We start from the raw sequence: 72089 nt of genomic DNA on the forward strand, positions 1-72089 counted from the left end.
CAGGGAGTAGGGTGTAGGGAGTAGGGAGTAGTATTTTCCATGTATATGAACGTCATTCTCCCTGATTAGTAGTAGCGTTTCTTAAGTAGACCGTTAATGGACCGTTTAGAAGACAACGAGTGATTTATTTATCACCACAAAAGTGGGTGAAATGGGGGGTCGGAACAATGTTTGAGGCGAGGAAACACATTTCACAAAACAGTATTTGTTTCTGTTGTACGATCCGACATATTAGTCACAGATTCCGTGCTTCAATTTTCTTTTTGCAAATCATCACCTGCGTTTTCTGCCGCTGCAATATTCAGACATTATGTGGATAGTTCTGAATACGCCACGTGATTGAGCAGTGATGATACAAACCAGTACTACCATTCAGGGAGAATGAAGCGACAAGTCCGTCTACACTGAAATGCCTTCCTTTTACACTGAAATGCCTTCCGGTTACACTGAGACTCTCATAGGTGAATGTGCGAGGAGAGTTTGTATGTGTGTGTGCGGAAAGTATGTATGTATATGCGCGGAAAGTATGTATGTGTGTGTGCGGAAAGTATGTATGTATGTGCGCGCGCATTTCATATGTAGTTGTTTGAGCAGTTAGTAGTATATATGTATGTGTGAGTGTTTCATATATGTGTGTGCATAAGTGAAGTTTGATTTAAGCCCTATACGGCGCCTCATATGAACCCGTGGCTCGTACCTTCACTTTACAAAAGGCAGCGTTTTTATCAAACGGCTAATAAATGTGTGCGATTTATCGATGAAATGCAGACATATTCCATCCAAAAGTCATCGCCTCTCGCAATAATGCAGATCAAATATAGTACACCTGTCCAGAAAAAAGGGAATATTTAAGCATATACGCAATATTTATTCCACTTAAACATTACAGATTAAAACAAGAAGACGTAGTAGACGTGTAGACCTGCTGAGCTTCAGTTCATTGTGATGCAGACAAAAGGTGCTGTTGTCATGTCTATCATGGTGTAGAGACGGCAGACGCAGATGCAAGGAAAAACGAGGTAGATTTATTTAGTAAACACCCAGAACGAAAGTGAAAACAAAGAAAATGCCGGCTATGGCGCTACCCTTTCAGGGTTTGAGACTCCCCCGGGTGGGTCTGCAGGCAGGCTGTAAACACACAGGTAACTTAACATAAAATCTCAGTTGCTCTCTGAACTTGGACGACTCACAGTCCTTTAGTCCTTGCTGTGAGCTAACCGTAGGCCTTGGCGTAAATCCATGCCAAATGCCCTGTTCTGCAGACGCCTTTCACTCCTGGGGGGAAACAGAGTCACAAGCAAAACACACATACATTAAACAAACATGATGGTGCACGACAGTACACAGACAAAGGGCTACGGGCCTGGCTGGCATATATAGAGACACACAGGGATAGACACAGGTGAACTTGATTTGGTGATAATACCAGATACTGGGGAACAAGTATACACGTAGACACACTAGGGGGAGACAAAGCAGCAGCTCAGTAATCCGGTAACCCCGATCTTTTTCCCCCGGACTGAGGTGGCACAGATGTTACATCTGCGAATTCCTCCATCAGCGAAACCTGTTTGATAACTTCTATCGTGGATGAAAGGTGAGAAGGGGGATCACAGTAACTGGGGGTTCTGTGGGTGTCACCTCGGAGCGCACTGTCGCTTTGAATTCAGCGAATAGACTAAAACAAAATTCTGTTTGCTTCAGTAATGGAAACAATATTGTATTAGGCTAACTTTATTAAAGATTATTCACTTTTGTATTCTTTGTTGTATTTTACAACATATGAATACTCACTCATACCAAACGTTCTGCATAACCCCAATCTTGTATGATCTCCATTGGCTCCCAGTTGCCTACCGTATCAAATTCAAAATTCTTCTTCTTGTTTTTAAATCTATAAATGGTTTAGCTCCTTCTTATCTTTTCAATCTGCTTGCCCCCTACATTCCGACTCGTTCACTATGTTCCTCTGATTCTGGCCTTTTTGTTGTCCCTCGGTACCGCCTCTCTTCAATGGGCGGCATCATTTATTGTTATTGCACCCAAACTTTGGAACTCTCTACTGCACTTTCTCAGTTCTGTTAATAACATCTCAGTATTTAAATCTTTACTCAAAACTCACTTGTTTTCCGAATGTTACACCTCTGATTCGTTAAACTGGACCCCTTTGTCTTAATCCACCTGTCCTCTGCATGTCTGTCCTTTTTTTTTTTTTTTGGTCTGTTTGTTGACTTAATTGTTTCTCTTGTTTTCATTTATTGTAAAGTGTCCTTGAGCTCTGGAAAAGCGCTATATAAATAAAAAAATATTATTATTATTATTATTATTATATCGATAAATCGCATGCTTCTATCATCTTTTTGATCAAAATGCTGCCTTTTGTTAAGGCTGCAGGTTTATACGCGCCGATGAATTAATTTTAGATGTATTTTAAAGCCTCTTTTTAGGCGTAAATATTCATTTTTATTAATGGCCAGGTGTATTACAAAGTGAAGACCTGTTGTTCAGTTGTTCCCTACACGGTGTATCTGCACTGAGAGATTATGTGTATGTGTTTGCATGGAGAGTTTGTGTTTGTCCGCACGTGTCTCATACTGTAAGTGTGTATGCACGGAGAGTTTGTGTGGGTTTTTGTCACGTTATCTTCTCCTTTAAACATGCTTTTAACCAACCAACCCTGGCCTCCAAACTCAGAAGGCTGCGTGTCGTAGCTGATAACTGCTCCTTTAATCTGCTGGTTACAGCAGGGCACCGACTGTTGATCAGTGTAAAGTAGCCTGTAAAAGCTAATATAAGAATCATTTTTAGCACACCACTGACATGTACACAATCAGTGGTTAATGTTGTTGCAAGAAAAATACATACTGTTTTCTTTTTTACGAGCCGGGTGTTCACAATTATTTTTTTGTGCTTTAAGGCGCTATACAGACAGTAAAGAGTTAGGATACAAGTACAACCAAATCAGAATGTCAAAGTCAGTGAAAAATCGGTAACTGAATAATTACAATATATTATTAAAAGGCTTTCTTACCCTTTTTTTCTTATGCCCGCACAAAAGGCAACATTCTTCGTGGAATAAAACATCTTTGTCTCCATTTCTTTTGCTACTGTTGCTACTAATATCTGTAGGAACTGCAAATGTCTACAGTTTGTCATGATCTGGATGTGGATTTAGAGGACGCAAAACGCAGGAATGATAAATATACTGTCTCTTGTTTATTATTTCAGAAAGTCTTTTTTTTTCAAAGAAAACACACAAAATATAAACTAAAGTAACCCAACGGGCTTCTTCCGAGCCTCCTCAGGCTGGGTCTGCAGGCGGATAAACGCTTAAACACAGAAGATTAGTTCCAAACAAAAAAGAGACATGCGCAAGGGCTTCCCAGCCCGCTGTCTGGTGTTTCGAACTTGAACTTGACGAAAAAACGTGTCTGTCTGTGACAGACCTGGACTCAGCCCTGAGGAGGAAACACGCAGATGTGCCGGGTTAGTGACAGGCGACAAACAAACATGACTATAACAGTGCACGGACGTGATTCTCCGGGTTCGACTGGCTTAAATAGAAACACAGGGGAGAGACACAGGTGAACATCATTAGTGATGGGGAGACATACCAACATAGACACACTAGGGGGGGGACAAAGCTGCGTCTCAGTAATCCGGAGACACAGATCTTAAACGCCCGGACTGTGGAGGTGCAGATGTGACACAGTTGTTTTGTTCAATTTATTTTATAGCTTAGGACCCTGCTTTTCCCCAAAATAGTTTGAATGTCTGCACCAATCAATAACTATTAAAATGTTAAGAGTTTAATTATATACAGTATACATACATATATATATATATATATATATATATATATATATATATATATATATATATATATACACACTCACCTAAAGGATTATTAGGAGCACCTGTTTAATTTCTCATTAATACAATTATCTAAATTAATCAATCACATGGCAGTTGCTTCAATGCATTTAGGGGTGTGGTCCTGGTCAAGACAATCTCCTGAACTCCAAACTGAATGTCAGAATGGAAAAGAAAGGTGATTTAAGCAATTTTGAGCGTGGCATGGTTGTTGGTGCCAGACGGGCCGGTCTGAGTATTTCACAATCTGCTCAGTTACTGGGATTTTCACGCACAACCATTTCTAGGGTTTACAAAGAATGGTGTGAAAAGGGAAAAACATCCAGTATGCGGCAGTCCTGTGGGTGAAAATGCCTTGTTGATGCTAGAGGTCAGAGGAGAATGGGCTGACTGATTCAAGCTGATAGAAGAGCAACTTTGACTGAAATAACCACTCGTTACAACCGAGGTATGCAGCAAAGCATTTGTGAAGCCACAACACGCAAAACCTTGAGGCGGATGGGCTACAACAGCAGAAGACCCCACCGGGTACCACTCATCTCCACTACAAATAGGAAAAAGAGGCTACAATTTGAAGACTGGAAAAATGTTGCCTGGTCTGATGAGTCCCGATGTCTGTTGAGACATTCAAATGGTAGAGTCAGAATTTGGCGTAAACAGAATGAGAACATGTATATGTATATGTATATATGTGTGTGTGTGTGTGTGTGTGTGTGTGTGTGTGAAGTATCTTTTATTTACTTACTTACTTACTAACTAGTGAATGCTTTAGTATTATCATTGTATTTATTACTGTGAAGCGCTCTAAAACGTTTCAATCAATATATTCGGAATCCATTCACATATAAAACACATGTGCTGAGGAAATGACTCATAAAATTTACATTATTATTTGCTTTATTTAACATTTATTTACCAATGTATGAATGTGGTCATGAAATAAGAAAATGATTAGATACCAAAAAGTTGCCATTCAAGAAGCCTGTCATTTTTTTTATTTATAAAATGACAGGTAAATTGGCAAAATATGTTTGTTAAAACTCTAAATCAAACTTTAAATTAAAAAAACAAAAAATATTGTACATTACTGTAACTCAGTGAATGTAGACGTGTATTGAGACATGAGACATCATTTACATCTCTATATAGTATAAGTATACTATAAATTGTTATTTCTTGTACTTTACATTTTCTCACTACACTACAAAACTTTTCATCAGTTTTATTTATTTATTTTTTTTTGCTTTTTTTCAGCAGTTTTCTTGTCATTTTTTGTGTTTTACTTCTATTCACCAAGAAAATTTGAGAATTTCTTCAGATGAATTTGTTATTCTTGGCGAATAGAAGTAAAACTGGTAAAAAAAAAAAATAATAAGTAAAAAAATAATAATAACAGTTTTGTATTTGAAAAGTTTTGTAGTGGAGTGAGAAAATGTAAAGTACAAGAAATAACAAATTAATCAATCACATGTCGTTTCTCACAAGTCAACAGGGGACCAGTCATCTGAACTAAAATAATGTTTTAAAGTCCATTTTTGTAAAACTTACATTGGTAATAATTTACTTAAGCTTATATTGTAAAATTTATTTTAATACTTAACTACTGAAATCTTTTATTTGAATAAACTTTTTGAATGTATATAGTAAGTGTAAAACAGTATTTAGCATTAGAGTTAAATAATAATACTAATGAATCATACATTTCACCTCGCTGTAATCAGGTCATACTGAGAGTCTGAGTAAAGTTGTGCTATAAAGAGTTTGTTTTTAGAGGAGTAGAGAAATGTACAGTAAAAGACTGGCTTCTCCTCTGGAGTGTCAGTGTCTCAGAGGCTCTTAGGGCCATTCAGAGACATTAGAAGTGTGTGAACGACGTGTGTGAAACAGCCCTTGCAGTACCTGCTCTGGTTTATGGTGGCGCTGCTGAGAATGACCTTAAACACACACACACACACCCAGGTCCCCTCTTGGTCAAACTTCACCAAAGGCATTTTCACTTGATTTTAGCTTGATTTAAGGCATAACAAACAGGGGACCTGAAAAATGTCCCCACTTGGTTCCCCGGTCCCCTGTTCGTGAGTGTGTAACAACACCAGAGTCCCCTCTTAGATAGATAGGCAAGTACACACACACACACACACACACCCACACATACACACACACACACACACTCACTCTAATAGGCCTGGAGTTTGTTGACTTACTACAAAGTGATAATCAATTATTAATTTGCTCTTTAGACTTTATGCCACTTAAATATTTAATAAAATCTGACATCTCAACCTTAAGCAATGTGAGTCAGGTATTGTAAAATGTATTTGAAAGCCACCCGCCACCTGCCCCTAATAGTATATAACCAGTAAATAAATATAAACAACAAATAAAGGAGCTCAAGGTCACCATATAAAACTATAAAACATATGCTGAAACATTTACTTTCACTTGTACCACAGCAGTTTGCCAACCAAGCCAACTGTAATCTCCTCTGTCTCGTCAGTTGTCCCTGAACAGCTTTAAATCTTTATATCTATTGTTCCTTCCGTTAAAAATGACTCACGCCACAAGAGACTTTATTGAATCATGAGCACTGTGATAGCTGATAATTACTGTGTAAACATAATTGAACAGGGACATGTTTGTTATTTAAGCCTTTCCTTCTCTCTTTAGTTCAACGAGGGGACATTAGAGACATCTGTTACATGTGGATCATAAACCATTCCAGGAATCAATGCTACAGATGTGCAGTGTTGTGAAGGAAATCACTTAAAGCTTGATCAACAAAAAACTTAAAAATGTTTGTGAAAACTTACTGTAAAAATAGAAATAGAAAAAGGTTTTTTTTTGGTTAGGGGTTGTTATTTCTCCTAGAACTGATTTATGTAGAACTATTGTTTAGAAGAATCAACTGTGAAATAATGTTATCGAATATTAAACTTCCTGTATTAAATTCAAAAAGTAAAGCTCTAATTTATTCTAGATTCTTTACACATAGTGACATTTTTTCAATATTTTTTTAGTTTGAATTTGAATTTAATTGAATTAATTCAAAAGATTACAACTTATACTTAAAGCATGAAAAAAAATCCGGTATCTCAAAATATTAGAATATGTTCTAATATGAACAAAATAATGATTTACAATACAGAAATTCTACTATTACAGCACCAGCCATCAGCCTGTGGCACTGATGAGGTGTTATTGAAGATTTGGTTACTTTGATAGGGTTCAGGCTAACATGACACCCCAATTCATCACAGACTGTAAACATTTTACTGTACTTTAAGCAACTTGGATTCTGTGCCTCCACTCTCCCTCCAGACTCTGGGAGCTTGATTTCCAAATGAAATAAAAATTTACTTTGGACCACTGAGCAATTACGATGCTTCTGATATTGTCTCTGGTTCAAAACAGGCTTGACACTAGGAATGCAACAGTTTGTAACTCGTTTCTTGAAGACATCTGTATGTGGTAGCCTTACTCCACTCCTTTTAAAGCTCTTCTAGGTTCTTGAATCGGCTTTGCTTGACAATATTTTCAGGACTCCTGAAAGGTCATGGAGGTCATCCATGTTGCTTCTGCACCTTTTCCTACCACACTTTTTCCTTTCAGTCAAGTTTCCATGAAGATGCCTCCATACAATATACTATATGTGGCTCATGGAGGAAATCAATGATCATCTTCTGGACAACTATTGGTCAACATACTGTTGTGTATTGAGCTAGACCAAGATGTAAATGATATTTATACTGTATAAATAGTAATTTTACTCAAAACCTGAAAATTAGATATCCTAATATTTTGAGGTTGATTTTCATGAGCTACTGTATAAGCAGTAACTCTAGAAATTAGAACAAACAATGCTTGAAATATTGTACTTCATAGTACAAATAATGAATCTAGAATATATGAGTTGCATTTTTAAATTAAATTTTAAAAGGATAATTTACTTTTTCATAATATTCTAATTTTTCATAGATTTTCCATTAATTAAATAGATATAGTTGACATTAGCTGGCACGGTGGTGTAGTGGTTAGCACTGTCACACTGCATGTCCAGGTTCGATTCCCGACCAGGCTCGATTCTTGTCTCTGTGTGCATGGAGTTTGCATGTTCTCCCTGTGCTTGGTGGGTTTCCTCCGGGTGCTCCGGTTTCCTCCCACAGTCCAAAGATATGCAGGTTAGGCTAATTGATGTTCCCAAATTGCCTTTATTGTGTTTGTGTGCCCTTTCTGTATTGGCACCCTGTCTGGACCCTGCCTCGTGCCCTAAGCCTCCTGGGATAGGCTCCAAGCTTCCATGACCCTGAATACAGGATTAAGTGGTATAGAAGATGAAAGAGTGAGTGAGAGTAAGTGGACATTAACGAGCAAATAAAATTAGGTGTCATTTTTATACAAACTCTGGGCTAAGTGCATTAGTGTACCAAGGGATTATCTAAAAAAAAATAAAGGGAGTTTTTACTTTCATAACTGTGTTCTGTTATTGTACACAATCAAATGTCCCACTTTAACTTGAACACCCCTCGTATGTTTGTGTAATAATAAATATTAATTTAAAAGGTATGTGAATGAAAGTATCATTTTACCAGTCACACTTGTACTTGTACAGTACAATAAATATTATATATTATATTTATTGTATATTATATACAATAAATATACAATAATATTATATATATTATATATTATATATGTATATATAGTAATTTATTCTTTTTTAGGTGGCAGCTGATGGGATGGCAGAGTAAGTTTTGCACATTTGTTAATTAATAAAAAAGGTAACATTATCGAAGTAAAGTCATGGATATTCAGTGTCCTGTCTTCGTTTTGACTGGCATTGTTTCTTTAAGACCTGGGGAGGCGTGCTCACATTCAAATAAATCCTACAGTTTGCAGGAAACTGAAGGGTGTGAAGTTGTGCAATCTGTCAGATGTGTGACTTATTAAATTTTAATACAAAAGACTGCTTGAGAGATTTTTATTATAAGTTCAATACAGCTCACTGTTTTTTTATATACCTGGTTACATCTTCTATGTCATGTGTAAAGTAAACCAGATTGAGTTTAGATCTTGTCAAATTCGGTCAATAAATGTTAAGTGCATTGTTACTTTGTTTGTACTGTAATTTGTTTTTATTAGATATATTGACCTTAATTATAATACTTTTGGATTAAAAGGTAAAAAAAAAATAGATCTAACATATTCATTTTGTTACCTGAAAGTCCAATATTAATTAAATTCAGTTAAAATATTTAGTAAATGTAGCATATTTGTTTATTAATAATAGTAGTTTTTAGTTTCTACCTTCTGTTACAATTATATATACTACAATTTTAAAGCCATTTTAAGGCACTGATTTTTTTTTTATTTATTTTTTTTTAATAATAATTATTATACTACATTTAGATATTCATGTATACCTAACTTTTAATTAATTCATGTAGTTTACTTTTAATATATATTTTTTTTATTTACTCAGTATGTTTAAGTGTAAACATTTTCCACCAAAAAAAAAAGAGAGTAAATTATACTTTTATTGTTTAGAGTGTAGTGATTTACAGGGAATAGAAAGTTATAGGAGGAAGTTAGTCATATTTAAAGAAATGAAACTTAAGGAGTATCAGGTAGGTGGTAGGTACACACCCCACAATCACCACAGTACCAATCAGCCTCTCTTCTTTTTTTTTATTTACATGCTACAAAAATTAACAATAAAATCTAATCTGCAGGCTTTTCTATAAAGGTAATGAAGCTAACATTATAAATAAAAGAAATAAATTAAAAGAATTTTAGCAAATCAGTAAGTCAATAATTTATTTGTGTGTATAGTTTTATAACCATGCAGGAGGATTTCCTCATTTAAGCATTTAATTATTCTCATTACATTTTTTTCTTACTGTCACTGACTTGTAAAGAAGGTGAGACATCAGCACCTGGAACATGCAAAATTACTCAGACAACCTGTTCAGATCTGTGTCTCACTTCAACAAATACGTTGTACTGTACATGGTGTGTGCTGTGTGTCTCTACCTGGAATTTTCCATTTTATTTATGTGTTGCAAGCAGTAACATATCACAGGGTAGTTGATTATTTTTCTAACATTTAATGTATTGTTACACATTTAACTGTCAGAACTACAAACAAGAACTACAACTTCCAACAGCAATGCTCCGACTTACCTGGGTACTAGCACACCTGAGACTAATCACAGGACACAGATAAAAAGGACTCATGTACTTCTGATCTTAGCTAAATATACGCTCCCTGCTAACTTGTTCCAGTGTCGTTACCAAGCCTTCTGAGTTTTGACTGCTATTTCGAATTTTGATCTTGTTTCTGTTCCCACGTTTCAGTTTAGCCTGTCTCAGTTAATCCCCGTTGTACATGGCCCGACCCTTGCCTGTTTACTGAATTTACGAGCTAGATTACCCATGCCGGATTTGATTTTCGTGTTTTGTGAACTTAGTGCAAATAAACCATCTCAACTGCACTTGCGTTTTCCGTGTCAGGTACATAACAAACAATAGCATTTAAGCGCAAAATCTATTCACAAATACACATACTATGTCTTTTAAGTTTGAGGGTAGAGTACAAATTGTGTGTATTCATTACAATTATTCATGCTGTAAAGAACTTTGCATTCACATATTACTGAAAAAGTTGCAGAAAATGTTTCCTAACTTCCTAAACTCTCTCTCTCTCTGTCTCTCTCTTTCAGTTCAACAAAAAGAAATTTGTATATCCCTGAAAGGATGTGTCTGCATCTATATGCTGTACTTGCATTATTTTGCATACCAGAATTCTGTGTTATAAAAGTGCAGTGTTGTCAATGAAACCTGTGTATTGTAGCTGAGAGCCTCACTCATACAGCAGGAAGCGCGCTTAAAGTTAATCTGCGGCCTGAAGATATTCCTAGCTCCGAGTAGGACATAAAATATATGTTCCTTTATGGACCAGTTATGCGATGTGTTAAAAAAATTAAAATTCTTGTCCAAACATATTTTTAATGAGCTCTGTGTCACTCGGTGTTACTAAACGTCTTTCCTCTACACACGGCTCTGCCTGAATGCCATTTCCTTGCTACTCCTAAACAGTTAGGAGATCTCTCTCCTACATTTTGCTGGCAATAGGAGGGATTTCCTTTTTTAAGAATGCTGATACATAAGTCCTACTTAATTAGTAAATAAGGGCCCTGGACTATGATTTATCATTCATTCATTATTATTTTACCTTTAATAGGCTTATTGTTTTTATCATTATTGCTAAATGCAGAAGAGATAACCAAACCACCTCATGATGTGCATGTTTAAAATAAGAACTTTATCTTTGCAGTTTTGAGAAGTATTGCAAACAGATAGATAATAATAATAATAATATAATAATAATAATATTTTTTCAGCATGTTTTCTTTGAGTCACAAGTTTATTAATACGACCTGTAATGGCAGTAACAGATACCATTTTTCTTGGCTTTAACATTCTCCAACAATCCATTTCGGGTCATGTCAACTTTTGTCATGTTATGCGTGCTTCCATGTTATGGTTTGCCTAAAATTTGTTATACTTGCAGTATAGTTTTCAGTACAATGAAATTCAAAGTTCAAGCTGTTCTTAGCAACACAGGTGATTAGTGAACAGGGAGTACAGGGAGGGACTGAGAAGACCATAGTGTGGAGAGATTTTCAGCACTTGCAGTCTGCATATAAAAAAAAAATAAGATCCAGTTGAATAGATGAGTGTTCAGTCATTACAACCTTAAGGTTTGCAGTGAAAAAACATTTGAAAAAAAAAAAAAAAAAAAAACATGCTGTAAATGCCAGGTAGGATACACACAATGCTGTAACACAAATTTATCTGTTTGATCTTTAGGCTACGTTTATGTGAGCAGATAATATCTCCTGATATTCTTCTGTATTTCTTTTCCTGTTCTGTCAGCAATCATATCATTAATTATTATGAAGGTTCCAGTTCCACTGGCAGGCATACACACACATACACCCTAAGATGTGGTGCCAATTCCAGGTAATAGACATATCCTCCCATAAGTGTGTTACAAATTAATTCTTGTTTTACTTGCTCATAGGAAATGAATTGTAGTTTTTGTAGTACACTCTACTCTTTTTTACTTAACCTTGAGGATTTACATGGATTTGACTAATGCTGGCGGTTTATCTGATGATGTGTGACTGCAGTTACTCAATAGTCGGCATCATATTAAGTTAAACACCTCTCCCATTATACTGTATAAAACTTTCAACCTCACAGCACACAGTAAGCCTGCAAAACACTGGGGATTTAGAGGAAAGTGAAAACTACCCCATGATATTCAAAGAAATGAAACTTAAAGCAGTGTCTTGAATTTCACAATAAAATATGCAATCAATAAAATGTCACACACCCATTATACTCCCTTTGTCTTTGCAAAACCAGACGGAAAAAAAAAAACAGCTTACTAAAGTTAAGCAATGTGTGCAGGACATAAGAGATTTAAAGATAATTAACTTCCTTAATCCTGATAAGACAGAAGTTCTAGTCATAGGACCGCAAGCAGCTAGAAGCAAGCTTTTTGATCACACTGTAATCTTAGATGGCCTTTCTGTTTTATCAAGCGCAACAGTGAAAGACCTCGGTGTGATTATAGATCCTAGTCTTTCATTTGATGCACATGTAGATAATATTACTGGGATAGCATTCTTTCACCTCAGAAATATTGCCAAGATAAGAAATATACTGTCGCTAAACTATGCAGAAAAACTAGTTCATGCTTTTATCACTCACATGCTATCAGTATCTAAGTGTGAACTGCTATGTCTTATGATCTGCCACGCCTACTTTGATCAAAGGATGCAGTCTCCTTGTCAGTACCGCGCATTATGAAAACTACAGCAAGGTGCAGAGCTTTTTCTTACAAAGCCCCAAAGTTATGAAATAGTCTTCCAATCAATGTTCGGGACTTAGACACAGTCTCAAAAAAAACCCTATTTACTGTATTTATACAAGCATTTTTGTAAATATATTAGCCTTAGGTAAACGAGCAGATCTGGGGGACTCATGGACGTAGAGTATTATGGTGAACTGGTATGTTTGGATGCTGTCTTCCTCACTCTCATTGATCACTCAGGTTTGTTGACGGTGAGGTGATTGTTTGCTTTACATCTCAGTTCCCCCTCATGTTTGTGTTTCCTTCTGGCTCTCCCTTTTAGTTATGATGTCATAGTTAGTCCTGCCGGAATCTCTGCTTGAACTCTGCACTAAATATACATTCACATTATACATTGTTTGACTGTGACCATACCTAACTGTTATCTCTCCTCTTCTGCTCTCTCCTCTTTTCTCTCTTTCCCTCTCCCTGTCTCTCTCTGCCTCCCTATACAGTCATTCCTGAGCTGCCAGTGATCCAGACCCCCTCTGCCCTCTGGAGCTGTTTGACTCATCCTGGTATCCCACTTCAGGTTGGAGATCTTGTGGCATGGATGCACACGTGGACTGTCCCCAAAAAAGTAACCTTTGAAGATTTTTTTTTTCATAAAGACAACTTTGTTAGAATGTGCTAGAGAAGAAATCTTTGCTAGAATAAATAAAATTCTGAAAATGGCTTATAGCGTTTTTTTATTGTTAAAGTGTTCATTTATAGCTACAGTTTAACATGTTATGTTAAAATTGGTGTTTTAACATTGCTTATTGGCTGCCAGCTGTGCGAGGTCTTGTCTGACTATTAAAAATCCACCCAAATGTCTCTTCACTGCAGTAAGTAAGGGGTGATATGCAAAGAAATGAAACTTAAGCAGTATCTGGAATTTAACAATAAATCCCGCCCTCATATCACACACCCATGATACCTTATAATAAAGGAAATCCTTTCCTCAGACTTTACTCACATTATAACTCCATTTGCTTCACCATCATACCTCAACTTCTACAGAAATCAACAATGAAGTCTCAGGTCACACTGTTGCTCATCTGCATGCTTTTCTCTAAAGGTAATGAAACTTACTTTTTAACTAGTTTAAATAAATAAAATTTATTTTAGTAAATCAGTAAAGGTCAATAATTCTTTGGCGTGTACAAAAATGTACAGGATGTTTGTTAAATTAATTGCTTTCCTTATTTAAGTTTTATTATTCTCATTTCATTTGTTTTTATTTTTATCTACAGCACTGTCTCTGACATGTCAACAGTGTCTGCCAACTGGAACATCTGCAACATGCCAACCTACTCAGATAACCTGTCCAAATCAGTGTCTCACTTCAACCATTACTGCGTACTCGAGTAAGTGTAAGGGTTAACCCAACCTGAATTTTCCCATAGAATTTAAATGTAGGTACAACACCTGACTGGGTGGTTGGTTATTTTCCTAAATCAGCATTGAAGTGTTTCATTTATCTTCATCAAATTTCAAATATCAAATTTATATGTAAATCACTATGACGGTGAGATTTTCTAATCACACTTCTATGTTGAATGTTCTGTAGATGGTGTAAAGTTTACAGATTATATTCAGACTTGTGGAACACCAGACCTCTGTGTAAGTGGAAGTCTGAACATGGGATCAGTGAAAGTGACCACCAACAGTAAATGCTGCAGTACTGATTTCTGTAACACTGAAAAACTTCCAGGTAAAACAAAGTCCTGATTGCTGCTCACTCTTTAATGTTATTTTCCTTTTATTTAAACTCACAATATATTATTATTATTATTATTATTATTATTATTATTATTAGATAGAAGTAGTATTTCAAATGAAACACAGTCCTACTTTATTAATGTGTTATAAATGTAATAGGTCATAGGACATCTGTCTACTTACAGCAGATTACAGTACAGTAAATCTAGTATAGATATAATTTCTCTCAAAATGATCAGTTAAAGTATAATTGAAATATTATTCTTGCTGACATATAACACACATTAACGAATCTGTTTAATTTAATTTCTCTGTTAAGAGCTTCCACAGCAGCCTCCCAATGGTAGAATGTGTTACACCTGTAATAATGACAAATGCTTGGAAACAGTGAGCTGTACAGGAGATGAAGATCGTTGCATCAGCGCATCAGGTGAACTTTATTTAACTCTCTCTGTAACAAGCAGAGGCAGTTGTTGTTATTATTATTATTATTATTAATACGTAGTAGTAGTAGTAGTAGTAGTAGGAGTAGTATTTTAGATCTTTTATTACCCTACAATTTCCATATTTAGGGGGAACAAAAAAGTTAACCTATATTGCACACCTTTCTTTGTTAAATTGTTTTTTTTTTTTTTTTTTTTAATAAGCTCCACCCTGAGACCTTAACCCTGAGAGATTTATATTAAATAACACATTCTTGACAGTGGAAACTTGAACATGCACATTTAGCGATGCATTCACTTTTTTTTTTTAATATATGGAAAAAACAAACCTGCAAATGAAACATACAGTTAAAGGAAACAAGTATGTATACACGTTTGTTAGTAAATAAAACCTGCAAAACCTGTATATTTACTTTAAATAAACTTTCCCTTTATCTTTTGAGTTTTCAGTTGTAAGTATGAACTGCATGTATTTATTACAATTAGTCATGCTAAGTAAATAAGTACTTTACATCTAGTAAAATATGTTTCTTTACTTCTTACAAAAAATCTCTCTCTTTCTCTTTCAGTTCAACAAGAGGGAATTAGTGTGTCTGTGAAAGGATGTGTGTCTGCAAGTGGCTGTGCTGCATCTGGATCATCAAGCACACCAGGAATCGGCGTTACTAATTTGCAGTGCTGTGAGGGAAATCTGTGTAACAGCGCTGAGAGCTTCACACTGAGTTTCCTCCCCATGATTGTTCCTCTGCTCTCTTCCATCTTCTTCTACTGAGCTCAGAGTTGATGCACCCTATTTAAACCTTTATCAACACGAAATTTAAATCTGTTTTTTTTTATATATATATATATATATATATATATATATATATATATAGAAGTAGAAATAAAAAGTGTGTTTTTGGTTGTGGCATTTATTTCTCCTAGAAATAATTTATGAAACACTTTTGTTTAAAAATCAACTGTCCAAAAAATATAAAAAAAATGTTAAACTTAAAGCAGCAACATTCATATAATTTTAATGAGAACTAAATAAAATGTTTTTAACTTAAAGTAGGCCCCTAATTTATTTTTCACTATTGTTTATAATAATCTCAGTTTTTATTATTATTATTATTATTATTATTATTATTATTGCTAAACAGCTAGATAACCAAACTGATGTGCATGTTCATTAAATGTATGTAATAAAGAGAGGATTAGGGAAAACATTATAAACAATGTCTGTGAAGATTCTCAGTAAACAATACAAAGTCTTTAGTTTACAAAATCATCAGCCTCCTCTACTGGTCTCAGTTTCACCCTGACTGTCTATCAGACCCAGGACTGCAACGAACAAGAACTACAACTCTTAAAACCTACACTCCAGCTCAACTGAATTCTAACACACATGAAACTAATCACAGATTTAAAGTGCCCCAATTATACCATTTTAAAGGTTGCTAATATTGCTTAATGAGTCTCTTAAAGCAGGTTTACATGTATGCAAGGTCAAAAAACACTTTAGTTTTCTCCAAAAATAGATTTAATTTTACCCCATTTCTAAATGATTCGTAACTGACTCATGTTAAGCAGTTCGAAGATTCAGTCTGTCTAAACCCCTTCTTTCCGTAAACCCTCACTGCTGTGATTGGTCAGATGGCGCGGTCCTTTATGATTGGTCTACCGCTACAGCGTGTGTCTTATCGTGTTTATTGTATGTGTGTACATACCAAAAAAAAAGCAAAAAGGACAAACACAAACAAGTAGATAACGCAAACGTGTATTATACACAACTAAATAAAGTAAATGAAAAGGTGCACCACAACCAAACAAATATATAAACAATATTTCCAAACTAGATATAATAAACGGTATGTGTATGTGAACGCGAGTGAGTGGAAAATGTCCGAAGTCCGTGTTTATTGTATGTGTGTTAGAGGAGTATAGTTCGGGCTCACCAGAGTTAATGAAGTCCGAGAGGCCGATGACGAAGGGTGAGAAGTCCGGTGAATATGTCCAGTCAAAGATAATCCGATTAAAATTCTTCGAAAGAAAATGATCCACAGCAATCTCTCCTTCTCTCGTCCAAACAAATATCGGCAGTGCTGGTCCACCGTTACTACTTATGCATTTTTCCATGGACCTACACATCGCGCGTATGTGTGTGATGCGAAGTGCACATGCTCCGTTCCCTTACTCTTTGCGTGTATGCGAAGTGCGCATGCTCCGTGCCCTTACTCTTCTGCATTTTTCCCTTTGGGGCTTGCCGTAGATAGGCAAGTGCACTTCATGAGTGTTAGAGTTCAGTTTTGGTTAATGGTGGAGAATAAACAGTTAAAAAGGATTTTGTGTGCTCTCGTTTTTTATAGTTTTTTTTTAGTACAAAGTGTTTAAGCAAACCCGGCATGAATGCTCGGTCACATTAACAAGAGTGTGGTAACGTTAATTGTAAGATGGCGGGCAAGTTGTTCGTGACATGGATCCGTGACGTGGATCCGTAACAGAGTAAAAATAGATTTGCTAATGACTCGTTTAGGCGAATGTAAGCCGTTTTTTTTCTTTTTTTAATAGACAAAAACTTCATTTATCGTGCACTGTCAGCGTCACAGATAGTGCAGATAGTTTATGTTCACATACAGCTACATGACACACTGCATGAAAAAAAATATTTGAAAAAGCATAATAGTGGCACTTTAAATAAAAGAAACTCACATTCCTCCAGTCTTTGTGAAGTAGACACTCTCTGTGACTCTGTTCTCAACAGGATTTGTAAAAAGTGTTTCAGGTAGTTCTTGTTCATTATTGCAGTGTACTCATTCGTTGTCTAAGATGCTACTGCAGACTTCCCATGAGGACCCTGGCTTTGCATGTTTAAAGTTACTCAATTTCTTTACGTTTTTGTTGTTTAAGATATAGAATATTGATTTGGAATGAGTAATGTAATTAGTAACTATAGTTCTTGAAACAAATCATTGTAATTACTATCAGTGTAATATTTTTATTGAAATGTACTAAAAAATATTAAACTAATGTTTAAAATATAATTTGTCAGTCAATTGTATTTTTCTGGAAAAAAAATCTTAAAATGTGTGTAAATGTAAGACAAAATTATCAGTTTTTTGTGCATTTAGTATGATGTGTACAACTCAAGCATCTGTATTTTTTTGCATGTGATTTTTTAGAGATTTTGTTAAGTACTATAGCCATTTATTCTTGTGATATTTTAAGGCCACAGAATATTTTTTTAGAGTGTGACCACATTGGTACTTTGTTAAACAGCTTTGAGTAAGATAAGATTTCTAGTCTTGAGATAGGGAATTTTGAATTTGAATTCTGTAGCTTTTCCACAAAAATGTTGTTTAATAACGTTGTCTCTAAAAGCCTTTAGAAGCTCCTTTAGCTTCACAAATGCTATCTTTCCAACCAATGGTGTTCTCTTTTATGATGGCATGGGGTGTGATTATCTGAGAGCATTTTGTTGCACTATTAAGATTCTGCAGTATAGGATATGCAGTCCACTCAGACAGTATTGGATGAGTAAGACTTTTGTTTTTGCTTCACACTGAAGAGTTTTGAGTTTAAGAGCCAAAAAAATAAAAAAGCGAGAGAGAGATGACGGCTTATTTCTGATATGTACATCTAGCTGTGTAAAACAAATTAGAAGATTTTTGACACAATTTTGTTTTAACCCACTAGGATTCTAGTAATAAAAAAATTTTAAACTTATTTTGTACTGACAGATGTACCTTGTTTCTTAGGTGTGCTTTGTTGTGAATAAGACTTTTTGCAGAGTACTGATATATTTTTTAAATACACTGTCCAATTTTTGTATAATTTTTATATGCATGTTCAAAAGACATTTTGTGTGGGTCATGGGCCATGAGGGTATAATAATATAATTCATGTACATTGTGTTGTTTCAATGTACAGCCTTAGTGGATACTAGATTGGGTGGGTGAGCTTTGTGTTATAAACAAACAAACAAACAAACAAACAAATAAATACTTATTGGAGAGTAAGCTCTACACCATGGGCAGCTTCTTTATACAGTATCATAATTGGTAGGCCTCTCTGTTGGGTGTAACCAGAGAACCTACTGTAACCACATAATGGAGTCTTTTATTTCTCCTATGAAACTAAATTCTTTATTTACAGAGATAACCAAACAGCACAAAGATGTGCATGTTCATTAAACTGAGTTATAAAGAAATATAAGCTCTTGTGTGTGTGTGTGTATATAACAGATCCTAATCCTCTTCTGTAACATGAAATGGCTGTTGGCTTATGTTTACACTTTCTTTTTTCTCTTTGCTTTGACTACTCAGTTTGTGTTTATGGTTTAGTCTTTGCATTTTATGAAGCTGAGCCTTTTAATGTAAGGGTGGGACTTATTGCTTATCGGCCATCAATCAAGTGATTTTCATCTGAATAGACTGGGATTAAATGTGACATTGCTTCAGACCAGTAGTACCAATAATTTACTTCCCACGTTTTCCCACGAAAAAGTTCATTTTTGGGAGTTTTTTTCCCCCTAGAACTGATTTATTAAACACTTTTGCTTCAAAATCACTTGTGAAATATTTTTTTTATAAAACATTAATCTTAGAGCAACAAAATCCATATAAATGGAGTGTGAATTAAATTAAATATAACTCATGCAGGTAAAGCAAAACATATTGTAAACTGATCAACAGTGTAAGTATAAGTTTATGTAAGTAAGTAAGTGTGTGTGTGTGTGTGTGTGTGTGTGTGTGTGTGTGTGTGTGGTGCTATATTTGTATTCTGTTCAGTTTGTTTGCTGACTGGTGATTGATTAGTATTCTTGATTAAACTGTGAGACAAAGCTTGTAAGATATGACAGGAATAAAAATTATTATTTAATATCAAACATCTCAAATTACAACGTCCCTATACCTTTTTCCTTTTATCCTTTTTACCATTTTCCTGACTTTCTTAAATAATTTTTTAGCTTCCATATTTTTTTCTCAAGTCCAAAAAGACATAAACATTTCAGTTTAGTGCAGCATTATTATAAATATATTTTAAAATTACCCAAAAACTAATCTGCACTTTTTTGAAGATTAAACTTTACATAAATCATTGTAAGATGTTTTTTGGTTATGGCTATCATGTAAGTCTTCAGCCACACTTCTGTCATCTATACTGTTTATTTAAGCAATAAACCCAAATGAAGTGGCAGGGGACAAACACAAACTCCGATGTTAAGATTACTAAACCACCATGACACTTGCCAGTTGGCACTTATACAGCTTATTGTTTAAGAATGAACACTATATATTGATGTAAGAAAGTGGATATTTAATACTGAAGTGTGATGACACTTAAAATACAAGTTTAAACAGTGAAAAGCTATATGCAGAGCAAATATGATAAAATCATTAAAACTGTTCTAAGCTTCACACAAAGTTTCTTCCTCATGTTCAATCTCCTTTTTTGCTATATTTTTAAGTCATTTATTCTGTATCCTGCTGATGCTGTATAGGCTGGCAGGAAGCCTAGAGCATATCCTGGGAGGCTTCAGGCACAAGGCAGGGTACGCCCTGAACAGGGTGCTAATCCATTGCACAGCACACATGCACACACTATGCAATTTGGGAAAACAAATTAATCATCAAGTATGAAGTTTCCATGCAAACACCACGCACACAGACCCAAGACGGGAATCGAACTCTTAACGCTGCAGGTGTGAGGGCACCATGCTAACCACTTTACCACAGAATCAGTATATATACACACACACTACCGTTCAAAAGTTTTTGAACACTTGCAAATTTCTTTGTTTTTGTTTAGTGATTTTTTTCTACATTCTACAACAATACTGGGGATTTCAAAACTATAAAATAACACATATGGAATTAGGTAATCACGTTACAACAACAAAAACAACAGTTAGTTGTTATTTTAAGACACAGAGGTCAGCCTTTCTGTAATAGTTCTTGCAAGAACAGTATTGTCAAGTGCATTTGCAAAATCCGTCAAGCACCATAATGAAACTGGCTCTCATGAAGGCCGTCCCAGGAGGGCGAGACCAAAACCTACCTCTGCCGCAGACGAGAAGTTCATTTAGAGTTATCAGCCTGAAAAATGACCAATTAACAGCACCTCAGATTAGATGCGTTATGAACTCTTTACAGAGCAGAAGTAGCAGAAACATCTTAATATCAACTGTTCAAAGGAGATTAATGCATTTTTGGACACCTTTAGCATTCCTTTACAATGTAGAAAGAAATAAAAAACAGGAACCATCATGGAGTTAGAAAGTGTTCTAATACTTTTGCACGGTATATATATATAATGTATGTATGATACAGCAGGATAGTAGTCAATTGAGACTAAACACAGAACACTTATTCGGGGATGATGGTGGTGGTCTTGAATCTTAAAGTATGTGAGAACTATGGTGCTGCTAGTGGATATTTTTTAGTTTAGCAGATTTACATGCATTGGCTTTCCTCACACTAGCCATGGTGAGACACAGCACCTGGTCGTTGGGAGTAGGGATGGCCTTTCTCGCCATCACACCCTTCTGCATTTCGAGAAGATCTTCCGCTCATCTGTAAGCAAACTTTCATAGACGAGTGATTATATCCTGAAGTGATGACAGTGACTTGTTGAACTAGCTGGTCAATAATGACGTGTGCTCGTCCAAAGTTCCAGTTCCAGATGCCTCCTGCTGGCCAGGTTTTCACCTGCTTCAGAACTGGTTTTGAACCCCATGATGAATGGTCTGTATGCTGGAAATAGCATAATAGAGATGTGGTCCTGTGTATTCAAGGTACAGTGATAATCACTCTGTCGCCATATCGCCTATCAATATATCTAATGTAGAGAAATTATTTTATTTTTTTTTAAGTTAAGGACAAAGAGCAGTGTTACTACAGAGCCGGGCTACTCAAACCTAATATTTAAAAGTCCAGATCTGAGTTCTTTTAAGGTTTAAACATTTGGAAGCTGTAGTGAAGAGCAAATGACTTATCACTACAAACTTGCTTATAACCTACAGTATACACAATGTAGATTTATGTTTAAGGCAGTCTGAGACAGAATACATTTAAGCCTAGTCATAAAAATGAGACTGTTTAAATGCAATCAAATGCTCAAACCAAAGCTTAAATTTAAGGCAACCTCATAGGTGCCCCCACCCGAAAGTCTTGCAGGGGTGCTCGCAAGCGCTGGGTAGGGCCCTTCTTTGCCGTGCAGACATCACATCTGTGCACAAAGAGTTCACTATCAGTGTGGCAGCCCGGCCAGTAGAAACGAGCACGCAACCGCCGCAGCGTTTTAGTGACTCCAAAGTGTCCCGCACCCGCATGCCCATGAACCATCCCTAATACACATGCCCGCAGAGTCCGCGGCACCAGCAGCTAAAAAGATCCGCCAGCGCCGCACGGCCGTTCCCAGTGGCGGTAGAGTAAGCCTCCCCGCAACGCTAGTTGATTAAACTGCGAGTGTAGAGCTTTTTCCTTTTGTCCCAGGTGAGCAACCGCAGCATAATCCAGTCTCTGGCCCGCGTTAACCCAACCTAGTACCCGCTGCAGCGCCGGATCCTTCTCCTGCTCGGCAATGAGCTGATCACAGTCCATCTGCAGCACAGGCGGAATGACTACAGGTGATAATTTAGGCGACGCAGTAACTCGGCTGCACGCCGGCTCGGACGGCTGATTACCGACGGGGGCTCCGGAGAACTGCGCAGGGAGAATGTTCTGATTCACGGGGGTCGGAGAGTGTTCGATGTCGCGACCACCCACGCGCTCTTCAACCCGCTCGCAGTGCCGACAACGCTCTTTGCTACACGGCCGGCGGGATAAAGCATCGGCGTTAGCATGCAGTTTTCCCGCTCGGTGCTGAACGGTGAAATCATAGTCCTGCAACCGCTCGAGCCAGCGCGCTAACTGCCCCTCGGGCTCTTTAAAACTAAGCAGCCACACCAGCAAAGCGTGATCGGTCCGCAGCGAGAAGGATTGCCCATATAAATACGGCCTAAAATGTTTAAGGGCCACGACAACCGCTTACAGCTCACGCCGCGTGACGCAGTAATATTTCTCCGGTCCAGACAACGCACGGCTGAAGTAGGCGATAGCACGCTCTTTACCCTCGGAAACCTGAGACAGGACAGCCCCTAGCCCTACATCGCTTGCGTTCGTGTCGAGGATAAACATCAGCGTCAGGATATCCGAGAACGGGCGACGTGACCAGAGCTTCCCTTAACTGAGTGAAAGCGCGCGCGTGCACCTTGTCCCAGCGAAACAGGTGGTTCTTTCTCGTGAGCCCGTGCAGCGGACTAGGGATCGTGGCAAAATCCTTCACGAACCGACGATAGTACGAAGCTAACCCGAGGAAGGTGCATAGCTGCGACACATTTAATGGTTCAGGCCAATTCTGTACCGCAGCAATTTTGGCTGGATCGATGGCAATCCCTTGAGCGCTAATCACGTGTCCCAGAAACACGGTCTCTCCCCGCAACAGCTGGCACTTTTTCAGGTTGAGCCGCAAATTCGCCCGCCGGATAGCCAAAAGTACCTCCCGTAGGTTAGCTAGCGCGACCTCAAACTCCTTGCCGCGCACCAGTAAATCGTCCAGGTAGACAACACAACGGTTGCGAGGAATATCAGCCAACACTTTCTCCATCAACCGTTCGAACGTAGCTGGAGCGTTAGGCCGAACGGCATGCGCCGGAATTGCCATAGCCCTTGCCCAATCGAGAACGCGGTTTTAGGTTGTGCTTCCGGGGCGAGCTCCACTTGCCAATACCCGCTACGCAGATCTAACGAGCTAAACCACGCCGAGCCCGCAACGTGTTCCAGCGTGTCATCTATTCGCGGTGAAGGATCGATTCATCCTTTTTACGCACCAACACAACCGGTGAAGACCACGGCCCGGACGCTGGCTCTATGACACCCGAGTCGGCCATCTCACGCAGCTTCTGCTCGGCGATAGCTCGTTTAGCTAAGGGAAGGCGTCTCGGATGTAACCGAACAGGAGCTGCGTTACCCGTATCAATCGTGTGCTGCACCAAATTAGTATGTGTGCACTCGCGCTCATCTACCGCGAAAATGTCCGCAAACTCATGTAAAAGGGACTTCACTGTGTCGGTCTGTGTCTGACTTAACCCCACGCTGCTACGCTGCATAAGCTCGGCCATTATCCTCGCTCGGCCTGCTACCGGATGTTTACATGGCGCGTCCACTGGAAGTTCCGCCCCCCTGGTGCACGCTACTAACACGTCCGGCTGCGCTTTGGGAACTAGCAACCTGGCTTACCCGAAGTTACCACGTAACGTTCCCTCCGCGAGATTCAGTACCGCACCCCACCTTTCCAAAATGTCCAACCCCAAGATACAATCATCCTCAATGTCTGCCACAAAGAATGGATGAGAAAGACTGATTGCACAAACTTGTATTCGCACTGTGCAACAGGCCCGTATCTCCAAATAGCTCCCCGTCACGGTGCGAATGGTCAAGGCTGGGACCGGCAGCACACAACCGCGCTCGCCCTGTTTTAATACTCCCCAGCGCAGCAGCGAAACTGTAGAGCAGGTGTCCGGAAACACCCTCAGATCATTTTCTCTTCAGGATCCATGTTGTGTGTGTGCGTGTGTGCAAGCATTTTTTAACAGAAAGTGAAAATAGAAAGTGTCTTACTACTTACTAGGAAGATGGCAGAGTTAGACACGAGTCCGTCCCTTCGTGTAGAAGAATATCTCGCTGAGGGCGATTTCCGCGATTTCTTGATATTTTAGACTACTGATGTTGCCTTTCACCCTGCAGATCTCCCGCGCACCCCCATACTGTATGTAACTCCAGACCATGATTTTTCTACCACCAAACTTCACTGGTTTCTGGGTGAATCTCGGATCCATGCGGGCTCCACTAGGTCTCCTGCAATGTATGCAGTGATCGTGATGTAATTCAACAGAAGATTTATCTATAAAGATTTATCTTTTTTACCGTCCATCATCTTGGCAGGCTGTGGGCCTTGGAAAATGCCACATGTTTTTTAAATTGTCTTTTGTTTAGTGCTGGCTTCTGGGCACTGATTCGACCATGGAGGCAATTTCGAGACAGAATTCTACAAACTATTCTGGTTGACATGGGGACTTCAGGTGACGAGGTCGTTTGGAGCTCTGCTGCAGTGGAAAATTGGCTGGCCTTGGATTTTAACAAACAAAACTGGACTTTTCAAAAATGTCTCCAGTCTCTTCATATCTTTTTCTTATCCTGTGTACTTTTAAGGTGTCTGCACCGTCAGCAGTGGATCTGGTCTTCAGCCTCTTGATAATCAACACTTTAGTCTCAGGAGGAATCTTAGGCATGTTGTCAGAGGTCTAGTTGAAGCTGATGTAAGTTCTAATATACTGGGCTCTTTTTATACACACCTGAAACTTAATTGATCCATTATTAGTCACAAGTGACAAGACTTATGTCATGGCAAACATTTGACTCAATGGGCTTTACCAAGCTGTAAATATTAGAATACTTTTTAACAGTTTAGTTTTGCACCGAAATATTATTACAAAATCTGTTGGGATTAAAATGAGCCATTTCTTGTAAAAGAATTTTGATTAGTAATATATTTAAGGGGCACTTCAGGCCAATTTGTACCCAAGCAACAGGACTTTTGTCAGGGACTGTATATGCAGGGGCCTTGCTGTGCACTGCTGTGTAATTCTAACACTAAATGTGTTAAAGATTTTAACACCAAATGTCCACATTGTAGTAATCAATTAGAGGAGGTGAAGGGTCTAAAAAGACCCTCTTCATTTCTATTTTGGAAACTAATGGTCTCCATTTTCTTATAATTTGTAAGCTGTAGTGTTAAATAACAAAAAACAAAAAAATCAAAAATCACTCCTAGATTTGTCATGTTGGCATGGAGAGCAGAAGAGAAAGACCCCAAACCATTTGTACATTATTTTGCACAATATTACAACAACTACAGTTACAACAACCACAACCTTAGTGTAAACCTGTTGTAAAAGCAAAAGCTCTTTCCAAAAAAAGTGGTGTGGTATGAACATTTGGAGGCTATTGATGTTTGATGGTATTTTGGTGACACTACTCTGTATTGACATCTTGCAAACACATGACTACCATGACATCAGTTACAACAGCGAATGGCAGAAGTAAATTAACCGACATTAGTCTACTACATATTTACATTAGTAATTATGGTCTAGGTGTATTTCGGGGCCAAACAATTAACAGAAAGATTACCTCATGGTTACAAGATGACCTACTGACACAGATACACTTGTACATGTAGGTAGGCAACACATGGTGCCTACCTAATAAAGGACATAAAATAAAAAAAAACAATATTTTAATATTGTACTTTATCATAAAAAAATAATCACACTGCATTTGGCAGCCCAAAATCCCGATAGTAAATGTTGGCGAAAGTTATGAAAAAGTTAACAAAGTAATATTTTAGGGAAAATTTTGATGATTAAACATGTATGTAGGCAGATTCATGATATACAGTGGTGTGAAAAACTATTTGCCCCCTTCCTGATTTCTTATTCTTTTGCATGTTTGTCACACAAAATGTTTCTGATCATCAAACACATTTAACTATTAGTCAAAGATAATATAATTGAACAAAAAATGCAGTTTTTAAATGATGGTTTTTATTATTTAGGGAGAAAAAAAATCCAAACCTACATGGCCCTGTGTGAAAAAGTGGTTGCCCCCCTTGTTAAAAAATAACTTAACTGTGGTTTATCATACCTGAGTTCAATTTCTGTAGTCACCCCCAGGCCTGATTACTGCCACACCTGTTTTAATCAAGAAATCACTTAAATAGGAGCTACCTGACACAGAGAAGTAGACCAAAAGCACCTCAAAAGCTAGACATCATGCCAAGATCCAAAGAAATTCAGGAACAAATGAGAACAAAAGTAATTGAGATCGATCAGTCTGGTAAAGGTTATAAAGCCATTTCTAAAGCTTTGGGACTCCAGCGAACCACAGTGAGAGCCATTATCCACAAATGGCAAAAACATGGAACAGTGGTGAACCTTCCCAGGAGTGGCCGGCCGACCAAAATTACCCCAAGAGCGCAGAGACAACTCATCCGAGAGGCCACAAAAGACCCCAGGACAACATCTAAAGAACTGCAGGCCTCACTTGCCTCAATTAAGGTCAGTGTTCATGACTCCATCATAAGAAAGAAACTGGGCAAAAACGGCCTGCATGGCAGATTTCCAAGGCGCAAACCACTTAATCAAAAAGAACATTAAGGCTCGTCTCAATTTTGCTAAAAAAACATCTCAATGATTGCCAAGACTTTTGGGAAAATACCTTGTGGACCGATGAGACAAAAGTTGAACTTTTTGGAAGGTGCGTGTCCCGTTACATCTGGCGTAAAAGTAACACAGCATTTCAGAAAAAGAACATCATACCAACAGTAAAATATGGTGGTGGTAGTGTGATGGTCTGGGGTTGTTTTGCTGCTTCAGGACCTGGAAGACTTGCTGTGATAGATGGAACCATGAATTCTACTGTCTACCAAAAAATCCTGAAGGAGAATGTCCGGCCATCTGTTCGTCAACTCAAGCTAAAGCGATCTTGGGTGCTGCAGCAGGACAATGACCCAAAACACACCAGCAAATCCACCTCTGAATGGCTGAAGAAAAACAAAATGAAGAGTTTGGAGTGGCCTAGTCAAAGTCCTGACCTGAATCCTATTGAGATGTTGTGGCATGACCTTAAAAAGGCGATTCATGCTAGAAAACCCTCAAATAAAGCTGAATTACAACAATTCTGCAAAGATGAGTGGGCCAAAATTCCTCCAGAGCGCTGTAAAAGACTCGTTGCAAGTTATCGCAAACACATGATTGCAGTTATTGCTGCTAAGGGTGGCCCAACCAGTTATTAGGTTCAGGGGGCAATTACTTTTTCACACAGGGCCATGTAGGTTTGGATTTTTTTTCTCCCTAAATAATAAAAACCATCATTTAAAAACTGCATTTTGTGTTTACTTGTGTTATCTTTGACTAATAGTTAAATGTGTTTGATGATCAGAAACATTTTGTGTGACAAACATGCAAAAGAATAAGAAATCAGGAAGGGGGCAAATAGTTTTTCACACCACTGTATATATTTTATTTTTATCTAAAATGTCAGCGTCTGGAGAGGTTGGTAGCAAATTCAACTGAGTGGAATAGAGCTATTGAGTACTATTTATATGTGAACAAAATTTCTTTATTTGTACACATAAAACCAAGGAGGAGAACTATAAAAACAAGCTTCCTCTGAGCTTGTTTTTACATATTAACCCCATCCTCCACTCTTGCACCTTCAAAGCACAACTTCTGCAAAACACCAACAATTAAGTATTAAGTTACACTGCTACTCATCTGCATTCTTTTCTCCAAAGGTAATGAAGGGGCCTCGGGTTCCAGCACTGCTGAGTCACTAATTGAGTTCAATGCAATTTTATTTGTATTGCCCTTTTAACAATGGTCGTTATCCCAGATAAGCAAGCCGAGAGTAAGGGACCTCCCTGAGTTTACAAAAAGAAGAAATATTAAGAGGAACCCGACTTAACAAGGAAACCCATGTTTGTTTGGGTGAAAAAAGATAGGAGGAATTGTTTCGCAGTCATACAGTTTGTTAGGCAGCTGGACACTTAATATAATAGAAGATGTTTTTAGGGTAATATGAAGTCCAGTTTCATTATTGGAGGCTCAGGTACAAAATTATAGAAATTCAAGTCCTGAACTATTGATTGACTACAGTCACAAGTCCTCAAGTCCTGTGAAACTGTGCATGTGCAGCTTGACAAAGAGAGAGATGGGGAGAGAAAGAAAAGAGATGAGAAGAGCAGAAGAGGAGAGATAACAGTTAGGTATGGTCAAAGTCACATAACGTACAGTAGTTGATCAATTGGAATGGTTATTACCGTCGCGCTCACCGCTGCGTAAAAACGTCAGCGGCCAAAATAAATCAGTTGCATTTCAAAGTCATTCGTAAAATGGCCGCCAGGTGGCGCAAAGTGACATTTTCGCTCGTTGCCATAAATACAACAGTGACCGTTATACAGGGTATCTCTGTATCGGTTTATTGTTATTTAAGTTCTGGATTATTTCAGGTACTTTATCACATTGTTGGGTTGCTCATGTTGGCTCATATGAGATGTAGTTTACAAATGAACACCTGGTTGGGTTATTTTGACCCAACAACTGGTTTATTCATTATTCTTTCCTTTCTCCAAATATCAGCCTGCAGAATGTTTGAAATATTACTGTTTATTGTGTTACAGGTGTAGTTTTAAGAGTTGTTTAGGCAGGAATGCGTGTGTATACAGCTCAAAACCTCCATCAGTTATTAAAGATAGCGGCTATTTAGAAAACATGCCCAGTGATTTCTGAGCTTCAGGAAATCTCCCGGCGCTCTGCGCATAACACCGAGCCAACTCATGTCGGAAAGAATTTATAAACGGTTTCTAAACATGGGCTATTGTTTTTTTACTTATAATATTTGTTAATTTGATTTAAATGAGGTTTGGGCTCAGGACTTCGACTCGGCATCGTGATTCTCCTCTTTAATTTACTCCATAGTTTGAATCAGCGCTCAGCCGCATGCATGGAGTTTTCCAGAGCGCACCGGCAGAAGTAGACTAATGATTATGAACGCGTCGGGAAAACAGCAAGCAGACTGACTCTGACCATTTAAAAAAAAAGACACCCCTCTCTCTCTCACACACACACACACACACACACACAGAGCCGACCAAATCATTAGCACCTCCCTCCCCCAAACAGCACAGACATTACTTTCTATCCATTTACTTACACCTGAACTGAGTTGTTTGAGTAACATGGGTCGAACCTGTTACAAATCATAACAGTCTACTGCATTTCATTCTTATAATAACGCAAAAACACAAGCGGGGCTGAAAGACCGACATCTGCTGACGCAGTAGAACGTCCTAACACTGTTTTAATTTTATGGTAATTTATTTCAGTTAATAAATCTACTATAAATTTAAAGAACACAAGAAATAAGATGACACAAATCCATACACACTTTTTTTCTAATTACAAGTGATAAAATCAAAAGGCTCACTGTGTTAACATTTATTGTGCTAAAATTTGATCCTAATAAGATTTGATTTAATTTGAATTCTAGAACAGTGGCAGCTGGAACACCTAAAACAGATGCAGGATTATTTTTTTTATAATCTAAATAAAAATGCTTTTTTAAACGTGGGCTATTGTTATTAATATGCAATATTTGTTAATTTAATTTAAATGGGGTTTGGTCTCCGGAATGTTGAGCATCAGGATCCTCTTCTTTACTTTCCTACGTAGAATCAGCGCTTAATCGCACGCATTAAGTTTTGTAAATTCGTTTAATGTTTAATAGTAAACAATGACCCCCGTTGCGCTGTACCACCGCTCGGAAAACCTTATGAAATACAAGTTTAGGACAATTATGATGATCTGCCACGGCGTGCGCGTGTGATGGGTGTACGCCCAAATCTACTATAACTACTCCCTCACTCCGTAGGCTCCCTGAATAGGCGGCAAAGGGACGGGAGCCGCCTATTTGTGCCGGCTGGCGATAATTAACGTTAATATGATCTCGGGCTTGCTCCGCATTATAAAAGCAAGGCGCGGAGGTTTGTCTGAGGTCTGGGAAGTACGTGATGTAATGGAGAATATATATATATATATATATATATATAAAAAAAAAAGCATGTCAGTGGGGAGATGTGACGTGGCCCAGGCGCTTTAAACAAGGACACTAGAATTCCGCCCTTTGATCTCCGCGCTAAGGACAGCGCGAGAAAGAGCTGCGCGAGCTCCCGCGGCATCTTCACTCCCGCACCGTGCCCGCCCTCGCAGCCCCGCTGCCGAAGAGGAAAGGTGTGGTTAGGTTTTTGCGTCAGCGAGAACTCGCGCCGGCCATCGACAGCGGGAGAAGCGCCGTCACGAGGGAGTGTGCAGGAGCGCTGCCTCCGCGTGCTCAGTTCTGCCACTCGCACCAACACTTATCGTCAGCTGTGTGCCCGCATGCCAGTGTGGCACAGCCCCCGGAACTGCACATGCACAACCTTTATCCCTTTCTTTCCATTCTTCCTACTTCAACACTTTCCTTCCCCATTTTACCTAAATAAATTACCCTTTTCCCGTAAGACCTCGCCTCGTGTCCGTGCTTTATGGTGCTGCCCGTGCAACATGGGTCGAATCCGTTACAGATCATAACAGTCTACTGCATTTCATTCTTATAATAACGCACAAACACAAGCGGGGCTGAATGACCAACATCAGCTGACGGAGTAGAACGTCCTGACAATGTTATAATTTTATGGTCATTTATTTTAGTTAATAAATCTACTATAAATTTAAAGAACACAAGATATAAGACGACACAAAACCCTACACGCGTCTTTTCTAATTACACGTGATAAAATCTAAAGGCTCACTGTGTTAACATTTATTTTGTTTAAATTTGATCCTCATAAGATTTAATTTAATTTAAATTCTACATTTGTATCGTCATTTTAGTTCTGTGATTATAAATTTGTTTAACTACAATGTTTTACTTGATTTTATCCGCTACTACGTGCAGTTCTAAAACTCTGTGTCTCATTAATCCAGCAGAGAATGAACTAAGGCATGAGGCGTCAGCCTGTAGTTATATAGCGCCACTCAATGGTAAAAGCCAGCAAACGCACAAAGCCAAACGGTACCGCCGAGCGCGGCGACGGTAGGACCTACATTCCGATTGATTAACCACTGTATAAAGTAAATGTATATTTAGTGTAGAGTGCAAGCAGGGACTTCTGAGGACTAACTATAACCACATAACTAAAAAGGAGAGACAAAAGGAAACACAGACATGAGGGCTCCCTGAGATGTAAAGCGACCAATCACCTCACCGTCAACAAACCTGAGTGATTAATGAGATTGGGCAGGACAGCATCTAAACATGCCAGTTCACCATAATACTCAACGTCCATGAGTCCCCCAGATCTGCTCCTTTACCTAAGGCAAATACATATACAGTGGAATCTTGGATTACAAACATAAGTAGAAACTACAAAACAAACAAACAAACAAACAAATATAACCCAGATTAGAAATTAGTGTATTTAAAACAAAAATAAATAAATAATATTAAATAATATTAAACAAAAAGATGTATATTAAAGTAATTGTACAAAAATAATAATTAGCAAAAACAACAGAAATGCTAAAATTTAAATGGATATTTAAATGTGTTAATGTGCTGTGAACTTTTAAACTATTAGGATAACTCTGGGTTTTGTGAAATACGCACTGTGATGATGTCATCAGTGTGACGGACAGGCGCAGGGAGAGAGAACATGCGCTTTTTAACGAGCGAGTGTCAGCACTGATTCAAAGACAGGTATATCGGTCATTTTTGTTTAAAAAGCATAAATAATGCTTTGGGTAAAATTTTAACATGTGTAAAAATCTTATTTGGGTCATCTTAGCATGATTATTGATGTTATTGAAGTGGATGAAGTGCGATTGTAAACTCTGCCAGTTCTGACACGGTTGATTTAAAGAGTGTTGAAATTCTCTGGACTTGGTCAGGTTTTTTCCTTGAGCCTAAGTTGAGATGTTATCCTGAGATGGCGAGCCACCCAGTTAGAGAATCTTGAAAAGCATAATCAGAAGAGAATCCTGCAATTCAGCAAGTGTTGGAAGTTCATCCAGTATTACAGGTGGAATTTATCCATTTTTTCCCGTGGTAATTTTTCCACGAAACTACCTCATGCTGATCGTCGCCCTGTTTGGCATTTTGCACAACTGAACATTAGCACTACAAGAATTTGCACTACACAAAGACTCTTGTGTTAATTGAATTTGTCATTTAGAGTAAGACATCTGTTTTGTTTGTTTTCCATGTTTACATTTATCCTATGGACCCAAATTCTTGTTGCATATTACAATTGTTAGAGTGTTTTAATTATTATGGTTAATTGATTATTTCTCAGATCAGATTGACTTTACTGTAAAATTGTTTTAATTTGTGGGTCACAGATTTAATTCAAATGAGACGAACAACCAAAGTAAAGCTCCAAAAAGAGTTATTATAAGACTTAAAACAGGAAAATAATATAAATTAATTAAAAGTAAACAGATATAGGAAAGGTAATAATTCTAAAACTAGAGCAAGTTAACTATTAACGAAATAGATATAGTGCAATAAAAATATATAAATGAACTATCTACAAGGAGCTTAAACTTAGTTTTAAAGGGAAATCATTATTTTATATTATCTGTGCTGTTTGCTATTTAATTTTATGTTTTCATTTTAATTTCCTGGTTTACCACTTTAAAGTAAACAAGCAATTTTAAGTCATTCTCTTGGTCTGTCTGTTTTGTTACTGTTGTTAACCAACACTCATATATTTTGTGCCCTCCTGTAGCGATCCTAGAATCTTGACTGGTCTATTAGTATATCCTTTCACATAGAGCCGTATAGAAAAAAATCTAGTAACCACGGTGCACTCCTAGTGGCGTGGGTTACACAAACATAAAAAAAAACTGCCTGTGCATAACTGCAAGGTCAATTGAAAATGCGCAAAACCATAAAAATGCCAATGACAGAGCAATCAGCAACAAATAACTAATATAATCAACTTTAATAATAACTATAATAATCAATTTCGAAAGTCAATGTGAAATAATGTGATGAATCATTAAACTTAAAAGCAGACAAATTTATATAAATGATGTGAGGAATATTTCTAACTTTTGTATATGTTTTTATAAGAATCCCACATGTTTTTATTACTATTTATAAATGTTGTTAGTGTGAGATAACCAAACTGCCTGGTAATGTTTTTATTTTACCCTGTTCGCAGTTTATGGGTATAAAGTAAGACATTTGCCAACTGATAGATAATGTGTTTTGCATGTTTTCTTTAAATCAAAAGAGTGTTAAAAGGCACAAATGGCAAAATATTACATTGAACCTAAGTCAATAAAAAGATCAATAAGGGATTCCTTGAGATTGTAAGGGACTGCCCCTAGAGGGCACTGTGGCTGTGTGTTATGTTTGTTTTTAGTTTTGTTGGAAGACCCAGTTTTCCAGAAGGCACCTCGGTCAGGTGAGGCAGCCAATTAGAGACATTATAAAAAGCTGTTAGTTCTGGAAAACTGGGCCGAGCATTGTTATTGTCTAGTGGGCTTTTTTTTTTTTTTTTTTTTGAAAACCGGGTTATGTTAGTACTGGCTCTGAGGGTTTGTTTTCTGTGTTTAAGGGATTGAGTTTATCTTTGGTTATACCTTTATGTGTGAGTATGTATCATGTGATCATTGTCCTTTTGTTTCGTGTCACTTCTGTTAATGTCTTTAGTGTGTATCCCCTGTGTTTAACTAAAGCTCTAGGCCTTGGTATGCTCTACGAGTGCGTGGGTATGTGTAAGTCGCTCATAGGAGCGTCTGTGTGAAAGGTCCGCTCATAGGAGCGCGTGTTTGTGTGTGAGGTCCGCTCATGGGAGCGTGTGGGTGTGAATGCGGCTCATAGGAGTATACCAGGTTTAAGTTGACCTCAAGGGGCTTTGGTCATATGTTTGAGTGTTGTAGTTAACGTTATCTGTTTAAGAGAGGCTTTGGGGCCTTTGTCAAGGCACACAGCCACAGTAGTGCGCCTAACACAGAGCTTGTCTGTAAATTTGTCTAAGGTATTAGAGCCTGTATGTATGTCTGTGTTAGAAAGCCTACTGTAGGTTCTAACACTAAGCGTGTGTTAACCGTGATGGGTTTCCAGAGTCCACGTATGTTTGTTCCTAGTATCCCTGTGTGTGTGTTTTGTTTCCAGACCCCTTGTGTGTTAAGTTTCCAGAGCCAGTGTTTAGTTTGTTTAGTTTCAGTGTGTTTAGTTGTTGTTTTTGTGAATAAAAGACTCTTTATTTTGAAAAGACCCTCTGCGTTTATGCCCGCCTCTTTTAGCCCACGGCTATACCATCAGCCATTACACCCGGACACATGACAGAATGCTCGGCCTTAACAAGGGCATAGCAGAGGGGCCCACGGCACAGCCACGGGAAAAGTCCCTTTTACCCCCGAGAGCCTCTGGTGAGACTCCTTAGTCGTCCAAGAGATGCAGTGGAGGCCCCGGCTGGAAATACAAACCAGTACTGCATCGGCCGCTCGGCTTGGAGAACAGCCCAATGCAGTAGTCGCTGCTTGATATGCGAAAACGATCAAGTGCTCCCTCCGCCGCCTGGGCTACACCAGCGATCCAGTGCTGCCTCAACGGCCTGGGGCACGAAATGGGTTCCAGCAGCTGCCTCTGCGGCTCGACTTGGGTGGCTGTCCCCCCCCCCCCCCCCCCCCACCGGCAAGGGAAGCTAGATCATTGGGGGTTGGGTAAAGGCATCTCCGACAGCGCTCGGCGGTGGGGGGGAGTTGGGTACTGTAAGGGACTGCCCCTACAGGGCACTGTGGCTGTGTGTTATGTTTGTTTGTAGTTTTGTTGGAAGACCTAGTTTCCTAAAAGGCACCTCGGTCAGGTAAGAAAGGAGCTCACCTGCGCCGAGGCAGCCAATTAGAGACATTATAAAAAAGCTGTTAGTTCTGGGAAACTGGGCCGAGCATTGTTATTGTCTAGTGGGCTTTTTTTTTTTTTGTTTTGTTTGAAAACCGGGTTATGTTAGTACTGGCTCTGAGGGTTTGTTTTACTGTTACTGGTTACTGTGTTACTTCTGTTGGTCTTTCCCTCTTGGCTCTTGACGAAGGCGGTCACATCTGCTCTTCCTCCCTTATCTCTCCCCGCTTGCTTCTCTTGTCTGTCTTGTGAATACTATTCAGAGACTCTCCTCGCCTTGCTCTTGAAAATAAAAAGGAATATGGATTTGATCAAGTGGTCTCTGAATGCAATTGACACAATCTTCTCGACGAGAAGTGTGGGTTCTGGGGAACCTACTTGTCCTGCTGGGACGTTTGCTGCTGGATACACGATGGACAGTTGGAGAAGTGGCGCATTGTGTGCCTGGCCGCACTGTCTCTGGAGGATGTTGAAGATATCTACCTATTCGGAACTCTGATAACAGGGATTCTGCTGATTGGATTAGGTGGGATACTTCCGCTTATAGGAGCGCGTGTATGTGTGAGGTTCGCTCATAGGAGCATGTATGTGTAAGGTTCGCTCATGGGAGCGTGTATGTGGGTGTTATTGCGCTCATAGGAGCGTGTGTGTGAGCTGCTAGTAGAAGCATACCAGGTTTAAGTTGACCTCAAGGGACTTTGGTCATATGTTTGAGTGTTGTAGTTAACGTTATTTGTTTAAGAGAGGCTTTGGGGCCTTTGTCAAGGCACACAGCCACAGTAGTGCGCCTAACACAGAGCTTGTCTGTAAATTTGTCTAAGGTATTAGAGCCTGTATGTATGCCTAGGTTTCAACACTAAGCGTGTGTTAACCGTGATGGGTTTCCAGAGTCCATGTATGTTTGTTCCCAGTATCCCTGTGTGTTTTAGTGTGCTTAGTTGTTGTTTTTTTTGAATAAAAGACTCTTTATTTTGAAAAGACCCTCTGCGTTTATGCCTGCCTCTTTAAGCCTACAGCTATACCATCAGCCATTACACCAGCAGGCATGACAGAGATGTAATTTTACAAAATAACAAACTCAGGTTTTGATTGTGATATTGTGGTAAATTACTGGCAATGAATTAAATTAAAGGAAAAAAAAAAAGTGTTAAGTTTTGTTTCACAGGAAACGTTTAGAATTACAAAGATTGTTGAACATCATGAGGAATGTCATAAACAATCCAAGCGTTCAGTTTACAGCATCAGCAGTTTCAGTAACACTTATTTATGGCTTTAGTGATGATTAAAGTTAATGTAAAGCCTACAACCTGCAAAACAATCTTTTTTTTTTTTCCTGCAGCATTTATGTTACACTCACAACTGAGTTAATGATTGGTTGATATTTTAGACAATGTTAAATCTTATAAAGAACACATTACAATAACATCTTGCTTCATACAGGTAACAATCCCAAAGTGACAATTATCAGCACAGTAACTGATCAGGCATCATCAAATACCTTTTTAGAATTGACGTATTGGGCATGCAGGAACGTTGAACCTTTCAACAATGGTTTCATTATTTCATTAATTATTAAATGCATGCTTCATTCTGAGTCACAAGCTCAGTTACAATAAGTATCAGTGGCTTGTTTACTGTGATGTTATGTTTTTTTTTTTGCATGTAAGACAATGCTCCAAGAAATAACTTCAACTTTATTTGTATCGCACTTTTACAACAACAAATGCTCCAGTCTCTCACATAGATAATAAAATAATATAAAATAATCACATCACACACATCTCTAATCCAAACACATAAAAAAAAAAATCAACATCTCACTCAAACACCAAGAAACAAAAAGCGTTTTTAAGCAGGATTGAACTGAACACCCTCAGTGGTGTGGCCTCACGAATGATCAAGGGTAGATCATTCAAACCTTTGAGTGCAGCTACAGAGAAAGTCAGAATTCTTATAGAATAAGCTAAAATACATATATATTTTTTAACCTGGACACAAGTTAAAGAGATACAGACACCAATTTTCACCACTTGCAGTCTGCTTGTAAGAACATTTAAGATCCAGTTGCACAGATGAGTGTCCTGTCCAAAGTCGTTAAGTCCTTAAGGTTTGCAGTGAAAAGAACATTTAAATATGAAAAAAAAAACATGCTATCAATACAAGGTAGGATATACATACACCTTAGAACAGTGCTGTAACACAGATTTGTTTTAAACACAATATGTTTGATATGTTCCTTTTAAATTATATTACATTAAGTACTGTAATAGATAATATCTTTTGATATGCTTTGGTATTTCTCCCTTGCAATATCAGAAATCACATTAATAATTGACACAAAGGCACAAGGGACCGGTTACACTGGCAGGCTTACACATTTCCTGGCAGGCTTACACTTCTCCTCCCATCAGTGTGATACAAATTATAATTATAAAAATTCTGGTTACACTTACTTATAGAAACTTAATTGTATTTTAATTATTTTGGAAACGACCGATGCAGGCAGTTTCTCTAACGACATATCTAATGATGTACTCAACAGTTTAGAAGTCAGTTCTCTATTGAGATTAGTTCCTTTCAAGATTTCTTCCTATTGTCATCTCCTATTGTCATGTTTTCCATGTCATGTCACCCTCGACATGCTCATCAGGGACAATTTTATAGTTAATAAATATTTTGTCACTTTTTTTTTTATTTCTATTTCTTTTTTTTTTGTTATATTCTATAAATCTGCGTTGTGATAATGATCGTTGTTAAAATAACTATATAAAATTGAATTGAGTTGACATAGTACAATACATCTTTAATCATTGGTGAATATCTTGAAAGTAACTACTCTTAATTTGAAGCAGAAAGTCTGAAATTTGATTTTATATAAAGCAATTACTAAGGATTTACAGGAAAAGGTTATCCCATCATATTTAAAGAAATAAAACTAAAGACAGCAATAAATCCCTCCCTCATGTCACACACCCATTATTACTAATCATAAAAGAAATCCTTTTCTCAGACTTACTCTTACTCTTATTACTGAATAACTCCACCTGCTTCACCATTGTACCTCACCTTCTCCAGAAAGTCAACAATGAAGTCTCAGGTCACACTGCTGCTCATCTGCATGCTTTTCCCTAAAGGTAGCGAAGCTTACTTTTTAAATAGAATAAATCAAAGGTGGGACAAAGTCATTGTTTGGCAAGTCACAAGTAAGTCTCAATTCATTGTCCTCAAGTCCCGAGTCAAAGCCATCAAGTCAAGTCCAAAGTCCTACGGTTTGACTTTCGAGTCTTTTCAAGTCTTTTTACCAGAAAAATAAAATGTATACAGATTATGTATGGTTGTAAGATCTGCATTTATTAAACAAACCTTTTTTTATGAAAGAACATTGCTCAGATACATAAAAATACAAATTTTAGTAAATGCTAGTAGCAATGTAAAATGGTAGCACATATTCTCAATGAAGTAGGCTACTTCATACAAACAAAAACGTTGTTTTCTTTACATAACATTAAAGAACTTTGCTCCCTACCTTGTGTGATACACTCACGTAGGCTACCTCATACAAACAATCCGGTGCTGTGTCGAAGTTGGTTCCCCGATCAGGGTGCATTTTTTTAGCCCCACCCCCATGAAAAGGGCACAGGGAACGCGCTTTTAGGAGAAGGCTCGCCTGCGAAAGGGTTATGCGCGGACCACTGAGATTCTACGGAGCGCGGTAAAGAATAAAAAGGACAGTTAGTGTTTTTAAATCCCTGACAAACTCTAGCCAACAGGATGTGTTTCCCTTGTTATCTTGGACATATTTAGAATGATAAACCTTGGCTGAGTCACTTGTAGGCTGTAAACATGTCAGTATTTTGTCTGATATTTTATATCAAATATGCCTTTTCAGCAAAACCATAATGCCAAAATAGAGACCCGTCAGATACAGTCTCAAGACATTAATAATAATAGTAATAATAATAATTATTATATATAAATTAATAATAATAATTATTATTATATTATAATTAAATATTATATATTATAATATTAATAATAAGTATTATAATTAAATATTATATAATAATAATAATTTATTATTATTATTATGCGAGATTATTATTATTATTATTATTATTATTATTATGCGAGATAATTAGCATTTTATCCGTGTGATGTCAATTCACTAGGTCACATTATTTGAATAAACCCAAACTGCATATGAAAGAAATCAGCAAATCATGGGTAGTGTATACCAGTGATTAAATATAAACAATACAACGCATGTACTGACATGTTTACAGCCTACAAGTGACTCAGCCGAGGTTCATCATTCTAAATATGTCCAAGATAACAAGGGAAACACATCCTGATGGCTAGAGTTCGTCAGAGGATTAAAAAACGCTAACAATTTCCTTTTTGGCCTTTACTGTGTTCCGTAGAAGCTCAGTGGTCCGCGCATATAGACAATTTTTTATAGCCAAACGAAACTACCTTCGGTATTATTTCGCGATTTTACACATAAACAGAGATAGAGAGGACCGTGTTAACATACTTTTTATCTTTGGGCTTTTTTATAGGAAGTAGCAAGTCTTTACAAGTCAATAGGCGCAAGTCCAAGTGAAAGTCCGAGTTATTTATGTTAAAGTCCAAGTCGAGTTGCAAGTCTTTTTATATTTTGTCAAGTCGAGTCTAAAGTCATCAAATTCATGACTCGAGTCTGACTCGAGTCCAAGTCACATGACTCGAGTCCACACCTCTGGAATAAATACATTTAATTAATTTTAGTAAATCAGTTGATCAATAATTCTTTGGTGTGTATAGATTTAGAATTGTGCAGTTTTTTTTCCCCGAATTTAAGCTTTATTATTCTTATTTTATATGTTTTTTGTTGTTGTTTTTTTCCCCTACAGCACTGTCACTGACATGTCAACAGTGTCTGCCATTAGCAGCTGTACCATGCAAAATTACTCAGATACCCTGCTCAAATCAGTGTCTAACTTCAACCACTGCTATGTACATGAGTAAGTGTGTGAGGGTAATGTAACCTACTGCATATGTTCTTCTCCCTAGATTTTTTTCATAGAATTTAAATGTAAGGAATAATACAAGACTGGGTGGTTGATTATTTTCCTAAATCAGCATGCCCTGAAGTGTTCCATTTATGTTTTTCAATTTTCTATGAAAATCACTATGACTCAGTGAGATTTTCTAATCACACGTCTATGTTGGATGTTTTGTAGATAGTATACAGATTTCGAATGATAGTAGTCAGATTTGTGGAACATCAAACAATTGTGTAAGTGGAAGCATAACCACGGGAACAGTAAAAGTGTCAATCAACACTAAATGCTGCAGCACTGATCTCTGCAACAATCAAACACTTCCAGGTAAAACACAAGTCCAGAATGTAGCTTACTCTTGGATGTTATTTTCCATTAATTTAAACTTACAATCGATTATTATTATTATTATTATTATTATTATTTCAAATAATCACAGTTCCTCTTTAGCAATGTGTTATATAGTATAAGTAATAGGTCATAGGCCATCTGTCTACTTACAGCGATGTGATTATAATAATCATCATCATCATCATTATTATTATTATTAATTAATTAATTAATTAATTAATGGTATAAAGATTTTGGTATATATAATTTTATAGTTTAAAGATTTTGAATGATAGTAGTCAGATTTGTGGAACATCAGACAATTGTGTAAGTGGAAACATGAACATGGGAACAGTTAAAGTGTCCATTAACACTTTTTTTAATGAATTAATTAATTTATTCATTCATTCATTTTATAAGCTCCAGGATGAACCCTTGAGAGATTTATATTAAATTGCACATTTCTTGAGTAGAAACTTGATGAACATGCAAGTTTGCAAATATGCAATATATGGAAAAACAAACCTGCACATTAAACATTAATTAAATTGACACCTTATGTCTTTTGGATTTGCAGTTATAAATATGAACTGCATATATTTGTTGCTATTAGTCATTCTACAAGAAGCTAAGCATCCACATATTAGTGAAAATATGTTGCAAAATATGTTTCCTCTCTCTCTCTCTTTCTCTCTCTCTCTCTCTCTCTCTCTCTCTCTTTCTCAGTTAAAGTAGGGGGCAATACAGTGTCCGTGAAAGGATGTGTGTCTACAAGTCTCTGTGCTGCAAGCGAAGGAGGAATTGGTGTTACGGATTTTAAGTGTTGTGAGGGAAATCTGTGTAACAGTGCTGAGAGCTTCACACTGAGTTTCCTCCCCATGATCATTGCTTTACTCTCCTCCTTTCTCCTCTACTGAGCTCAGAGATAATGCACCTCATTATTAATATAAAATTAAAATCTGTTTGTGAAAACTCATATAAAAGTAGAAACAAAAAGTTTTTGGTTGTGATTTTTATTTCTATCAGAATGTATTTTATGAAGTAATGTTTAAAAACGAACTGTTAAATGTTAAATGTAAAGCATTAAAATCCTGCGGTCCTGGCCTGGAGGGGGCGCGGGTGGCTCCTGGGCGGTGGTTTTTTTTTATTTATTTATTTATTTACTATATTTTTTCTTCCCCCCCACCGTCCGCACGCAGCGCTGCTGGGGAGGGCCGTGTCGGCGGACGTAGGTTGCCGGCCTGGCGGCCATACTGCTCCGAGATCCGGGGGGGGGTTTGGGGTCCTGGGGGCGCTCTTCCTCTGGGCTGGGGTTCCGGCTGGGCCTGGGGGGCCTGGGTCCTGGCTGGTGTGCTGCCGGGGTGTGGGTTGGTGCTTGCCCTGGTGCCCGGCCCTGGGCGGGGACCTTTGACGCATCGGTGGAGCTGGGGGGCCTCTTCAGCTGGTCGGTGTGTTTCTACCATCTGCAAGTGTCCTCTTTGCAGGGGGGGTCCATTACAGGAGGAGGACGGGCCTAACTTGGGTGTCTATTGTTCTATGTAGTCTGGGAGTCGACTGAATGTGGGGGTGGGAGTATTTTTTTATTTATTTATTTATTTTATTTTTTTTTATTTATTTATTTATTTTTTTCCTTCTTCTTCCCCTCTATTGTGGGGCCTGGTGGGCTGCCCCGGGCTCTGCGGTGGCCGGTGGGGCCGCTGCCATGGGCCCTGGTTTGGATGGGCCTGGGCCCCCGGCCCTGGGCGTGTTTTTTTTTTTTTTTTGGGCAACGGGGGTGCCTATGGGGGTCAGTAGGGGAGCTGGTCCCAAGGGGGGGGTACTTGCCTCCTCTGATTATTTTCTCCCCATCCCCGATGCTTCCCTCTTCCCGCTCCATCACAACACCATACAGGTAGGCCTTTGGGGTGCAGGGGTGTTGCTGGGATGCAGGGGAGGTTTTCCTTTCCTGTCTCCTTGTGACCACCTGCATCTCAATTTTATATCACATCTTAGACACTCTCATTACTTACTGTCATGTTACACATACATATAGGGCCTTGGGGGTGGGCACACTGAATGGCATCCGGAGGGCGGGCTGTTTAATCAGCCTTACCTCTGGTGCCAGTGCCCACTTCCCAATTTTAAGTGGCACGTAGACATTTAGGGTTCTTGGGAGGGGCAGAGCTGACATGAGCTGCCGGAGGGTGGTTAGTGTCTTGCCCCTCCCTTGTTTTAAAGCACTTTAGAACAACACACACCAACACTACATTAGAGCGGGAGGAGCGAAGCGGGGGTCTTCCTTTTTTTTCACACCCCCGTTCTCTATCCGCGGTCCAGGGCCGGGGGCTGGGAGGAGGAGCTGGCCGTTCGGTCGGGGTCTGGGCTGGTGGTCCTTTCCGCTGCTGCGGGGACCGGGGGGGTCTTTCTGTCCCCACTGCGGAGGGAAGTGGGTATATGGGGAGTGTGAGTGTGTATATTGTCTATTTTTGTGTGTCTACATGTGTGAGTGTGTGAATATTTGTTTGTGTGTATGAAGGTGGGAATATATGTTTTGTGTATGTGTGTGCCTGGCTGTCTACGTTTAGGTGTCAGGTCAGGTCCTAGACTCCACCTCTCTCAACATACCAGGCCCCCCCTGCTAGATGACCCCCCTCTGGGCTCTCCGCTGCCCCTTTCGGGGTGGTGGGGCTGTCCCTGTGGTGGTTCTCCTGAGACTCCTGTGCTCTGGGGGGCCTCTGGATGTCTGGGACCCGTGTCTCCGCCGTATCTGCTCCATGCCTCGCGGGATGGGACTGTGGTCCCCCACACACACTATTAAACATTTACATGGAGGAGCCCTATGAAAACAAGCGCGCTCACACACACAGGTGTGCACACAAACGTTCACACTGGTGTACAAACAGGTGCTCACACACACACTGTCTTTGCTGTTGCTTCAAAACAAAATGTTTATTTCAAAATATTTTATTATGTGCGCGGCTCAACAGGTTTTGGGATTTGTGGTTTGCCGCGAGTCGTGCAGGTGTTGGTTGTGGCTGCGGTTTCTCTGCTGTTGTTTTTTCTCTTTTTCTTCGACAGGTGCGGAAGCGAATTTTGACTATATTCTCTCCCCCCTCTCACCCCCCCCCCCTTCTTTTTTTTTTCTTCTCTTTTCCCCCCTTTTTTTTTTCCCTTAAATGTGTTTGTTTATTTATTTTTATCCTTTTTTTAATTTTTTTTTTTACTCTCTCTTCTCTTTTTTTGGTCCCCGGTCTTGTCTGTTATAATATGGGAAACAAACAAAATAAATAAATAAATAAATATTAAAAAAAAAAAAAAAAATGGCTGTGAATGATGATAGAACAGCTACACATACTCTCTGCTATGTGTTATCTGTGATACTGACAGGCCGGGAAAAAAAAAAAAAAAAAAGCATTAAAATCCATATAAATTGGATGAGAATGAAATGGAATATTTTAAACTTAGGTCACTGATTAATTTTTTCACTATACATTGTTAGATAGCCAAACAGCCTTGTGATGTGCATGTTTGTTAAATAAATGTAATGCAGGGAAATACATTTTTTTGTGTTTATAAACAGTTTCGAATTTAATTTTTGAAGTTTTAAGAAATAAAGCAATATACACCACAACCTGATAAAGAATATTTTGTTGTTTGTGCTATGTTTTTTATTAAATGCTGTTAAAAGGCAAATATCAAAATGACATAAAAAAATTATCATTTTAATATTTGCCTTTAGGCAACAAAGAATAGGCAACAAAGAAAACTGGTGTTCCCTTTCAAAGGCTACACTCGATGCTGCGTGAAAACGCTATGGGGAACATATTTTCGTGTTGCCGGTTGTGAAGCATGTGTATATTAAATACGCCAAATTTTGGCCTATATAACCTCGGTAGGGTGACGTCATCTGATTAGACGCACCTGCAGGTTATAAATACAGGTGAAACGGAAACATTCCTCAGATCTTTTGTCTTCACCGTGCGTCTTTGTGTGCGTGTGTGTGTCAACAAGCATACTAAAAATCTTACAGCAAAATTTAAAGCTTATACAACTTACCAGACAATAATGGCGGAGTTTAGAGCTAGTTGTCCCCCTCCGTGCAATGATTTCCTTTCGGAGGGTGATATGCACACTTTCTGCTTTGAATGTTTGGGTGAGAAGCACGCTCTCGAAAGGCTTAATGGAGAGTACGAGCACTGTGATCTTCTCTTCATGAAGCTGCTACGCGCATGCCACGCGTTCCTTAGGGAGCCACGAGCCGCGCTGCACTCATAGGGATCACAGGCTGACTTGGCCGAGACACGAAAGACGGAGCGCCTCCTTTCTCTTGCCCTCTCCCCCGATCCCGAACTCTCTCCTTACACTTCACGAGCGCACTCCGGTGCCTCTCGTGGGTGCGTTGAAGAGACTCACTCCCCTGCTTCTGTGGAAATGGAAGTAGCTCCCTCAGAACGTTCCTCTAAAAATGAGAGAAAATATGAGGAGCTGCTTGAGGTTATAACGCGTGCAGTTGAACGACTGTATATTGATTGGCCACAGGAGCAAGCTCACCCAAAACACTCAAAATTACACGACAGATTCCTGTTGGGTGGCCAGGAGATGGACCCAAAACACAGCTTTCTTCCATTCTTTGATGACCTCCACAACAAAATATCTCGTTTTTGGAGCAATCCGTTTTCTTCCCGTATTTTTGTTCCATCGACTGCGTTTTATTCGAATATCGTGGATGCAAAAGCACGAGGCTACACCATGATGCTATGATGATGATGCTTGCGGGCTATCTCTCTCCTGCGGCATCATTTTCATTAAAGAAACCAACACTTCCCTCCAAGCCGTGTAGAACTTCTTCTACCCTTGTAGGGAAAGCGTTTCAAGCAGCAGGTCAGGCCGGCGCTTTCTTACACACCATGGCGGTTTTGCAGGCGTACCAGGTTGATCTGCTGAAATATCTGAGCACGAGCAGCACGGTGAATCAAGAAGCATTTACTGAATTACGCCGGGTTACTGATTTATCCCTGCGTGCGACTAAACAGACAGCCCGTGTTATCGGCCGTTCTATGGCCTCTTTGGTGACTGCTGAAAGACACCTATGGCTAAATATAACAGGCATCAAGGATAAGGACAGAACTTTCCTTCTTGATGCTCCTGTTTCACCTTCTGGCCTATTCGGCAACGCTGTTAATACCATCGCCACTAGGTTTCGAGAGGCTAGATTGTATGAACAGACCTTTGGGAAATTTCTCCCACGCCGTGCTCAGGAGTCGAGGCAGTCGGCCACCCAGCCTCGACCAGATCTGATTCTCGCCAGGCGATAGGCGCAGAAGGAGAGCGCCAGCAGCCGGGCACCCCCCCCCCGAAAGGACTGGGGTACGGCTCGTCTCCCCTCACAGACAGCCTCCAAAAGATCAGATCGCAGCACTGTCTTCTTCGCTAAAAATAAGTCCTGACAGCCTATGCACTCAGGACCTGGGGAGCGGCACTCATCGCTCTTTCCCCTAAGAGCATGCACCCTGCGGACACCCCTAGGGGGTCGGAGTTCAGTTTCCGCCGCCTCTGGTGTTTCGGATGACACCGATCTCCAAAGATATGTTAGTGCCTCGGTTTTATCCTGCTACATCCTAGGATGCCGAACCACTAACACAACCCTCCTGAGGTTTGCGTTTGAGGCGAAGCTTACCAGTACCTTACCTTACCTAGACCTTCCATTTGGTCTAGCTCTTACCCGCACATATACAAAATGCATGGATAGCATGTAGTTCTGGCTCTTATGACTCCAGGGCATTCATATTGAATTACATATACGACTAGCTGGCCCAGTCTCAGTAGCTAGCGATTCGACATCAGCATGTCATCCTAGCTCATCTTTGTTTCTTAGGATTGAGACCCAATGCCACGAAAAGCGTGCTCTTTCCTGTTCAAAGGACAACATGTTGGGTGCCACATGGGATTTGAGCGTAAGCGGGCACAGCTGTCTCTCGCTCATGTCGAATTCTTTCTTAACCCCCTTAAGGAATTCAAGCTAGACCAGAAAGTGACCATCACTTTCAGAGATCTTGAGATCTCTCATGGCAGCTGTATCCACGGTGACACCTTTGGGCTTTCTGCACATGAGAGCATCTCAGTTCTGGTTAAGAACCAGGGGATTTCACTCTAGGGCCAATCCCCAATAAAGGCGCCAGGTGCTTCGTACCCTTCCTATGTGGTCAGACCCCAGTTTTTACTCTCAGTTCCACTCTAACTTCATCTTGTCATCGCAGATGCTAACGACAGATGCTTCTTTCACAGGCTGGGGTGTGGTCTTAGATGACCGTTTAGCCCAAGGGAGCTGGAGAGGCCATCTTCTCGCACGACACATCAATTACCTCAAAATTATGGCTCTATTTCTGGCCCTTAAGCACTTCCTTCAGCAGTTGAGAGGCTCCCATGTCCTAGTGCAGGTGGACAACACTATGGAAGTCTCATATATTAATCGCCAGGGCGGACTGTGCTCGCGCCGCTAATAGCTAGCGCACCAGGTTCCTGTCCCTCACGGCAATTTACATTCCAGGGCATATGAATGTGAGAGCAGTTGTACTGTCCAGTTAATCTCTGACACACGGGAAATGAAAACCCCACTCTAAAGTAGTCAGTCAATCTGGGAGAAATTTCATGTAGCAGAGCTGGACCTCTTTGCCTTGCAAGATTAGCAAATGTCCCCTTTACTACTCTCTGACTCTTCCAGCTCCCCTGGGTCTGGACGCCTTGGCCCATACGTGGCCCAGGTTACGCCTTTATGCATTTTGCCTAATAGCTTTGCTCCCGGGAGTCTTGGCAAGGGTCTGTTGGCCGACCAAAGTGTGGTTCTCGGATCTAGTATCCCTCTTCAACGGCTCACCATGGGTGATTCCAATGAGGTGGGATCTTCTGTCTCAGGATATTTCACCCCTGGCCCGAGTTTTGGAACCTTCACGTTCAGTCCCTGAACGGGACCAACTAAGTCTAGCTGGTCTCCCAGCCAGCGTAATTAAGACTATTCTAAGTGCTAGGGCTCCCTTCCATAGAAGAGCTTATGCCCTCAAATGGAATGTATTTGAAAGTTTATGCATGACGAAGCAGGTATACCCAGTCCACTGCCGAATTGTTTCAGTGCTGGAGTTTCTGCAGGAAAAGTTGTCCGCGGGCTTGTGCCCTATTACTCTCAGGATGTACGTAACCGCTATTTCATCCTGTCATGTCCTGATTGATGGGGTTATTGTGAAACACCCCCCTTCTTTTTTTTTAACCACTAGAGTCAGCGCCTCAGGTTTCTGACCCTTAAGATGTTTTTTCTAATGGCCTTTACCTCTCCAAGAGGATTGGAGATCTGTCAGTCTCCTCATCCTGCCTAGACTTGCCCCTGGGCTAGTCAGGGCCATTTTGCATCCTCACTGAACTATCTTCCAAAAGTTCCATTAACAACATGCACCCTATGTTTTTTGAAGCCTTCTGTCCTTCGCCTTTACAGCTTCAGAGCAGGAGAGACTTCACTTACTGTCCAGTACTTGCGGTGGATGTAAATTTGAAGAGCATCAGCCAGTGGCGTAAGTCAGAGCAGCTTTTACATGTTTTGGGGTCGCAACCGGGGGGTGGCCGGCTCTACACTGGGTGAGAGTTGCTATTGCCCTCTCCTATTAGGCGCGTGGGCTCACTTCGCCTCTAGGAATCAGGGCTCATTCAACCAAGGAGATTGCCTCATCTATTGCACTAGCAAGAGGTATTCCCGTGCAGCAAGTGGGTGACGCAGAGGGTTTCCTCTCCGCACACATTTATTAGATTTTATAGTCTGGATGTTCATGCCACTTCGGGCTCACGAGTCCTCAAGTCAGCTTCCCAGACCTAGTTCTGAGACCTCTCGGGCTTGTGCGCACACGCTACACAACTCAGGGGTCCAAACACTTGCAGTGCGGCGACGTTGGTACTCTCGTTCTCATAGCGTTTTCACGCAGCATCGAGTGTAGCCTTTGAAAGGGAACGTCTCGGGTTACTTTGCTGTAACCCTGTTCCCTGAAAAGGCGGGAACGAGATGCTGCGTCCCAATGCCGCACTGCCTTGTGACCGGACGTCCATTCAGACAAATCAATCTGAGGAATGTTTCCGGTTCACCTGTATTTATACCGAGATTTATACCGAGGTTATATAGGCCAAAATTTGGCATGTTTGATACACACATGCTTCACAACCGGCAACACAAAAAGATGTTCCCCATAGCGTTTTCACACAGCATCTCGTTCCCGCCTTTTCAGGGAACAGGGTTACAGCAAAGTAACCCGAGACGATGTTTGTGATAGTGAGTCTTTGTATTATAATCAATTCAAAGACTTTTTTTTTAGTTTACAGCTTTATCAGACTCCTCCACCAGTGTCAGTTTCACTCTGACAGTTGACTGCTCCTTGTCATAGGTATGCAGTGTGTAAAGTCTATTGTGCTTTGTCTGACTGCATTACTGACTGTGATCCCATAAGTTTATAATATAGTTTACATAACAGGGTGGAGCAAACAGAATTAGATGTAGTAAATAAAACAACTTGTGTATCTTATGTGCATCATTCTGGTACAGAAATCATTTGTGATATTCCTTTTGTCTTTTCTTTCTGATTAATTTTCTCGCATAAAATTTTGCCCTAATGTACATTATGCCTCCAAATGCGTAAAATACAGTGATGACAGAAGTGTCAATCCAGAAGTAAAACATAAGGTTAAACTAAAGTAATGTTGCTTAGTATTAGTATATAATATGGCACTACCCCAACAATTACATAATTGCATGATGCCCTGTTTCACAGACTTCATTGTGAATGTAAAGCAAGGCATACCTGTAGTTCATTAATGCTGAGGTAACTGTAATGGGGGAAACAAATTAAAAAACATTTTTTCTTTAAAGTTCAATTCTTCAAAAAAGGCAACATATAGACAACTTTGTGTGAAAGAAGAAGAAAAATTTGCTAGCATAAGTAAAACTCTAAAAATGGCCTTTGCTCAGTGTGTGTGTTTTATCTATACTGTTAACCCTGTGTATGGTCACAGAGTGCCTGAGGCCTGGAGTCTTCCATGTTATACAGTGGGAGAAAATAAAAACCCACCTTTAAATGATCACTTTTTGCTGAAGACAGTTTTTGTTTTATATACAGTAGCTGCATTTACTCTGAACTCCGTGCAACTTTGAACATAAACGTGAAATCCATGTGAAACCCTCGTGCATAGTTTAGTAGTCCAGACTTGAACCACATTGAAAATCTGTGGAATGACTTGAAGACTGCAGTCCACAAATAGTCATCACATTTAACTCAACTCGATCTGCAAAGACGAGTTGGCAAATATTAATGTCCAGATGTGCAAAGCTTTGTGTGTCACTGAGAAGATGATTACCGTTATCTGATTAAAGACCACTGACCACCCAAAAAAAAAGCCCTTTCCCTTTCTGGGAAATGACACTTTATTTATATGTGAACTAAATCTCTACCACGATAGACACACAACCCACTTAACATCTCCATAATACGTGCTTCCTCTGGGATTGTTCTTACATTTTCCATGACTCCATCCTCCCCTCCTTTAACTTCACAGCACAATGTCTACAAAAAAACAACAACAATAAACTCTCGAGTTACACTGCTGCTAATGTAGGTGTTTTAGTAACAAGCTAATTTGTCTTGCATGGTTGGGTATGGCATTGTGCAGTGCTGCACTTCAACGTAATTTTTCTATTGTGCTATTCCTCAATCACACGGAACCAGTATGTCTTTGTCTATTAAACAAGTTTACATACAAGTGGGCAAAGCAGTGATTATGGACAGCGGAAGGTGTCATGTTTCATGTATATATAGAATTGTTACAGTCTGCTCTTAAAAGCAGGAAATCTGTCTTCCAATTTATTTATGCATTTATTTATTTAGGGTAATGGTGACTCAGGCGGTTAAGGCTATAGGCTGCTTATCAGAAGGTTGGGAAAAATCCTAACATTGAATTATTGACTCTTCTGATGTCCCTCATACATTCATGCTTGACCCTTGACAGGCGATAAAACAGTAGTTGGTGCTGCAGCAAATAGTTTAGGAAAAAGCAAGTTTCAGTGTGAAAGCTCTGAGGCCCCCTATTGGCTGAGGCCTTGTGCTGCACCCTATGTACCCTGTTGGCTAAATGCAGTGCTGAGACCAGCAAGTAAACAAAAAACACAAAAAAATAACACTTTTAACAAATACAAAATAATTAACCTTAATTCTGTACTTTAAAATGTATTTACAATGACAAATAATTATATTAATTGTGTAAACCTGTTATCTGTCAGGCAAATGACCTGCAGTTGTGTGCACTTTGTAATTATAACTGGCTGCCTAATGTTGGTATTTTCATGTTTGTATATATTGAAATATAATATGTCTTACATGGTGTATGTTCTTAAATGCTTTTCTACAATTATAATAGAAATATTTCATTGTTGCATTCTAATGAAATCTTTAAATGTAAATTATGCATCCTATTTGATTAGTTCATGAATTTAACTCCAAGTATGTATATATACATACAAATTATAATGAGCAAAGACTACAATTAAAAGTAGTCTATAATTAAAAAGTATTCTGTTAAAAAGATGCTTTCAAAAATAATGAGCAAACAATTTTGACAGCAAGGCTACACACAATTGAATTAAAGTTAAGGAAGAAAAGCATTTTAGAACATACACCATGCTAGACTTAAACGCAGACAGGGTACAGCAGTGTAAATGGTGTAAAATTCGTGTTGTGCTTGTGCTCACTATAGGATGGATCGGAGGTCTATTTTAAAACTGTATGGAAAAGGTGAAACACAATAATATTATATAGTAGGAAGAACATAAATATTAGCTTACAAAATAGTGAGGTTTGTATTGCTTTACAAAATATACACCTGAACAAAAAATACACACACAACACCAGGATCAACTTCAGTGTGGACCCTTGCCAAAATAATAAACAAACTAGTTTACCTGCAAAACAAGACACAAAGGTACCTTCTGTGGCTCCCTAAACCAAAAAACAATAAATAAATTCCCTCATATCAAAATAAATGGCAGCCACACCCCTGATACCAGTGAGTGCACAAATATACAGTGGGTTTATTTACAAAAAGGACTATCTATAAATATATACTGTATATACACTACCGTTCAAAAGTTTGGGGTCACTTTCTAACTCCATGATTGTTCCTGATTTTTATTTCTTTCTACATTGTAAAGGAATGCTGAAGGCGTCCAAAAAATGCATTAATCTTCTTTGAACAGTTAATGGTGAGATTTTTCTGCTACTTCTGCTCTGTAAAGACTTCATAACGCCTCTAATCTGAGGTGCTGTTAATTGGTAATTTTTTAGGCTAATAACTCTAAATGAACTTCTTGTCTGCGGCAGAAATAGGTTTTGGTCTCGCCCTCCTGGGACAGCCTTCATGAGAGCCAGTTTCATTATGGTGCTTGACGGATTTTGCAAATGCAAATAAAATCATATATTTTGTTCTTGTTAAAGTGTACACAAAAGTATTTGTTGTCTTCTACTCTGTTGGAGAATAAATCTTTTTTTTCCCTTTTCAGTTTCTCTAATTTTATTTTAACTTAAAGGCACATATTTGCGTTTAAACATGCTTTTGAAACCACTCAGATGCTTAAACTTTGAACAAAATTATGGTTATACACAGATGATTTTGATAATCTAAATGGTAAACCCAGTATATACACAAACATCTGTGCACAGCCCCAATATGAACATAAGATCTTTTCCCTATTTAAATACTGATGCAACTTTGCCATTGTACAGTACCAGGAGATAAATCATAATTAGAGAAAATCTGGTAATCTCAGAAATTAAAATTCTTATCACACATAAGTTGTTTTAATACTCTAAATGGGAACCCCAGAAAAAAAAAATACTACACAATTTACACAAGTACGTACAGAAATTTTTCTTAATGTAAATGTTACTGTAACATTTGGACTTGAAAGTGTTTATGAAAAAAAAATTGAGTGATGGATTCAGGCATTACAGAATAACAGCACTTCCTGTTTTGAGCACAAAAGTCAAATGAAGATTTAATGTTTCAGGAGAACAATCTGCTGATGTCCACCGCTGATCTTTTCATCGCAGCAACTGAGACCACAGCCACCACTCTCAGATGCGGTCTGATCTTCATGATGAACCATCCAGAAATACAAGGTAGTGTAAAAAAAACTGTATGGTTGTACTGTACACTTAGGAAATCTCATTTCCTTACTTCTTCATGGTAAAACATCAAGTTCTCTAAATGTACTTAAAGTCTTGACTATATTAAACAATGTAAAAAAAAGACAATAATCATTAAATAAAAAATCAAACTCTTGTGTCAACTTTAGCTAACATACCTAAAAAGGAACAAGTTTAAAAAGCAGACTTGTGTTAAGACATAATTAATAAGTTATTAATATGTGACTAAGTAATCAATGTTTTATGGTGTATTTGGATGCTATCATGAGGAGATCGCATGCTTGATAATGATCGAACTCCCAACATGGATGACCGCGTGAGCACATGCCACTGTGCATGAGATTGGCATCTGTCCACTCGGTGTAGCTCATGAAACTACAGAGCAGACACACTGAAAAAAGTGATACTTTGGATCAACTTAAATCAAATGTTATAATTTTATTTATGGTTTAATTGTTGTTAAATATTAATATATTTTTTAAGTTTCCCCAAAGCAAAAATTAATTCATTCATCCAAATTAAAAAAAAAAGATGTTACAATGCCTTAGGCCAGTAAAACAATTTTTTTTCGACTTTGTAACAACTTGATTTTCACTTTAGAAAAATAAAAAACTTTAAGTACACTGAAAAAAAATTATACTTTAAAAAATTGCTTTAATTTGTTACAAGCCATTTTTTTTTACTTTCTCTTAAATCAAATGTTATAATATTATTTAATGTTTAATTTTGATTAAATATAAATATATTTTTGCCATAGCAAAAAAAAAATCATCCATCCAAATCAGAAACAAAAGTTATTACAATGCCTTAGGCCAGTAAAACTTATTTTTCTACTTTCTGTCAACTTGATTATATCACTTTGGAAAAACCTAAAATTTAACATTATATTTAAGTTTAGTGTTTACCTTGAAAGAAACAAATAACGTTCATGTAGTATAAAGTAATAGGAGTAAATTATATTAGTAAAGTAATCTTTTTCATTATTCTCAAGTTAAAAGTATGATTACGTACAAACTTAATTTCATGAATTATACATAAAAATCAATATATAGGTTTTTTTTTTCTGAAATATATTTTTTTACTTATCTCTAAGCCAAAAAAGTTCATTTATGTCGAGAAGTAACATTTATGAATAAAGTAAGTAACTTCATTTAAAAAGTTACATTTATAAGTGAAGACAATGAACAAACAAGTTTCCTCCAAAAACATGTATTACCATCCTTGAAACCATACATTACCTTTTCTTTTTGTGGTACAATTATTTTTACAATTAAAAGACAGAAAAAAAAATAACTAAAACAATCATTTTTAATAACGTAAGCTTACGAACAGTATAAACATATTTGCTAATCATGTAAAAATCTGACAATTGTTTGACAAATTTTATATTTTAATGTCAATAAAGAATACGTTCCCTAAATATTTTCTACAGGGCCACAAAAGTGTGTTTGAGCTCACCACGATAGCTCATGTTTAGCGCATAGATGAGGCCAAACAACATGGAACATTCATGTGCGACTGATGGAAACTCAATAAGTCACAATCCCGATTTCAACATGTGGTGGCTGAAGACAGTCTTCCTCCCCCCCTGTGGACAAACAGGGCCATCGTGCACCTATCAAATTCTGCCTGAGCTTTATCTTTCTGAACAACCTAATAAAATAAAGGACATTGATTAGACAAGTTGCTTTATTTTGCAAAACAGTGTCTGATGTATGCATGTAAAAATCACTTAAATGCTCCCTATGAGTGCAAAAAAAAAAAAAAAAACGCTAGGATTATGGTGCATCAAGTAAAATGTAATTATGTCAATGAATATGCCAAAACAACTGACATACATATACACAAATACATTATATATTACATTATATTGCCAACAGTATTGGCTCGCCTGCCTTCACATGCATACAGTATAACCTTGAGTAACATCCACTTCTTAATCCATAATGTTTAATATGATGTTGGCCTTTTGCAGCTATAACAGCTTCAGCGCTCCTGTAAAGTCTTTCCACAAGGTTTAGGAGCATGTATGTAACTAATGTTAATACAAACTAAATATGATTTTTTTTCAAAAGAAAAATGGCCCTGTGTAAAGGTTGTGCTGCAGCTGTTAATGCCAATGACCTCATATTTGTCAATATGAAGGGGCAGAGGTAGTTGTGTAGTTTTTGGATGTAAGTATACTAATTGGAAGCTTACAGGTTCAAACCTGAGCACCACCAAAGCTGCCACCTGGACCTTAGAGCAAGGCTAATTTATTTAATCAGTAATATTTTTCAGTTCTAAGGTTGAAATGCCTTATAAACAAACACTTACCAGTGCTTAATCAGTTGGTCCACATCTTCCACTAAATACACCATAAGATATTTTAGGAGATACTCTTTTCATACATTCACCTCCAGGATCTTGGCATGTAAAAACAAACATAGTATTGTTGGTTATGTTAGACTTGTGAAGCGTGATAAAATGAACATGGCAGACATTAAAACCTGTATTCAGACAGCATACACTAACCTCTGAACAAGTTAAACTAAAATGTTTTATTCTGCTAGTTATGTTTTAATTTAGTGCGTCACAGCCAACTTAATTTGGATGCCTTGCTCAGCTCTTGTGGCTTCCAATCACAATATTACATTTGACACCAAGCTAATTTCTGCTTTTTTGAGCAAGTACACCAGATGAAGAACTTAAAGATGAAGATTATATCTTTGGTCTTCTCTTTGACAATTCCTCCCTTGTTTCTGATGATCTCAATTAATTTGTACACACTAAAAAACGCTGGGTTGTTTTTTCTACCCAAGCGCTGGGTTGCTGCTGTTGGGTCATTTTTCTGGGTTATTTACAGAGAGTTGGGTAGTTTTTGTGTAACCCAGCTGCTGGGTTGAAGTTTGATTGGCCCCTCCCCCAAAGTTCACTGGTGGATTCAGCGGCTGTGTGTTATATGTGTGATAGGGCATCTATTATTTTACCTCCAAATTATCAGTTGAAATATTATTTTAATAATTCTTGCTTACACATGAAACCCATGAGCAGCTTGTTTAATTTTATTTCTCTCTTGAGAACTTTCACAGCTGCCTCCTAGCAGTGTTAGGAACAGTGAGCTGTAGAGGAGATGAAGAGAGATCATCTATCCATCAAGTGTTTAGCACGATTTAGTGTATCTTACCAATTCTGTTTATCCCACAGATGTTTATCCCATGTATGATGATACAAAATCAGGTATTTTCCAATTTATGAGCAAGGTAACATAAGATTTGGGCAAATGTTTAAACTTTAAAATACATGACCAAGACAACAGTCCTTTATAGAGGAAACAAGAATTTATTTGACTAATCTACGATACATGAAACTACGCTACTTTTTACACACAAACATGCACGCATACACAAACAGTTCAGAGGGTGGAAGTTGATGGAGTTCTTCTAGTAATGTTTACTAGACCTGAGAAAGTCGCAAGAGCAGAGCCTTGGGTTTAATCTTACTGTTTGGTTATGAATCTAGAACCAATTTTTAGCAAGGTATGAAGCTTTGTTTGTTTACTTGTGTTACGTTTTGTTCTCATCTGTGGTTCACCTCCAGCAGAGGGAATCATGGCATTGCTGATTGGTTGGTGCACAGTTGTTGAGATGAGGTCTTTCGGGGAAGGCCTTTGGTGAGGCGTTGGTTGCCTGGTTACCAATGGCGGTCGCTCTGGAGCTTTTTCCGATTGTTTCTTCGTTGCAGGATTTTGGAGCTTTGGCTCGAAGTCTCGTTGAGAGTTCGTGAAGAGTGGATGTTGCCCACAGAGGAATATGATTTAGTTTTAAATGTCCCTGTTCTAAGATTTTTTGGACTTTGAGTTTTTAATCTCACAGAAATTTATTCAGATTTGAAATTTGAAGTCAAATCTAATTATTTTAGTACTAGTTTGGGGTTACCAGGTCACATGACCTAGAAGCCATTGAAGAAATAGCATTTTTTTTTTTATAAAAATAAAAAAATTGAATGAAGACATATCTTGGGATAAAGTCAGATGTACCTTATGGGAGTCTCAGATCTGATTATTTTGGTACCAGTTTGGGGTCACCAGGTCACATGACCCAAAAGCTATTGAAGAAATAGCGTTTTTTTTTTAAATAACAATTTAAATAAAAATGAATGAAGATGAATGAGATTTGGATAAAATCAGGTGTACCTTGTGTGGGGCTTCAATGACATTATGTTGGTACTAGTTTGGGGTCACATGATTACACGACAAAAAAATATTGAAGAAATAGTGAATTAATAAAAATATATATAATATTTGCTATTTAATTCACAATACCCAATTAATATTATCTATTAATTCAACAATTATTAATAAACAAAAGCAGTATGCATAGCATTTGTATGTTTTATAATGTATTAGAATAACTGGGGCACGTAGCCAGGTAAGTAACAAATATTTTCACTTGGACAGAAATTTGTCGATGGTCCATAAAATACCGCTTCCGAATGTCTGAATATCAAACTGATACTGTCCTGAAGGCTCTGATGAAGAACTACCTCTCTTCAGGCATCCTAGTGAACTTCTATCGTTGTACCATCGAGAGCATTCTGACCAGCTGTATCACAGTCTGATATGGGAACTGCACTGTGTCGGACCAGAAAGCACTGGAGAGGCTGGTGTAAACTTCCCAACGCATTGTAGGAGCTTCACTACCAAAGATTGAGAACATCTACAGGAAACGGTGTCTGAGCAGAACACACAATATCACATAGGACTTCTCTCATCCTGCTTATAGTCCAATTGTTCTCCTGCCTTTTGGGAGGCACTAAGCCTCCAGACAAAGACAAGCAGGTTTAGGAACAGCTTTTTCCCCACAGCTGTTTAATTGCTAAACTCTGCCTCCACCCAAGCACATACACACTGACTGAATAAATTACCTTACCTTGCACTACCTAACTCCTCACTACTGGACATAAACTAAACACATTTAGGACTGCACCATTCATAACTGCTGCACATATTGTATAAAAATGACCTACCTCATACCTCACTCCACTCCCAATAACAAGTTGCACAAATGTATAAAACCCTCTCTATTATAACATCATAACCACAGTATACAATATCTTTCCTCATCCACAACCATTGCACTTAGTGTATATAACCCTTCTGGATATAACTCTTTCTGTTTACAGTTACATATGCATACAGTATACAGTACATATGCAACCTATTTATTATAAGTATACAATACCTTGGAGCTGTTCTTAGCAACACAGGTGATTAGTGAACAGGGACTACAGCAGGGGACTGAGAAGACCACAGTGTCGAGAGATTTTCAGCACTTGCATGCAGTCTGCATGTAAAAAAAAAAATCAAGATTTAGTTAAATAGATAACTGTTCAGTGCTAAGTTGTTACAACCTTAAGGTTTGCAGTGAAAAAACATGCTGTGAATGCCAGGTAGGATACACATACCTTAGTTTAACGCTGTGAGCAGATAATATCTTCAGATATTTATATGTATTTCTTTTCCTGTTCGGTCAGCAATCATATCATTAATTATTACAAAGGGTCTGGTTTAACTGGCTGGCTCACACACATACACCCTAAGGTGAGGTGCCAATTCCAGGTAATAGACATATCCTCCCATAAGTGTGCTACAAATGAATTCTTTTTGATTTGCTCATAGGAAATAAATTGTAGTTTTTGTGAAAGTAGACTCTACTCTTTTTTACTTAACCTTGAGAAATTTCATGAATTTGACTAATGCTGGCATTTTTTTTTTTTTTTTTTTTTTTTGATGATGTGTGACTGCAGTTACTCAATAGTCGGCATCATATTAAGTTAAACACCTCTCCCATTATACTGTATATAACTTTCAACCTCACAGCACACAGTAAGCCTGCAACTGGGGATTTAGGGGAAAGTGAAAACTACCCCATGATATTCAAAGAAATGAAACTTAAAGCAGTGTCTTGAATTTCACAATAAAATATACAATCAATAAAATGTCACACACCCATTATACTCCCTTTGTCTCTGCAAAACCAGACGAGCAAAAACAGCTAACCAAAGTTGAGCAATGTGTGCCGGACATACAGAAAGAGAATGTATGTTAAATAACTTCCTTCTGCTTAATCCAGATAAGACAGAAGTTCTAGTCATAGGACCGCAAGCAGTTAGAAGCAAGCTTTTTGATCACACTGTAACCTGAAATGGCCTTTCTGTTTTATCGGGTGCAACAGTAAGAGATCTCGGTGTGATTATAGATCTCAGCCTTTCATTCGAAGCTCATGTAGGATAGCATTCTTTCACCTTAGAAATATTGCCATAATAAGAAATATATTGTCACTAAACCATGCAGAAAAAATAGGTTCATGCTTTTATCACCTCTAGGTTGGACTTTTGTTACACCTTACTGTCTGGTTAGGTGCATATTCGAATGCATCAGTAAGAGTCCTAACTAGAACCAGAATATACAGTACAAGCACATCACCTTTATCTTATCTGTATTGGCTCCCTGTGAAATTTTGCATATTGACGTATAAGTCATTAAATGGTCTCACGCCGCAGTATCTACGTTACCTGCTGGTGTCTTACGATCCACCACGCCTACTTAAATTAAAGGATACAGGCTGCTTGTAAGTACCACGTATTATGAAAACTACAGCAGGGGGCTTGTAGACTCAGCAGGGCGCTTGTATATATATATATATTTTTTTTTTTTTTTAATGAAATTTTGTCATACTATTCGTTATATATGCAAACAGATAGTTAAACAACAGTATCTTGTGTTTCTTAGTATATTGGATATAATATTGTGCTACCACAACAATTGCATAATCACATGATGTCCTGTACTTCAATAATTCTGTGGTACCTGTAATGGCAGTAACAGATTAGAAACATTTTCTTCCCCATGAAGTTCAATTCTCCCCCCAAAAAGTCACTTTTTAAGATTTTTTTTATATAGACAACTTTGCTAAAATGTGCTAGAGAAGAAAACTTTGCTAGAATAAATAAAATTCTGAAAATGGCTTTTAGCGTGTTTCATTGTTAAACTGTTTATTTATAGCTACAGTTTAACATGTTATGTTAAAATTGCTGCCAGCTGTGCGAGGTGTTGTCCGAATATTAAAAACTTCATAACAAATATTCACTGCAGTAAGTATGGGGTGATATGCAAAGAAATGAAACCTTAGCAGTATCTGGAATTTAACAATAAATCCCGCCCTCATATCACACACCCATGATACCTTATAATAAAAGAAATCCTTTTCTCAGACTTTACTCACATTATAACTCCATTTGCTTCACCATCATACAGTACCTCAACTTCTACAGAAATCAACAATGAAGTCTCAGGTCACACTGTTGCTCATCTGCATGCTTTTCTCTAAAGGTAATGAAACTTTTTAAATAGTTTAAATAAATAAAATTTATTTTAGTAAATTAGTAGGTTCAAATTCAAGATTCAAATAACTTTATTAATCCCAGAGGAAAATTGCTTCTGCTCGGTTAAAAGTGCTCTCAGTTGTTAACTAAGAAAAGGTAATAAAGGTAATAAATAATAATATTAATAATAATAATAATAATTATTATAATAATAATAATAATAATATTTTTAAAAAGTTTCTAAAACAGTAAGTACCATCAGAATATGACTCAAGGCCACTTGTAAGTATTGCACAGTAATCTAGTATATGTATGTAATATTGTATTATTATATGTAATCTTGTATTACATATTTTATTGGGAGGTAGTATTGCAGTTATCATATTATTAATATGGTAACTGATAATATCCTGTTGTGTTAGAGTTAGTGAAAAATCCACATACATGTGTGTATGAGTTACAGGGAAGAGTTGTAAATTTTTATGGCCGTTTGGAGAAAGGATCTCCTGTGGCGCTGTGGAACACCTGATAGTAATCAGTTTTTGGCTGAAACTGCTCCTCTGTTCAGCAAAGACAATGTATAGTGGGTGGGAAGGATTGTTCAAAATAGATTGTACTTTGAATAGAATCCTCCTCTTCGCTACTACATCCACAGAGTTAAGCTCCATGCCTAGCACAGATCCGGCCTTTTTAATTGACTTGTCCAGTTTGTTCTTATCAGACACCTTAATGTTACCACACCAACAGACCACAGCATAAAAAAAATATCAATAATTAAAGGTCAATAAAGGTCCACAATTCTTTGGGGTGTATAGTTGTGCATATAAATGTACGGGATGTTTGTTAAATTAATTGCTTTCCTTATTTAAGTTTTATTATTCTCATTTCATTTGTTTTTATTTTTATCTACAGCACTGTCTCTGACATGTCAACAGTGTCTGCCAACTGCAACATCTGCAACATGCCAACCTACTCAGACAATCTGTTCAAATCAGTGTGTCACTTCAACCATTGCTGTGTCCTCGAGTAAGTGTGTGGGTTAACCCAACCTGAATTTTCCCATAGAATTTAAATGTAGGTACAACACCTGACTGGGTGGTTGGTTATTTTTCTAAATCAGCATTGAAGTGTTTCATTTATCTTCATCAAATTTATATGTAAATCACTATGACTGTGAGATTTTCTAATCACACTTCTATGTTGAATGTTCTGTAGATGGTGGAAAGAGTACAAATAATATTCAGACATGTGGAGCACCAGACCTCTGTGTAAATGGAAGTCTGAATATGGGATCACTGAAATTCACCTCCAACAGTAAATGCTGCAGTACTGATCTCTGCAACACTGAAAAACTTCCAGGTAAAACAAAGTCCTGATTGCTGCTCACTCTTTAATGTTATTTTCCTTTTATTTAAACTCACAATATATTATTATTATTATTATTATTATTATTATTATTATTATTATATAGTAGTATTTTAAATAAAACACAGTCCCTCTTTATCAATGTGTTATAAATGTAATAGGTCATAGGACATCTGTCTACTTACAGCAGATTACAGTACAGTAAATCTAGTATAGATATAGTTGATCGCAAAATGATCAGTTAAAGTATAATTGGAATATTATTCTTTCTGACATATAACACACATTAACGAATCTGTTTAATTTAATTTCTCTGTTAAGAGCTTCCACAGCAGCCTTCCAATGGTAGAATGTGTTACACCTGTAATAATGACAAATGCTCGGAAACAGTGAGCTGTACAGGAGATGAAGATCGTTGCATCAGCGCATCAGGTGAACTTTATTTAACTCTCTCTGTAACAAGAAGAAGCAGTTGTTGTTGTTATTATTATTATTATTGTTGTTATTATTATTATTAGTAGTAGTATTTTAGATCTTTTATTATGCTACAATTTCCATATTTATTATTTTGCACACCTTTCTTTTTTTTTTAATAAGCTCCACCCTGAGACCTGAACCCTGAGAGATTTATATTAAATAACAAATTTTTGACAGTGAAAAATTGAACCTGCAAATTTAGCGATGCATTCACTTTATTTAAATATATATGGAAAAACAAACCTGCAAATTAAGCATACAGTTAAAGGAAACAAGTACTGTATGTATATATTTTAGTTTTTGTTATTAAATAGTGCAAAACCTGTATATTCACTTTAAATGGACTTGCCCTATATCTTTTGAGTTTTCAGTTGTAAGTATAACCTGCATGTATTTATTACAATTGGTGATGCTACAAAGTACTTTGCATCCATACTGTATATGATGTGAAAACATCTAGAAAAATATGTTTCTTACCTTCTTACAAAAATTCTCTCTCTCTTTCAGTTCAACAAGGGGGAATTAGTGTGTCTTTTAAAGGATGTGTGTCTGCAAGTGTCTGTGCTGCAATTGGATCATTAAGCACACCAGGAATCGGCTTTACTAATTTTCAGTGCTGTGAGGGAAATCTGTGTAACAGCGCTGAGAGCTTCACACTGAGTTTCCTTCCCATGATTGTTCCTCTGCTCTTTTCCATCTTCTTCTACTGAGCTCAGAGTTGATGCACCCTATTTAAACCTTTATCAACATGAAATTCAAATCTGTTTTTGAAAAATTTATATAGAGGTAAAAATATAAAGTGTGTTTTTGGTTGTGGCTTTTATTTTTCGCTTTTGTTTGAAAATCAACTGTCCAAAAAATATAGAAAAAGTTAAACTTAAAGCAGCAACATTCATTTAATTTTAATGAGAACTAAATAAAATGTTTTTAACTTATAGTAGGCCCCTAATTTATTTTTTACTATTGTTTATAATAATCTCAGTTTTTATTATTATTAATAATATTGCTAAATCTTGTATTGTTAGATAACTAAACTGATGTGCATGTTCATTAAATGTATGTAATAAAGGGAAATAAACTTCTATGTGTTTATAAACAGTTTGACAGCCAGATGAGAAATAGGGTTTTTTTGAGAAATAAAGCAAAACATATTGCAAACTGATTTTTTTTAATTCAATTGTAAAAATCAAGTATAATGAAATATGACATAAACATTATATCAGTAACACTACCAGAAATATATTGGTTAAGTTTTAATATGCAACAAAGAAAACTAATGCTTTGATTGAGATTATTTAATAGTGAGTGAGTGGCAGTAAATTAGATCAAGAAAAAAAGTGTTGGGTTTTATTTAAAAAGATTCTTGAGGATTAAGGAAAACATTATGAACAATGTCTGTGAAGATTCTCAGTAAACAATACAAAGTGGATTCACCCTGACTGTCTATCAGACCCAGGACTGCAATGAACAAGAACTACAACTCTCAAAGCCTACACTCCAGCTCAACTGAAGTTTGTAACACTATCATAGGGATGAAGTGTATAAAGTCTACTATTATCATGTAGATTTTCTTCCACTTTTTATAAATGCTGCAACAAAAATCTGTTTTTATTATTATTATTATTAATAAACTGAAATGTTACATTTTGAATTATTATATTATTATTTATTTAAGTAGAGGCATTGTAGGGCATTGGTGTTTCAGTGGTAGGTTTCTTGCTTGCCATGCAGAAGGCCTGGGTTTTACTTCCCACCCAATGCCCAAACACCAGCCACTGGATGCAGTGCCGGTCCCAAGAGCGGATAAAATGGGACGGTTGTATCAAAAAGGTCATCTGGCATAAAACCTGAGCCAAATTGTGCAGAGATCCTTAATGGGAGCAGCCGATAGACCAGCAACAATCTTGGTTATGAATTTTAGTATGACCAGGTTGTCAGCTTTGAGATCTTCATCCAGTACCATCTGCAAGGCCTGCTGGTTCTCTTTGTTGTTCATTCTGAGGAATCCTGGCTCAATTACATGTCCTGAAAACACCCCTGGATTGCTTGAATCCACTCTATAGTGGAAATGGCTCCTCCACTGACAAACAAAATGACGTTACCATTTACTGTATGAGAAACAATAGCAATCAGTGTGTCCGCCATACTTTAGTTAGTCATTGGTAAAAAAAACGTCTCTTTAGTGCCTTTGCTTCTAAATCCAAATACCAAAATGCTGCATTTCAGGTAGTGGGATAATTTCAAGGTAGTGTAGTCCATAAAGAGTTCAAGTGAAATAAGCAAACTTAGTATGTGCTGTGTAATGTTACAAATGCATAATTTGTTTAAATATGCTACTTTTATGTACCCCACCATGGCAGATTGGTTGATTACTCACATTTGCAGGAAGCTAAATTTCCAACCCTGCTTCACTCTAACAAAGTCAGTCCTCTTTGCCCTCTATTTAGAAATTCAATGGAAAAGCTTGACATACTGCATAGTGTTAAAATGAATAAATTGATCCTTTTAGACCAAATTTTAAATAGCTGCGTTAACTGTGTGTTAGCTGAGCAGTTTGGTGGTTTCAACAAATAAGTCACAATGAACATCAGAATTTGCCTACTGATAAGTAGATATCCTACAGTATGTTAATTATAGCACCTCTGCAGTGGTATTTAGAAAAAAAATATCTTACACATTAAGAAGTTGTGTATGCATGAAAACAAAGTCAATATTTCACTAACATATGTGTTCTCACCAGGCTTTTTAAGGGGTGTGTCAGGTAGTCCTTGTTCATTATTGCAGTGTACTCATTCGTTGTTTAAGATGCTACTGCAGATTTCCCATGAGGACCCTGACTTTGCATGTTTAAAGTTACTCAATTTCTTTAAGTTTTTGTCGTTAAAGACATGGAATATTGATTTGGAATAAGTATTGTAATTAGTAACTATAGTTCTTGAAACAAATCATTGTGATTACTATCAGTGTAATATTTTGATTGAAATGTACCAAAAAATATTAAACTAATGTTAAAAATATAATTTGTCAGTCAAATAGTATTTTTCAGGAAAAAAAAAACTTAAATAGTAGTGTAAATGTAAGACACAATTATCAGTTTTTTTGTGCATTTAGTATGATGTGTACAACTCAAGCATCTGTATTTTTTTGCATGTGATTTTTAGAGATTAAGTACTATAGCCTATTATTCTTGTGATATTTTAGGGCCACAGAATATTTTTTAAACTTATTTTGTACTGACAGATGTACTTTGTTTCTTAGATGTGCTTTGTTGTGAATAAGACTTTTTGCAGAGTACTGATATATTTTTTAAATACACTGTCCAATTTTTGTATAATTTTTATATGCATGTTCAAAAGACATTTTGTGTGGGTCATGGGCCATGAGGGTATAATAATATAATTCATGTACATTGTGTTGTTTCAATGTACAGCCTTAGTGGATACTAGATTGGGTGGGTGAGCTTTGTGTCATAAACAAACAAACAAACAAACAAACAAATAAGTACTTATTGGAGAGTAAGCTCTACACCATGAGCAGCTTCTTCATGCAGTATCATAAATGGTAGGCCTTTCTGTTGGGTGTAACCAGAGAACCTACTGTAACCACATAATTGAGTCTTTTATTTCCCCTATAAAACTAAATTCTTTATTTACAGAGATAACCAAACAGCACAAAGATGTGCATGTTCATTAAACTGAGTTATAAAGAAATATAAGCTCTTGTGTGTGTGTGTGTATATAACAGATCCTAATCCTCTTCTGTAACATGAAATGGCTGTTGGCTTATGTTTACACTTTCTTTTTTCTCTATGCTTTGACTTCTCAGTTTGTGTTTATGGTTTAGTCTTTGCATTTTATGAAGCTGAGCCTTTTTATGTAAGGGTGGGACTTATTGCTTATCGGCCATCAATCAATTGATTTTCATCCAAATAGACTGGGATCAAATGTGACATTGCTTCAGACCAGTAGTACCAATAATTCACTTCTGTAAGGGTTAACCCCTAGAGGGCGCCAAACGCCCAATAAGTATGTTTATCGGTTTGTAGTTTGTTTGATTTGCACCACGTTTCCCAGAATGCACCTCGATCAGATGATAAAGTACAGAATTAAGTTGAGGACTATAAATAGCCTGACTGAAGTTCATTCAGGCGTCTAACATTTGTTATGGTTACAGTTCTTTTGGTTGTTTTATTTGTAATAGAAAGTGTATTAAAGTTTGCTAAAGGGCTCGAAGGAGTATTGTTTCCGTTGTGGACTTTAAGATAACAAATGAAAGAATCTTTCAAGTAACATCTTGCCTCCTGCATTTATGCCACACAAACCAAGACACCAGAGACGTGACAACTTCCCACGTTTTCTCACGAAAAAGTTCATTTTTGGTAGTTTTTTCCCCCTAGAACTGATTTATTAAACACTTTTGCTTCACAATCACTTGTGAAATATTTTTTAATAAAACATTAAACTTAAAGCAACAAAATCCATATAAATGGAGTGTGAATTAAATTAAATATAACTCATGCAGGTGAAGCAAAACATATTGTTAACTGATCTACAGTGTAAGTATAAGTTTATGTAAGTAATTAAGTAAGTGTGCGTGCGTATGTGTGTGTGTGTGGTGCTATATTTGTATTCTGTTCAGTTTGTTTGCTGACTGGTGATTGATTAGTATTCTTGATTAAACTGTGAGACTTGAAAGATATGACAGGATTAAAAATTATTATTTAACCTGAAACATCTCAAATTACAACTTCCTTATACCTTTTTCCTTTTTACCATTTTCCTGACTTTCTTAAATTATTTTTTAGCTTCCATATTTTTTACTCAAGTCAGAAAAGAAATAAACATTTCAGTTTAGTGCAGCATTATTATAAATATATTTTAAAATTACCCAAAAAATAATCTGCACTTTTTTGAAGATTAAACTTTACAATAATCATTGTAAGATGTTTTTTGGTTATGGCTATCATGTAAGTCTTCAGCCACACTTCTGTCATCTATACTGTTTATTTAAGCATTAAACTTTTATTTTGTTATATTGTTATTTTTATAGCACTTTTACACACAATGACACACTTTGAGGTGTTGATTCTAAAAATTAGAAACACATAAACATAGAACCACAAAAGACCTGCAACATACCTGAGTGGTGAATTCATTGTGATCTGTGTGTCTAGCGGATTGAGAAATTTCCTGGCAAATCTTGTTGACTGTGTCGAGGATAGTGGTTTTCCGTCTAAACAGTTTTTGCGCAAGTGACAGCGATGTGAAGAAATTGTTCGTGGTAACATTTCTGCCCTTGTCTAGGAATGGTTCCATCAGCCAGTACTTGTCTTTTTATGTCTGACACTTACAGGCGCACTTGACTGGGCTGCCTCACGGCATGATGACATTCTGCCATGTCTTGATGACGCACTGTACTCGTCATGTTCATTATGTTCCAATTTGGGAACACATGCACCACTCGATTCGGTGACCACACTCTGTCTTGCGTGATGTTGTCGTTCTTCACAATCCTGATACACTTTTATTTTAGCATCGGCCATTGCAAGAGCGCGGTTTCGATTTCCAGCTTTTTCATTTTAGCCTTTAATCGTGCCTCCTTAGCCTTTAATTGTGCTTCCTTAGCCTTTAATTGTGCTTTCTTCATTTCTAATGCCTGCTGTTCTTTTAAGGTTGCTGCTTTAGCCTGCAAAGCTGCTCTGTTAGCTTCTTCTTTAAGACGAGCTGAGGATGCTGTATATGTTGAGGACCTTTTGGATGCTGCCATCGCTACACTTCCAGACTTGTTAGAAGCGAGTGTCTTAGACGCCACCATTGACACGCTGTCCATTGGTGAAACTTCATTGTCGAATATTTGAGACACTTTGTTCTTAGTTTCCTTAATCCACAACTCCACCTTTGCCATGAATTCTGTGCAGCACAGCAATTTAGGCTGATACCAGAAGTCATGATCCGGTTCATGTTCTTCTTCCTTTAAGTACAACAGCACACCCGCGTTGCTTTCAATAAACTCTTCTAACAGCCTTTTGTACTTACAAAACTTAGTTTCAACATCATTTAAATTGCAAGCATTGTCCATAAGCAACTCTATTTCATTGGATTTTGCGGTCAATTGACTTAACTTGCCTCTTCTGCCGTTTATCATTTTGTGAAGCTTCTCTTCCAAACCTTTGTCGATGAGCGCCCTCACACGCTCAGACTTGGTAATGGCAGCGTTGTCATCGTCGTCTGCCATAGTGAACTTCAAGGCAAGCAAATCCTCTTAAGTTTTCAATTACTTACCAACAATTGGTATCAATTAGTATCAACATACTTATCAACCGAACATGCAGGTAAGGTGCACTCTTAGATCCCTTGTCTTCGCTTCAACGATGGAAAAAGCTTTTGACATGGTACGGGCATGTTATTCCACAAGTTCTGATGCGTATTTTTCTTTTTGAACTCGTTTACTCACGACTCGGACGTCCGTGAATTCCTTTTGTTTCTTTGTTTATTTTTAACATTAAAAGTTCAACACTTTTTACAGTTTTCTTGCATAAATCCACTATGGTTACAACAACTTATTAGCTGTATCTTGATGAATTGTACTTCCAGTCATGGCTGTGTTAGATTATGGTTCAAAGCTTGTGTTCTCCGAAACTTCCGCAACTTAACAGCTTCTACTGTGCGTAATAATCATGCAACTAAGCAATTATGGAAAGACGTCACACAACAACTTACGATTATAAGTGAATGCTTAACTACTAAATGAAAATTAATTTAACACAACAACAGAATCATAAAATGAAATATGGCTCTTACAAAAGGAAAATAGTGAAAGGTTTTAATTTAAACTATGTTTTATTATTCTAGCAGGCGAAATACACTAACGGGTTACCTATGCCAATAACCATTTGTAATCATGTACCCACTTGGTTAAAAACTTTACTACTTAAACAACTTGACAGTATTGGAGGACATCAAAAAACAAGACATGAGAAACTTACTGTAGCCTTAGTACGTTTTTAGCTTTTAGCCGTTACTTTCTTTTATCTGACTTTAACACTAGAAGCACCATGCCAGTTTCGACTACTTTTAACGCGATTCACCGGTCATTTGACCGCCTATTGTTTTGAATGGGAAGCTGTCGCTGACACACAATGATTGCAAGAGGGCGCTTTCACCCAAAGCAAATTGTTTACCTACAAGATCAACTTGCACTTGGACAATTTTTTTTTTTTATATTCAACTGAGAAAACCCACTACAGAGTCTCTAAGGGGACAAGGAAAGCAAAAAAGAACGGCCGTTTCTCCCCCTTTGTCCATCTAGGGGCTTCGTACTATAACAAAAATAAAAGCTCTACTTAATTTTATAACGTTCTGAGAAAATTCATTAGTGCATTTATTCTATTTTAAGCTTCTGAACTTTGTTTTTAGTGTGACAGTGCTTTAGATGGAGCAGGAGCAGCGATTTAGTTCTGAACTCGCTTCCGTGAAATTATTGCTAAAACAATGTAATGACCCCTCCTGAGAATATAACGCTTTATTATTTATGATAAGTGTATGTTGTCAAAGTATTTGTGAACATATATGTAACGATTCGGCTCGCGCAAGGGGCAGAGCCGCGCATAAACTGTTCAGAACGGGCAGATCTGCAGGCTGCTACCACGCGGAGTTCTGAACAGGCAAAGGCGTGGACATTTATACATGTGGTTGCCAGGCGACGCCGTTGTCAGGCAATCAGCCTGAATGACCCGCACCTGGCAGCATGTTTATATAATGGGTTGTGATACCGCGACACTTCGTGTGATCATTCGGTCGCACCGGTAAAAGGTATCAGGGCCAAAGACAAAGTGCGCTGAAGAGGACACAGGCAAAGCCCAAGCCTCTGTGTCTCTAAGACGCTGACAAGAGAGAGAGAGCGCGAGAAAGTGAGAGAGAGCGACACGCATCCATTTAGTGCGCGCTCGCGGGTTAAAGTGCACAAAGCACAAAATCTTCTCTCTCTCTCTCTATAAATCCTCTGTAAATCCCGTCCGTTCTTACGTAAACGGCGGAGCACTGTTTATTTTGTGTTTTCAGTTTTCTTTTGGTTTCCTTTTAAGTTTCTTAATGAATAATCCCACGCCATCTCCAAACCCGCGGACCCTGCGGGTCTGGTTGGGGCGGGTAAAGAAATTGTCACTTTATTTGCGGGGCGGGTTGGGGCGAGTCATTTAAAAATCTATTTAAATAAACAATACATGTATGTTGCGTGCAATTCCCTATAGCCTATATTAAAATACTTGGAAATATCTATTTTCATATTTTATTAAGTTCTTTGATAAAGTTACGTCACGTAACAAGTCACGGAAGCACCAAGTAGCTACCGCTGCCAGTCACAACAAAAACAAAAAAATAAAAGTGAAGATGAAAGACGAGGTGCGGGAGAAATTGAGGTCGGGAATTTACATCATCATTAAAAGAAAAAATGGTCAGGCTGCTAAACCTACTGTTTTAGCATTCTTTTTTTTGCACAGCGAACATAAAAACACTAAATGAACATTTCTGCTTGATAAATGAAAAAAAAAATGTCAGTGGTTATTTAGCGTAACTGTAGCCTGCCCTATACAAATCTAAAATAAAAATTTGGTTAGTCTAGATTACAAATGCTGCTTTGTAAATGTTTAAAATGTGTATCATTAATATTGTTATTGTTATTAATGTGACCTGATTATATATTCATACAATTATATTCATAATCATCTGTTGTTGCCAGTTTACAGGGCGATGTTTCTAAGCACTTTCAGGCTGAAATAAAGGCTGTTTTTATTTAAATTACAATGCCTAGTATGTCTATTTAATTGTCGCGGGTGCGGGGCATGGCGGGTTGTAAAAATAGATACAGTGTTGCGGGGCGGGCTGGGGCGGGCCAAATAATTTCATAAGAGCAGGACTTGTGGGTTGTAAAAATACCTGACCCGCGCATCACTACTTCCCGTGTCTGTCTTAAGCTCTCACAACTCCTATTTCACTGACCCCCTCTAAGCCCTGCCTCAGGGCTCTTATAATCAGTAAAACATCTCGTAGTGCGGATCTCCACACTGCACCCCATAACAATATAATTAGGAAAAAAATGTAAATTAAGAATGTCTTGAAACATCATGCAGTAACTCTTTATTCATTTGAACACGGTAAAGGTGTTAATGTTTCGTACATTCCTTTATTCGTCCTTTCTGTTTGTGCTTAGGTTTCACTGTTTTCCATATACATACAATGTATGGACAACAATGTTCCGGAAGCGATGTTAAATAAGGAAAATACAAAATTTTCTTTCAATACAGTTTTATTAAATATAGACTATAGCGGACAGTATATGGCAAATGGTCACTGGAATAGCTGGAATGTGATTGTGAATTTATGACTGAAATAAAGCTGTTCACCAGCGTGGATGAAGCCGTAGCTTGTACGTTCACTTTACAACATTTTTAAAGTTTTTAAGGCTGATAAACGCGTGCAATTTATCAATAAAATGCAAACATACAGTGGGTAGACAACCAGAATGTATATTACTGTTGCGCTTACTGCTGTGGGAAAACAGGCGCAGCCAAAATAAATCAGTTGCATTTTAAAGTAATTCGTGAAAGTCACATTTTTCACACTACACAGTTTTTTATGACTTAATTAAATATAATTAAGTCATAAAAAAGTCTTAACAGTATGTTGTATTAAATAAATACTACAGTGATTGTAATTTCCACATCTGAGAATTTTATAAAACAAAAATGAAAAATCTGAACCAGAGATATTAATATTGATTGTATAATAATAAGTCAAAAAAACAAAAAAAACATTGGTTAAATGTTGTTTGGACAG

The 72089-nt window shown here is 37.8% G+C and overlaps 2 protein-coding genes across 2 annotated transcripts; both read left to right on the forward strand.

Moving 5' to 3' along the window:
* Positions 1-13730: 13730 nt before the first annotated feature.
* LOC128510095 (urokinase plasminogen activator surface receptor-like) lies at positions 13731-16020 on the forward strand. Its single transcript, XM_053482099.1, has 5 exons — positions 13731-13853; positions 14029-14142; positions 14346-14489; positions 14817-14927; positions 15510-16020. The coding sequence occupies exons 1-5, from the start codon at positions 13805-13807 to the stop codon at positions 15710-15712; spliced, it is 621 nt and encodes a 206-aa protein (XP_053338074.1). The 5' UTR covers positions 13731-13804; the 3' UTR covers positions 15713-16020.
* Positions 16021-60298: 44278 nt separating this feature from the next.
* On the forward strand, positions 60299-63330 carry LOC128510800 (phospholipase A2 inhibitor and Ly6/PLAUR domain-containing protein-like). The gene is made up of 5 exons (XM_053483317.1): positions 60299-60421; positions 61327-61440; positions 61630-61773; positions 62101-62211; positions 62764-63330. The coding sequence occupies exons 1-5, from the start codon at positions 60373-60375 to the stop codon at positions 62964-62966; spliced, it is 621 nt and encodes a 206-aa protein (XP_053339292.1). The 5' UTR covers positions 60299-60372; the 3' UTR covers positions 62967-63330.
* The last annotated feature ends 8759 nt before the right edge of the window (positions 63331-72089 follow it).

Source organism: Clarias gariepinus, chromosome 22, assembly GCF_024256425.1.
Source record: "Clarias gariepinus isolate MV-2021 ecotype Netherlands chromosome 22, CGAR_prim_01v2, whole genome shotgun sequence".
Classification (NCBI taxonomy): Eukaryota; Metazoa; Chordata; class Actinopteri; order Siluriformes; family Clariidae; genus Clarias; species Clarias gariepinus.

Coding starts and splice junctions, on each gene's coding strand:
- LOC128510800 (XM_053483317.1), top strand. CDS start 60,373: ATGAAGTCTCAGGTCACACTGTTGCTCATCTGCATGCTTTTCTCTAAA. Junction 60,422..61,326: donor CTGCATGCTTTTCTCTAAAG/GTAATGAAACTT, acceptor TTTTATCTACAG/CACTGTCTCTGACATGTCAA. Junction 61,441..61,629: donor AACCATTGCTGTGTCCTCGA/GTAAGTGTGTGG, acceptor AATGTTCTGTAG/ATGGTGGAAAGAGTACAAAT.
- LOC128510095 (XM_053482099.1), top strand. CDS start 13,805: ATGAAGTCTCAGGTCACACTGTTGCTCATCTGCATGCTTTTCTCTAAA. Junction 14,143..14,345: donor AACCATTACTGCGTACTCGA/GTAAGTGTAAGG, acceptor AATGTTCTGTAG/ATGGTGTAAAGTTTACAGAT. Junction 14,928..15,509: donor TCGTTGCATCAGCGCATCAG/GTGAACTTTATT, acceptor TTTCTCTTTCAG/TTCAACAAGAGGGAATTAGT.